The following is a 72,089-nucleotide window of genomic DNA, read 5'->3' on the forward strand; positions in this document are numbered from 1 at the left end:
GCCACCAAATTTATCTTAAAAAATTTTAGGTGCTTAGCCTTTGCTACTGTTTTGAATTCTTCTAATAAATTCATGCCTAGGTCTGAGCCATGCATTTTTATGGGGTATCCACCCAATCAAAAGGGCTTTGTTTTGTATAATCTTAAAACAACAACTATATTTGTAAGTAGGCATGTCAATTTCCTGGAAAGCAAATTTCCTTTTCTTGATAAATCCTTCTCTCATTACAATACCTCTGCACCTTTTTCTATGCTTGATCCTTTCTTGGATGAAATTGATACCCCCTTGATCATCTGAGGCCAAAGTTCTACCCTTAATCAACTTATACCTACAAAACACATTCTTGAGCACCCAAACATCCCTAAACAGATTCCTGTACCATGTCATGGACACTCTAATTCACCTTTGCATGAAGAGACGGAAGGTAATCCTACTCAAGTTGACATTGAAAATGTCCAGCCATCTTTAGGAAGAACCAGAAAACCTCCATCATGGCTGAATGAACATATATGTCATGCAGAATTGAATCATAAAGGTAAGAAGGTAAAATTCAAATATCCTTTGCATCATTATATGTCATATGTCAATATTTCATCTAAATATAAGGATTATTTGTTGCATATGGATGAAGATTTTCTTGAACCTTCTACTTTTGAGGAAGCTATAAGAAATAAAAAATGGATAGATGCTATGAGGGATGAAATGAAAGCTTTAAAAGAAAATAAGACTTGGATAATTATGGATTTACCTACAGGATGTAGGTGAGTGTATAAAAAGAAATATAAGGCAGATGGGAGTTTAGAAAGGTGTAAGGCTAAACTTGTAGCAAAAGGATATAGTCAACAAGAGGGAATTGATTATTTTGAAACTTTTTCCCTAATAGTTAAGATGATAACAGTGAGGATTGTTCTTACTCTTGCTGCTATGCATGCTTGGCCTTTATTTCAAATGAGTATGCATAATGCTTTTTTACATGGGGATTTGCATGAAGAGGTTTATATGAAAATTCCATAGGGTTTGATCAAGTTGGGCCTAATAAAGTTGCCAAATTGATCAAATCTCTATATGGTCTCAAGCAAGCTTTAAGGGAATGGAATGCTAAACTTACTATTATATTAATCAAAGGGGGGTTTAGCCAAAGTAAGTATGATTATTCACTCTTTATTCAGCAAAACAAGTCTGACATTACTCTTATTCTTGCTTATGTTGATGATTTAATTGTGATTGGTAATAACATGCAAAATATAAATGCTATCAAACAATATCTACATCAAAAGTTTAAGATTAAAGATTTGGGTAACTTAAAGTACTTTCTAGGAATAGAGTTAGCCAGATCTAAAAAGGCCATTGTTTTGACACAGCGAAAGTATGCCTTAGAATTGATTTCAGATATGGGCCTTAGTGGTGCAAGGCCTCTTAGCATTCCTATGGAACAAAATGTTCAATTATCTGTTGAAGGTAGAGTCATTGATCAAAGAAAAGAACAAAAAATAGGTAAGATGAAAGGGCAAAATTCAAATCACAAGAAGAAGGAAGATCTATTTGTAAAAAATCCCACTTCTTTTTAGGAGGACGGTAGGTAGGTTGTCTTATCTTATGACTACCTGTCTTGATTTAAGTTTTGTTGTGCAAAATTTGAGCCAGTTCATGAGTGCACCAAGAAAGTCTCATATGGAAGCTGTTGTACGAGTTGTAGGATATCTTAAAGGATGTCCAGGATTAGGCATTTTGCTGTCTGCTTGAAAGGGAAATTCTTTGGAATGCTTTGTGGATTTTGATTGGGGAACGTATGGAGATATAAGAAGGTCCGTGATTGGATATGCTGTGAAATTTGTAGGATCCTTGGTTTATTGGAAAACTAAAAGGCAAAACATGATTTCAAGATCTTCAGCAAAGGCGGAGTAACGTGCCCTTGGTTCTGCTGTGGCAGAGGTTGTTTAGGCCACTAGGATGTTGAGAGACATTGGGTTACATGACATTCAACCTATTCAAGCGTTTTGTGATAGCAAGGCTACAATTCACATCGCTAATAATTCAATTTTTCATGAAAGAACTAAGCATATAGAAGTAGATTGTCATTTTGTTAGAGAAAAGTTATAGCAAGGTATCATTAGCTTACAACATGTTAGAACAAAAGAGCAATTGGCTGATATGTTTACTAAAGCTCTTAGTTGTGAGGATCATGAAAAGATGTTGTACAATTTAGGAACCATAAGTTTGTAAAGGTCCAAACTTGAAGGGGAGTGTGAGAAATAATAGGATATATTGTTTTCTTTTTTTATTTATTATTATAATATGTTTGTTGGGTCTCAGGTTATGGACTATATAAGTAGACCCAGTATGCTTTGTATTGTTGACTCAGTTTTAGCAATAATACATTTTGATTCTTTCAAGAGCGGATGATCTTCAAGATAACAATTACAATTGGAACAAGAGAATTTAAGTAAAAAAGAAATGATTGCCACATTGCGACAAAAGATAGACCAAATGAAAAGTCAAATTGACCAGTTCTATCAGTTAATCAAGATGAATCAAAGTGGTCAATCATCTAATCCATCAAATATGTCCCCTGGTAATCATGAGCAATGAGAATCATGAGCTGCTATTAGGATAATATTATTTGTATGATTTGAAGATTCTCAGTCAAACCGTATGTGGCTTTTGTTATGTTGGACTTAATTAATGTGTGTGCTTTAGACTGTGAAGGAAAATCACGCTCCAATGTCGGAAAAAATGACAGCGGGGACCCATAACACCAGAAGATTCAATAATACAAAAGATAAGATTTAACAATTCAGTTGTGCATACTGAACTTTTGGTTATTCTGAGCCCACACTGCCATTTTTTTTTTTTTTTTATCTGGAAGCCCTGAATGTGATTCTCCGAATTATAAAAACATATACTTTTTATTGCGCACTTTGTTTAATATTATGTTAGTTTAATATATTTTTATCTGGTTAAGTCTTTATTTCAATTTAATGTCATAATATGATTATTTATTTATATTTATTAAATTTAAATAATTTAACATAAAACATAAAAAAATTTGCATGAGTAAATAGGGCTCTCATTTTTCAAGTAAGTAGTTGAAAATTCGTAGGCCCTTTGCTCTCATATTCCTGTTCTCAGCGTAGAAAACAAAAATTAAAGATAAAATGTGAAATAAAATAAAGTAAAATGAAGACCTAATTAAGCACAATTAAAGAATAACAAATATATTTATCTTTGCATAACGTAAATATTATAAAGAAACTAATTATAATTAATGGGCATTAATTTTAAAATAAACTCATATTCTCATTATTTCATTTGGAGTTGCCAAATCACCACGTTTCCGTGATAATAACAGCTTCACCCTCTTAATTAACCTTCTTAACTCAATATCTCTATCAAGACAAAAAAAGAAAAACCATTGCAAGATGCTTAAATTATTCATTCATGTCGTACCATCTCAAATGACTTCAACAAATCAGACATTGATGAGCTTAGCTGGGTGATTCACATCCTTCAAACCCTAGAAGAAGAGCTTGAACAGGAAGATAATGGCGAATTCCTTGTGTCTATCTTCAATGTTCCTAAGCCTCTTATGACTAGTGATCCAGCTTCTTATATCCCTAAACAGGTTTTATATATTTTTCTCATAGACCTGTTAGTGGGTAAACATTTTTATTCTTAAGAAATTATTAACTTTTCATGTTATCTTTCGAAAATGCCTCAGTCCTCACTATATATTTGGTCCCTTAAGTAATTTTCTAAGTAGTTTAGCTTCTTCTTCTTTCTTCTTTTCGCTTGTTACATTGCCATGAATTTAACATTAAATTTTACAGATATTATTCCCTAGCCATATCTAAATTGCTTTTAGGCTGAGTCAAACAGGATTGTTATCATATTTTTAAAATTGAATGGCCATTTAAATCAGTTTAGGAATTGATTCAAGGTTTATTCTGATAAAATTTTAAAAAAAAAAAATTGATTCAAGGTTCACTTGTTCGATTTTGGTCAAACTGATGATCAAAATTAATTTAATAAGTTTTAAATTTTATATATGAAAATAACAAGAGTAAATAACAAAACCACTACTATTAAGAACAGAATAGGACATTGATAATAAATTATCATACTACTCATTACTCAAATTTATAATTATTAATAATTATGTACAAGAATGATACGGACATCATACAGCTTTAGAATTTTATAAGAAAATATAATTCCCAAAATGATGTCATTTTGTATGAACTTTTTTTGGTGAAAAAATGATGCCATTTTTTTACTAATAACAAAAAATTAATATGAAAAAAAATGTCTGAACCAAACAAACTAATTAATAACCCGACCGTTTGAATTTTTTTTAAATATTTTATCACTTCTAAAATTAATTGATTCTGCAGAAGCAATTTTAATTTAAACCGCTTCAAGTTCACTTGAATGGGCCGATTCCACCCATTTCTCAAATAATACTAGATGATAAGGAATTAAATTGAAGAAATAGCATCAATTTCTATCAAGTAAAGTAACTGCTTTGGGCATGCCTAACAGATTGCAATTAGTCCTTTCCATCGTTGGCGTCCAAAACTCATGGATATGGAGAGGCTTAAGCATGCTGCTACAAAAAGACTTCAAAAAAAGCTTCAAATTGTTAGCCTCAACTTAGAACATCTTGTTGACCAATTGAGAAAATATGAACACAGGATAAGAGGGCAATACCACAAGTACTTAAATTTCAATAGCGAAACCTTAGTGTGAGTGATGATTATTGACGCCTCCTTCTTGCTTGATTTTCTTCAACAAGGAAGAGTGATTGATTATGGTGGTGGAAGGAAATCTAGTCAAAATGATCAAACCCTAAGAGACGTATTAATGCTTGAGAATCAGATCCCATTATTTGTTTTGAGAAAAGTTTTAGAGTTCAAATTGTCATCATCATCAACAGAAGAATCATCAGGAGATGATTTGCTTCTTGATATGTTGATAGGGTTGTTTAAAGCAATTTCACATTTTGAGAAGACGACTAAAGAAAATCATTATTATTCAGAGATCCAAGTTTTACAATGTGCGCATTTGCTAGATTTTTTGTATAACATAATTGTGCCCAAATCGGAAGATGAACAGCCAAATATGATTGAGACTTTGAGGACCATAATAACAATGACATGGAAGGCAATGAAAAATCATTTGTGACATATGCTAAGCAAGCCCTTAGTGAGACTTGGAGGATAGCATCAAAATTGACCAAATCATCAGTAAGTTTCGTTCAGCAGGTATTGCTTAATTTCTTTTTCTGGTTAAACAATCGATTTAGGTGTATCAACTTATGTCATCAGATTTTCTAATTGTGATATCATTTTGGCTCCATAAAAATATACCATCTCTTATCTAGGATTCCCTTGTATTTAGATCATTTTTGAACTATGAATTTAATGTTATTTTGTATAACAGACATATATGATTAGTAAAGTTGGTAATTTGAGCGGGTTTAAAATAACCAAATATATAAAAGAGCTTATATAATCAAGCCCAACCTAACACATTAAGCTTTCAGACTAACTTGAATACTCGAAATGTTAAATTTAATTTTATTTTATTTTTTTAGTCATTTTCAGTGTCTATCTTAAAAAATTAATTTTTTAATTTTTATCTAATTTTAATTTTATTTTATTAATAATAAAATGAAATTAGGTTATTTAGACTAAATTCATTTGGGTTTAAGCATTGCCCTGAATTTTTCAAGCAGCTTGAATAAGTTTAAAGTAAAAAGAAAAATGTCTGAACTCCCAAACCCAATCTAAAGATTTTTCATGTTTATTCAAGTTAGCTCATCGGGCTTTACCCAAATAACTAGCTTTATTGATAAGCAACTTGAGACTTATAATTGAAAAGTATTTTTACAGAGTTATTTTTCAGTTATTGTTATACAAGCCAATGAAGATTATCATTTGTTTGCATTTGACAATAATTTGTAACCTTCCGGTGGTTGGGATTATAAAACACCCTATTGGAATGCTTGTTTTTCTCACAAAAGAAAGAGCAATCAAAAACAGAAATTGTTCATCTCAACAAGCCACCCTTGATGGAGGAAATTGCTATCCCTTGTGTTAAAGAACTCTCAAACTCTGGAATCTGTTTCTTACCCACTAATAATGGAGCAATTCACAGCATCAGGTTTGATGAAGAAGCAGCCACACTTCACCTTCCCACAATAGCTATAGACATCAACAGTCAAGTGTTGCTTAGAAACTTGGTAGCTTATGAAGCATCAATGTGTGGGGGGCCACTTGTTTTCACATGATACACAGAATTGATGAATGGAATGATAGATTCTGAGGATGATGCAAAGATTCCGAGAGAAAAAGGGATTGTTTTAAACCACTTGAACAATGATGAACAAGTGGCTAACCTGTGGAATGGGATGAACATGTCCATTAAATTGCAAAAGTACCATTCTTGGATAGGGTCATTGAAGATGTGAACAAGTACTACAATGCACAATGAGGGTTAAAGTACAATAAACAAGTACCATTCTTGGCAGAATGAGGGTTAAAAGTTGGAGACTTATGAAGCTTGATGCGTTTGGTTCATGGCAACTTCTGACATTTCTAGTTGTTGAATTGATCTTGCTCTTGACGTTCTTTCAAGCTTTCTGCTCTTTTTATGGATGCAATAGCAGGAACCATGCCAAGACAATTAGATGATTCAGTTGTGGAGTAATAAGCAAGACTCATTTTTGTCCAAGCATCTCGTATCTTCTATATAGTTACAATCTAAACTGGTTGTATGCTTTAGTTTTATGACCTAGTAGTTCATTGCTATGTGAAGTTCTTCATTGATATTCATTTTGGACTTGGTTTAGTTTAGAATGATTGCCATTAGTATTTGAAACTTATTTAGTTGAAATTAATAAGTTTAAACTCAAAAGTTTGCACAAATAGAAATAATAGGCAAATATAAGTGATCTTAAGGACCAACTAAGAGGACAGGAAAAACAGTGAACAATAATTCATAAATTATTACCACAAAAAAAAAAGATTTTAATGATGAGTTTTGGTGGGGACTTCTAATTATCACTGCAGTGAAGTTTAAGCTTTACTCAAAAATCTTGTTGCTCGAATTTAAATTTGCCCTTTGGTTCTTTTATGGTTTTAGGCTTGTGATAATTGTTCTTGGACATTAGAATACTAAATTGGGACCTTGCGGCAATATTGCGTACGGATTGGATTGGATCATGGTGTTGGGCTCCACTCTTTGAGTGAAGGGTTGAATAAACTAATGGTATGTTTACATTAATGGGAACTTAAATTTAAATCAAATTGGACCCTTCAAATCAAATCTAGATCATATTAAAAATAAAAAATTTATTAAATTATTTTATAACTTTTATTTTAAAAAATATAATATATAATAATGGATTAAATCTGAACCATCCAGATCAAAATTTGGATGGTTCAGATCTCATCACAGTGATGAGCATCCAAATTGGGTTTGACATGGTGAGGCGTAAATCCCTTTTCATCCACACAACCCACAGTTTCCTCTGGGTACAGTTTAATGATTTCAAATGCCAACTCAGCAGTGAATGGAATAATTAATGTACGTGAGCAAGAATTAATCAATAAATAAATCATTAATTAGTTGTAAATTTATAACATTTGGATCCTTTTAAATTTTTTATCGGTTCTAAAATTAATTGATTCTATAGAAGCAATTTTAATTTAAACCGTTTAAAGTTCAATTGAATGGGCCGATTTCACCCTTTTTTGATATAATACTAGAATAAGGAATTAAATTGAAGAGATAGCATCAATTTCTATCAACTAAACTACCTGCTTTGGGCATCCCTAACAGATTGCAATTGGTCCTTACTATTGTTGGCGTCCATAACTCATGGATATGGAGTGGGTCAAGCTCGCTGCTACAAAAGACTTCAAAAAAAGCTTCAAATTAGCCTCAACTTAGAACATCTTGTTGACCAATTGAAAAAATATGAACACAGGATTAGAGCATGCTACCACAAGTACTTAAATTTCAATTGCGAAACCTTAGTGTGGGTGATGATTATTGATGCCTCTTTCGTACTTGATTTTCTTCAACAAGGAAGAGTGATCGATTATGGTGGTAGGAGGAAATCAGGTCAAAATGATCAAACCCTAAGAGACATACTAATGCTTGAAAATCAGATCCCATTATTTGTTTTGAGAAAAGTTTTAGAGTTCAAATTGTCATCATCATCAACAGAAGAATCATCAACAGATGACATGCTTCCTGCTTTGTTGATAAGGCTGTTTAAAGCAATTTCACCTTTTGAGATGACGACTAAAGAAAATCATTATTCAGAGATCCAAGTCTCACAATGGGCGCATTTGATTTCTTGCATAACATGATTGTGCCCAAATTGGAAGAACAACCAAATATGATTGACTTTGAGGACCATAACAGAGACATGGAAGGCAATGAAAAATCATTTGTGAGATATGTTAAGCAAGCCTTAAGTGAGATATCGAGGATGGCATCAAGATTGACCAAATCATCAGTAAGTTTCATTCAGAAGGTATTGTTGAACTTCTTTTTCTTGTTAAATCCATATAGGTGTGTCAACTCATTATGTTACATCAGATTTTCTTTTTTCCTTTTGAATTGGGCATCAGATTTTCTAATCGTGATATCATTTTGGCTCTTGTAAAAGTGTACCAACTCTTGTTTAGGATTCTCTAGCACTTGAATTATTTAGGTTTTGGGATGTTAAGTGTGAGTTGAGTTGGTTTAAGATGTGAAAAATATTACATCGGATAGAGTTGGGTTAAAAAAGAGATATATAAATGGAAAAGATCCATAAACTTAATATCTTAATGTTTTAAGTAAAAATATATAGTGTCATACTATGTGTCCTCTTAGTACTATTAGGTGACCTAGCTGTGTTTTTCCCCTTTCTAAGATGCTCTTTATATATGAACTATGAATATGAATTTAATGCCATTTTAGATAATAAACCTATGATCAACGACTTAAGACTTATAATTCAAAGTCTCATTATACAGAGTTATTTTTTTAGGTATTATTGTACAAGCCAATGAAGATCATCATTTGCATGCCTTTGACAATCATTTGTAACCTTCCGGTGGTTGGGATTATAAAACACCCTTTGGAATACTTGTTTTTCTCACAAGAGAATGAGCAATCAAAACCAAAAAATATTGATCTCAAGAAGCCACCCTTGATGGAGGAAATTGCTATCCCTTGTGTTACAGAACTCTCAAACTCTGGAATCTATTTCTCACCCACTAATAATGGAGCAATTCACAATATCAGATTTGATGAAGCAGCAGCGACACTTCACCTTCCCACAATAGCCATAGACATCAACAGTCAAGTGTTGCTTAGAAACTTGGTTGCTCATGAAGCATCAATTACATGCAGTGGTGGGCCACTTGTTTTCACAAGATACACATAAAACCATTTTTGGATAACAACATTGAAGATGTGAACAAGTACTACAATGGCAGGATGAGGGTTAAAACTTGGAGACTTGTAAAGTTTTATGTGTTTGGTTCATGGCAGTTTCTGACATTTCCAGTTGTTGTATGGATCTTGCTCCTGATGTTCTTTCAAGCTTTCTGCTCTTTTTATGGATGCAATCATAGGAACCATGCCAAGACTATTAGATGATTAAATAGTGGAGTAGTATACAAGACTCACTTTTCTCCAAGAATCTGGTTTCTTTTATATCGTTACAATGTATTGTGGTTGGACTCGGTTGTATGATTTGGTTTCATGACCTAGCAGTTCATTGGTATGTGAAGTTCTTCATTGATATTCATTCTGGATTTGGTTTGGTTTAGGATGATTGCCATTAGTATTGGAAACTTATTTAGTTGAAATTAATAAGTTTAAACTCAAATTTTGAAAAAAAAAATTGTTTATGATTTCTTATCATAATCATTACCATAAATTGATTGAAATTTTCCCTTTTGAAATGATGAATAAAAATTACTCATGGATCAATTTTAACAAAGTGCATAAATTGTGCAAAAATAGGAATAATAGACAAATATAAATTATCTTAAGGACCAATAGAGAGGATAGGAAAGATAGTGAACAATCATTCATAAATTATCACCACAAAAAAAAAACGATTTTAACGATGATTTTTGGTAGAGAATTTTAATGATCACTGCAGTGGAGTTCAAGCTTCACCCAAAATTATTGCTGCTCGAATTTTAATTTTCCCTTAGCCTCTTTTATACTTCACCGACAATATATTGGACCCTGCGGCATCTTGTGTATGGATTGGATTGGATTATGGATTTGGACTTGCTCATGATGTTGGGCTTGACTCTTTGACTGAAGGGTTGAAATAAATATGTTTTGATTAATAAGAATTTGAATTTGAATCAAATTTTTTATTTGGATATATAAAAATTTATAAATTTATAATTTTATTTTATATTATATTTCCTTTTGTAATTTCAAAGTATATTTACATATATGCATTTTAGTCATTTGAAATTTTAATCATTTCAAATCTCTTATTTTCTTTATGTTTTTATTATTGATACCTCTTTAACTCTCATATTTTTCTTATTTTTGATTCTCATCTCTCATCAATTAAAAAATAGAGCTAAATTTGTCATTTTTAATTTTTTATTTCATTTCAAATATTAACTCATCTCTTCTTCATTTGAATTTTTTAAAACTACCTAAATAAAGAGGTTCAAATACATGAATTTTAGGTGTGAGATTTGAAATACATTATTTTAAGTCTAAAATTAAAATCTAAATCCATCAATCCAAACACTATTTAACCATGAATGTCCTATGAATATGCCATATTCCTGTTGTTTGTTCCCTTCGTGTTTTGAAGAATGAATTTAACTGTGAGAAGCAGGCTCTCATTTAAAGGAAAAAAAACGGTTTAGTTAGTGGTCAAGTTAGTTTAATATTCTTTGCTTTTCATCAAAGAATCAATTCTTAGTATTATAATCAAATATATTTAATTATTATCTGTATTTTAGAGATGATATGTCTTTTGATGTGGATATATATAATGTTGAATAATAGCAAGGATTTTCATCAATGTTAATCACAACTCTAAAGATTGAAGATTTAATTAATTAAAAAAATATTTACAAGGCCTTCGGCTCAAGTTAACCATAATTTTATGAAGGACCAGAACTTACGTTTTATTTTATGTTTTTACTTTTTTCCCACCTTGAGCACCTTGCCTTCACAATTTAACAATCTTTAAAATTCTTGGTCAAAGGTGTGGGACCCTCCAAAAGCCGAGCTTCCAGTTACTGATAGATAATGATGGGAGAGATTTTCATATAGTAGTAAAATTAGAAACGATACAAATGTGGCGGGAAAAATTATTTGAAACAGCACAGCAACGAAATTATAATTTCAAATGACTTCATTAAGATACAAAGCTGAATAAAAAGAAAAGAATACTAACAACATCCATGAATGGTTATGATTGAAGGTTGCAACAACACAATCCTTCACTTGAAAGATTTAAAACAACAATTCATCCCTTGACTAAAGATGAAATTCAACCCACAATGATGTGGCTCCTTTATATAGATTTAGAGATACCAACTGATTAGGTGAGTAAAGACTAATGGATAACATCCTACTATTGCAACAGTAGCTGGAGCTGTTGATAGCAAAAGAGATTAATAGTTGTGAGGGGAATATATATAATGTGATGGAGATAAAGTGATAAGAGTTTGATCAGAGAATAAGCTTCTCAGATTCTCTATTGCTGGACTGGGGACTCTTGAACAAAATAGCTCTCACAAGATCGATGTAGAGGGGGAACTGAGCAACGCCAAAGAAAGTAATAGGCAAGATAGTGACGGCATAGAGGGGGAAAACAACCTGCTGGAGGTGTTCCCTGAGCAAGAAGAAGAATGCGGAAGAGAAAGAAACCAAGACGGAAGCGATGGACACGAAGAGGCAACTCAACCCCAAAAGAAGTTTGAGAGGCAAATCTTTGCGGAAATCTCGAGGTTGCTGTCGGGAAGTGAGGATGGAGAGGAACATGACAAGAGAGGTGATGGAGCAGGAGAGAGCCAGGAGGGATGTGAATGCAAACAAGTTGAAAGCCAGGTGGCGCTCCAAGTAAGGTTTTCCGGTCTCCTCCTGAGTACCGCCGGGGAAAGTGGTGGCCCTGGCGAAGGCCACGCCGGCAATAAGCGCAGCCACCACGGAGCATGACTCTGACGTGATCTTCAGCCACTCGTTGTCTTGGTTGAGTAGCTTCTCGTGGTCACTTACGAAAATGTCCTCCGGTGCGTTGTTGCTTTTGTTTGGGAGGAATTGCATATGCTGCGGCATTTTCGTCTCCATAAACTAGAAATACAAGAAATTAAAGCTCACGTCAATATAAACATGCATGCATTGCTTTACATGAAACCATGCATGGATTGAATTAATTTGATAGATGAGGAGGAAGAATACCAGAAACCATTTAACTTCCCACTGCATTTGCAAGGAAGAACCAGCAATATGCCACGGCTTGTATTGTGAGAGGTTGGCGGTCAAGTGGAGGATCGTGTTGCCGTCTTTGTCTGCACGTCCCACGTGGCTTTCCCACAACTCCTCCTTCTTCAGGTACTTCTCCAGATGCTCGAATACACGTGGTTGCCTATTCTTCACGGCCACATGCAATAAATTTTGGTCTAGCGTGTTCGTTTCGTGGATGGCCCCTGGTTTATCTTTCAGAATTTTCTTCAATATTTCCAACACCCCATTTTTCGCTGTAATAAACAATACTGACTCATTTCTCCCCCCTTCATTTTCCTCTTCTTCATCACACCCTACAAATGAATATGTCCAATCAATATTGTGGGCTATGACAACGGATTATTCTTCTTTCAAGTTGAGAATTCATGAATTTCAAGAAATTTTCATTTTTAAAGAAGAGATTAAAGATTTCAAGTTTTATAAACAAAAATATTAAAAATAATAAATTCATGAATCTGAAGTTCAAAGGATTTAAGTCCATGGGTTATATATAACATTTCATTTATAAATATGTAAGAGTCCCACGGACAAGCAATGAAAAATATATATTTTGAGATAAAAAATAATTAATAAATATTTAAAATTAAATACACACTTATTTTACACACACACACAAATCACATAGGCTTAAGCAGCATCCAGTTAAATTCAAGCTTCCAGATCCATTACCGTTTCTTTTGAACAAGTGTGTGAGCAATTTGTCCAACTTTTGGGAGTTTTGTAACATCAAATCTGTCAGCAAAGAGAGGAAAAGAAGACTTCAGAGACTGTCTGTCATCATCTCTCAACTCTCGTTTCTCATCTCTTTATTTCTTTCTTGTTAATTTTTCAATGAGCATTTCGCCAGAGAATACTCCCTTCGGACATAATATAAGTTATTATTAACTAATTTACCTATTTCAAAAGAATGCTAGTTAGAATATTTGTTTTTTTTAAAAAAAAAATCATATCTTTTCAATTGTGCCCTTAAGTGTAATAAATATAACATTTGATTTATTTAAAATACTTTCATTAATTACTCAATAAAATAAGTGTGTAAGTGGGGAAAAAAAATCTATGCCATATATTTTGAAACAAGTAAAGCTTGCAGAAAATATCTTATATTATGATTTGGAGAGAGTAGTTCTTAAGTTGATTAATATAGAGTTTCTTTTCCAACAAATCTATAAAGAAGGTAAGAATTAGTAGTTCTTAAGTTGGTTAACATAGAGAGTTTCCTCCCCACAAAATCTATAAAGAAGGCAAGAATTACCTTTATGTTGTGAATTATGATTTTTAGTCATAACTAATGGTAGAGTTACCTTGTAGCTGGTGTTGATCTGCAGTAACTTTTTGGTTGCCAACATCTGCACTTTGCTTCGCATCACCTGCAATTGAAAAGTGTATAACATCTATTGGATCCAATTCAAAGGTAGGGGCCGATACTATGTTTTGAAAATTTTCCCGAATTAGCGAGGAGAATGACAAATGAGGACATTAATATCATGTTAGAATTTCTTTATAACTAAGGTTCTCAAATTCAATATTTTTTCTCCTATGTTACACTACTAAAGTTTTTAAAAAATTTAGTTAGAATCTCCTTGTTTCTTTCTCGTTAATTTTTTAATGAATATTTCACTAGAAAATAATCCCTTCAGACCACAATATAAGTTACTTTTAACTAATTTACCTTTTTATGAGAAAAAGCTAGTTAGAATCAAGATTTAAAAAAAAAAAATTCATATCTTTTCAACTGTGCCTTTGAGTGTAATAAATATGATGTTTGAATTATTCGAAATACTTCCATTAATTATTTAATAAAATAAGTTTGCAATTGGAAAAAGAAAATTCACTACACCTATCTAATGCCATATATTTTGAACCAAGTAAAGCTTTTAAAAAAATATCTCATACTATAATTGGGAGAGAGTAGTTCTTAAGTTGATCAATATAGAGAGTTTCTTCCCCACAAAGTTTATAAAGAAAGTGAGAATTAATAGTTTTTAAGTTGATCAATATAGAGAGTTTCTACCCCACAAGATCTATAAAGAAAATGAGAATTACATTTATGTTGTGAATTGTGATTTTTACTCATAATTAATTGTAGAGTTACTTGTGGTTTGTGTTGATCTGCAATGACTTTTTGATTGCCACCATCTCCACTTTGTTTTGCATCACTTGCAATTGAAAAGTGTATAACATCTACTGGATCCAATTCAAAGGTGGGGCCATTACAAATAACTAAATCTCTCAAATACAATATTTTTTTCTCCCATGTTTGAGTACTAAAATTTTTAAAAAATTCAGTTAGAATATCATTATTGCTTTCTCACTAATTTTTTAATGAACATTTCACTAGAGAATACTCCATTCAGACCACAATATAATTTATTTTTAACTAATTTACCTTTTTATGAAAAAAAAGCCGCCGGTTACAATCTAGATTTTCTAAAAAATTTCATATCTTTCCAACTGTGCCCTTGAGTATAATTAATATGATATTTGAATTATTCAAAAATACTTGCATTAATTACTCAATAAAATAAGTTTGTAATTGGAAAAAAAATCCACTACACCAATCCAAAGCCATATATTTTGAACTAAGTAAAGTTTTTAAAAAATATCTCATACTATGATCCGATGAGAGTAGTTCTTAAGTTGATCAATATAGAGAATTTGTTCTCCACAAAGTTTATAAAGAAGGTGAGAATTAGTAGTTCTTAAATTGATCAATACAGAGAGTTTCTACGCCACAAAATCTATAAAGAAAGTGTAAATTACATTTATGTTGTGAATTGTGATTTTTAGTTATAATTAATTGTAAAGTTACCTTGTGGTTTGTCTTGATCTGCAGTGACTTTTTGGTTGCCACCATCTGTACTTTGTTTTCCATCACCTGCAATTGAAAAGTGGATAACATATATAAGATCCAACTCTAAGGTTGGGCCATTACAAATAACTAAAGCTCTTAAATACAATATTTTTTTTTCCATGTTTCAGTACAATTTCTTTTTAAATTCAGTTAGAATGACATTATTTCTTTCTCTTTAATTTTTTAATGAATATTTTACTAGAGAATACTCCCTTCAAACCACAATATAAATTACTTTTTAACTAATTTACCTTTTTATGAAAAAAAGCTGGTTAGAATCTAGATTTTCTAAAAAATTTCATATCCTTCCAACTTTGCCCTTGAGTGTAATAAATATGATATTTGAATAATTCAAAATAATTCCATTAATTACTCAATAAAATAAGTTTGTAATTAAAAAAATCACTACATCTATCCAACGCCACATATTTTGGACTAAGTAAAGCTTTTTTTAAAAAATATATCATACTATGATCCGGAGAGAGTGGTTCTTAAGTTGATCAATATGGAGAGTTTCTTCCCCACAAAATTTATAAAGAAGGCGAGAATTAGTAGTTCTTAAGTTGATCAATATAGAGAGTTTCTGCCTCACAAAATCTATAAAGAAGGTGAGAATTACATTTATGTTGTGAATTGTGATTTTTAATCATAATTAATTGTAGAATTGCATTTGTGTTGGGCTTGACTCTTCGATTGAAGGGGTAAAATAAATGTTTTATTAATCAGAATTTGAATTTGAATCAAAATTTTCATTTAGATAGATAAAAATTTATAGATTTGAAAATTCATTTCTTATCATATTTCCTTTTGTTATTTTTCAAATTACATCTATATATATATATATATATACATACACATCCTAGTCATTTGAAATTTTAGTTTTTTCAAACTTCTTGATTTTTTTTTGTGTTTTCACTATTAATACCTCTTTTACTTTTGTATGTTTCTTTATCTTGTATTCTCATCTCTTATCGATTGAAAAATAAAGATAAACTTATCACTTTTAGTTTTGCATTTTCATTTCAAATCTTTACTTATCTATTCTTCATTTGAATTTTTTAAAACTACTTAAACAAAAGATTTCAAATACATGTACTTAAAGTGTGAGTTTTGAAATGTGATATTTTAAATCTCAAATCTAAATCCATCAATCCAAACAGTTAAAGGGATTTTGTTTCTTAAGATCACATTATATTGTGTTCTTAAATTAAATATAAACCTGGAATTATGAATTATCGTTTGAGTAGACTGCTATTTGGAATCAGCTTGCACAAGCATTTTTGGAATATTAATTAATACGACCTACTATTTTCACATGAATTAAATATGACTTTGAAAATTATTAAAACGTTTTATTGGGTTAGCCCAACCTTCGTGGCTTCACAATTAAAGCTCCATCTGTAAATACTCGGACAATAACTACACCAAACTGTAAAGACTCTTACCAAAAAGCTTTTTCTTTTTAATATATATATATATACACATATATACATACATATATATATATATATATATATATGAGTGTATTATATAAGAGAAAGGTGAGAAGTGCGAGCGCAACCATGTATGTCCTATGAATATGCCATCCTCCTGTTGTTTCTTCCTTTCGTCTATTCAAGAATGAATTTAACTGTGAGAAGCAAGCTCTCATTTTGGGGGGGGGGGGGGCATTTTAGTTAGTGGTCAATTTAGTTTAATTTTCTTTGCTTTTCATCAAAGAATCAATTCTTAGAATTATAATCAAATACATTTAATTATTATCTTTAATGTAGAGATGATATGTCTTTTGATGTGGATATATATATATATATATATATTGGCAGGATATATATATGTATACATATGATGTTGGATAATAGCAAGGATTTTCATCAATGATAATTACAACTGTTATGATTATTTTTTAATTAATTTTAAAAATATTCATAAGGCCTTCGGCTCAAGTCAACCATAATTTTAACGACCAGAACTTATGTTTTATTTTATTTTTTTCCCTCTTTACTTGGGCACCTTGCCTTCACAATTTAAAATTCTTGGTCAATTAAGAAGTTCAATTGCATGATGAATATTTGGAATATCAAAGGTGTGGGGCCCTCCTAAAGCCGAGGTTCCAGTTATTGATTAGATCATGATGGGATAGATTTTCATATATAGTAGTGGAATTAGAAACGATACAAATATTTTTTTTTTTGGGGGGGGGGTTTAAAACGGCACAGCAAAGAAATCATAATTTCAAGTGACTTCATTAAGATACAAAGTTGAATAAAAGAAAAGAAGATGAACAACAGCCATGAATGGTATTAAGACTGAAGGTTTACGACAAACACAATCCTTCACTCTAAAGACTTAGGACAACAATTCATCCCTTAACTAAAGGGTGAAATTCAACACAATGATGCGACCCTTTATATAGATTTAGAAATTCAACACTAATGGATGACATACTAATATTCCAACCGAGTTAATAAATAGTAGCGGGAGCTGTTGATAACAAAAGCGATGAATAGTGGTGAGAAGAATATATAATATGATGGGAATAAAGTGATAAGAATTTGATCAGAGAATAAGCTTCTCAGATTCTCTATTACTGGACTGGGGAATGTTGCGGAAAGTAGCTCTCATAAGATCCATGTAGAGGGGGGACTGAGCAACGCCAAAGTAAGCAATAGGCAAGATAGCGACAGCATAGAGTGAGAAAACAACCTGCTGGAGGTGGTCCCTGAGCAAGAAGAAGAATGCGGAAGAGAAAGAAGCCAAGACGGAAGCGATGGACATGAAGAGGTAACTCAACCCAACAAGAAGTTTGGAAGGCAAATCCTTGCGGAAATCTTGAGGTTGCTGGCGGGAAGTGAGGATGGAGAGGAACGTGATCAGAGAGGTAATGGAGCAGAAGAGAGCCCAGAGGGGTGTGAATGCAAACAAGTTGAAAGCCGGATGGCGCTCCAAGTAAGGTTTGCCGGTCTCCTCCTGAGTACCGCCGGGGAAAGTGGTGGCCGTGGCGAAGGCCACGCCGGCAATAAGAGCAGCCACCACGGAGCATGACTCCGACGTGCTCTTCAGCCACCCAATGCCTTGCTCGAGTAGATCCTCGTGATCACGTACGAAAATGTCCTGCGGTGTCTTTCTGCTTTTGTTTTGGAGGAATTGCATATGCGGCATTTTCTTCTTCATAAACTAGAAATACAAGAAATTAAAGCTCACGTCAATGTAAACATGCATGCATGACACATGAAACCATGGATTGAATAAATTTGATTGAGGAGGAGGAAGAATACCAGAAACCATTTAACTTCCCACTGCATTTGCAAAGCAGAACCAGCAATATGCCGGGGCTTGTAACGCGAGAGCTTGGCTGCCAAGTGGAGGATCGTGTTGTCGTCTTTGTCTGCACGTGCCACGTGGCTTTCCCACAACTCCTTCTCCTTCAGGTACTTCTCCAGATGCTCGAATACACGTGGTTGCCTGTTCTCCACGGTCACATGCAACACATTTTGGTCTAGCGAGTTTGTTTCGTGGATAGCCCCTGGTTTATCTTTCAGAATTTTCTCCAATATTTCCAACACCCCATTTTTCGCCGCAATGAACAATACTGACTCATTTCCTCCTTCATGTTCCTCCTCTTCATCACACCCTACAAATTAGTCCAATCAATATTATGGGCTATGACAACGGATTATTCAAATTGAGAATTCATTTTCCTTTTTAAAGAAGATATTAAAGATGTAAAGTTTTATAAAAGAAATATTAAAAATAATAAATTCATGAACCTGAAGTTCAAAGGATTTAACTCCATGGGTTATATAATTGTGTATATATATATATAACATTTCATTTATAAATAAATAAAAGTCCCACGGACAAGCAATAAAAAATATACATTTTAACATAAAAATAATTAATAAATATTTAAAATTAAATGCACACTTTTTTTTTAAATTTGCCAATCACATAGGCTTACGCGGCATCCAGTTAAATTCAAGGTTACAGATTCATTACCGCTTCTTTTGCACAAGCGTGTGAGCAATCTGTCCAACTTTTGGGAGTTTTGTAACATCAAATCTGTCAACAAGAGATGAAAAAGAACACTTCAGAGACTGTCTGTCATCATCTCTTAACTCTCATTTCTCATCTCTTTATTTCTTTCTTGTTAACTTTTTAATGAGTATTTCACTAGAGAATACTCCATTCCGATCATGATATAAGTCATTATTAATTAATTTATCTTTTTAAAAAAAAGTTAGTTAAAATCTTGATTTTTCAAAAAAAATTCATTTCTTTTCAATTATGCCCATGAGTGTAATAAACACAACATTTGATTTATTCAAAATACTATCATTAATTACTCAACAAAATAAGTGTGTAAGTGGAAAAAAAAATCTATGCCATATATTTTGGAGCAAGTAAGGCTTGCAGAAAATATCTTATATTATGATCCGAAGAAGGTAGTTCTTAAGTTGATCAATATAGAGAGTTTCTTCCCCAAAAAATCTATAAAGAAGGTGAGAATTAGTAGTTCTAAAGCTGATCAAAATAGAGTTTCTTCCCTCACGAAATCTATAAAGAAGGTGAGAATTACCTTTATGTTGTGAATTGTGATTTTTAGTCATAACTAATGGAAGAGTTACCTTGTAGCTTGTGTTAATCTGCAGTAACTTTTTGGTTGCCAACCCCTGCACTTTGTTTCGCATCACCTGCAATTGAAAAGTGTTTAACATCTACTGGATAGGTCCAATTCGAGGGGGGGGGGCGGATACTATGTTTAGAAAATTTTCCCAAGTTAGCAGGGAGAATGACAAATGAAGAGCATTAATGTCATGTTAGAATCTCTTTATAACTAGGGTTCTCAACTTCAGTATTTTTTCCACCATGTTTTAGCACTAAAATTTTTAAAACATTCAGTCAGAATCTCATTATTTCTTTCCACTTAATTTTTTAATGAATGTTTCACTAGACAATACTTCTTCAGACCACAATATAAGTTATTTTTAACTAATTTACCTTTTTATGAAAAAAAAAAAGCTACTTAGAGTCCAGATTTTCTAAAAAATTTCATATCTTCCAAACTGTGCCCTTGAGTGCAATTAATATAATATTTGAATTATTCAAAATACTTCCATTAATTACTGAATGAAATAAGTTTGTAATTGGAAAAAAAATCCACTACACCTATCCAATGACATATATTTTGGACCAAGTAAAGCTTTTAAAAAATATCTCATATTATGATCCAGAGAGAGTAGTTCTTAAATTGATCAATATAGAGAGTTTCTTCCCCACAAAGTTTATAAAGAAGGACAGAATTAATAGTTCTCAAGTTGATCAATATAGAGAGTTTCTACCCCACAAAATCTATAAAGAAGGTCAGAATTACATTTATGTTGTGAATTGTGGTTTTTAGTCATAATTAATTGTAGAGTTACCTTGTAGCTTGTCTTGATCTGCAGTGACTTTTTGACTGCCACCATCTGCACTTTGTTTTGCATCACCTGCAATTGAAAAGTGTATAACATCTACTGGATTCAATTCAAAGGTGGGGCCATTACAAATAACTAAAGCTCTCAATACACAATATTTTTTCTCCCATGTTTCAGTGCTAAAACTTTTAAAAAATTCAGTTAGAATCTCATTATTTCTTTCTAGTTAATTTTTTAATGAATGTTTCAATAGAGTTTCTACCCTACAAAATCTATAAAGAAGATGAGAATTACATTTATGCTGTGAATTGTGATTTTTAGTCATAATTAATTGTAGAGTTACCTTATGGTTTGTCTTAATCTGCAGTGACTTTTTGGTTGCCAAAATTGTCACTTTGTTTCACGTCCAGTTGAAAAGCACATAACATCTATTGGATCCAATTCAAGGGCGAGGGAGGGGCCGGACTCCATGTCTAGGAAATTTGCCGTAATTCGAGGGGACAATGACAAATAAAGACCATATAAAAGTAAAAGCATTAATGTCAAGTTTGAATATCTTTATAATTAAAGTTCTGAAATTCAGTATTTTTCCTCCTATGCTTCAATATTAAAAATTTTAAAAAATTCAGTTAGAATCTCTTTATTTCTTTCTTGTTAAATTTTTAATGAATCTTTCACTAGAAAGTACTCACGTCGGATCACAATATAAGTTATTGTTAACTAATTTATCTTTTTTAAAAAAAAAGCTGGTTAAAATCTTAATTCTCTAAAAAAATTCATATCTTTCTAATCATGCCCTGAGTGTGATAAATATGATATTTGAATTATTTAAAATACTTTCATTAATTAATCAATAAAATAAGTGTGTAATTGGGAAAAAATCTATTATGCACAATCAATAGCGATATATATATATATATATATATATATCTCACTCTCTCACACACAGTTTTCTCAACAAGGGAAGAGAGGGAGTAACTTCTATCACCAATATTTTGTTGGTTCTGTTTGCCCAAATTAAAGTGTTGCCTTGTACCCATAATCAAGTGTGATGTTTTTTTTGAGGCTATTTTATTTTCTCGAATGAAATAACTGTTAGCTAAAAAGAATAGGTTTAGTTTGGAGAACATCCCAAGGACTACAATCCCAAAAAATTCATAAAGGTTGACACTGGATATGATCTATCCATTAGTGTTAGGCATAACTTATTTAATAAGAAGTACTCCCTCCATTTTAAAATATAAACATTTTTTTAGCTATTTTAGTTTAAAATATAAGCAATCTAATACGCTTAAAATTTATTTTTTTTGTTTTAGCCCTTATATTTATTTACCTAGATCTTTGTGTAAATTTTTTTCTAATTCATTATGAGGTGCATTAGTAGTTGGGACTAAGGGTAAAAAAGGAAAAACAATATATATATATATATATATATTATGAAAATAATGGCTTTATTGATATGTGAATTTATGCTAAAAACCATTTATATTTTGGACTGAAGAGAGTGTATACTATATGTAATTCACTTTTTCGATCTCTAAATCATTTTGGTGAGTATAATATATCTTGAGTGGGATACAATATCTCTTCAAAAACTAGAAATTATTTGCCTATTTGGGAAGACATTATAATCAATTATAGGGCCTAAATAATCAATTTTTAGAAAAAAATTCCCAAACAGCAAAAAAAAATTTAATAATTGATTATTGAGCCAAAATCACATTTTGAAATAAACTTTGAGAGGTTGCTTATAGATTCAATTTTACTATTAAATAATATATTTTACTTCTTAAATAAAGTTTAACAAATTTAATAATATTAAATATAACTTTATCAATAATTTAATTTTAAAAAAATGTTCTTTATAATAATTTGTACAACTAAAATCAATTTCAATATCCAAACATATTGTGTTATAACATGATCAATTATAATTAAAATCAATCATATTAATAAATTATATTTAACTGAAATCTAAACAGGTCCTATCTCGTCAGGACCAACTCATTTAAGTAGCTAGTCCATTAAGCATCTCAATATAATGATGGGTGGGTGAAGAGTGAAAAACCTTTTGGGCCATCGGTCTCGCGACCAGGTTTGGGCATCACATAGGCTTTGACACGACCTCCAACATATGCTACATCTTTATGCTTCCATAGTCCATCCAGTATTTGGCCGCACCAAACGTGCTTTTCTTTCTTCTTCCTCGATGTCTTTATTACCTCTAATCCTTAATTAATATATATAAACAAGTTAATTAAGCACAAGTCCGTATAACAGAATTAAAAGCACCATCAATTATTAGGTAGAGAAAGAGAGTACTGTACCAAAGGCTTCCCAGACAGGCCAAATAATAAAACGGGTGAATGCCATGAAAATGTCATAACTTGTCCAATAATTTTTTGGAACAACATTTTCATGTTCACTGATGTAATTACTTGCTGGGTTCTCTGTATCCGCTGTGCTGCCGCGAAGAGCTACGACAAAATATGAACTTTGTTCAATTTTCAGATCATATTTATAAAGCAAAATTAAGATAAACAAAATATTTTCTTTTCATAAACATGAACTTACCAGTCTGCTGGGATTTTGAATGGCTGGTGATCCTCAACGGCTTCACGTATATACCTTGCGCATGAAAAAGGAAAACATATAAATATGAACAATAAATAAAATATTGATTTTTTTTATTTTGCAAAAACAAATAATATCCCTCCATTCTTTTCTTATAGGCCAAAATAGACAAGAGTTGGGTTTTACTATTTATAAAACAATTGAAAAAATTTAGGTAGTGATTAATATGTTTTTCCACAAATACCTTTATAAAAAGGATGGCCCTAGTTAATAAATAAGAGAGTGTGTGAGAAAGATTTAATTAAGGGCATTTTCGGAGCGGACTATAATTAAGCGGAGCATGCGTGGGTATCAATGATGAAGAGGTCAGCTATATTTGTGTGCCTGTGTTTATATATATATATATATATATATTCACACTCTTTTGATCTTAGTTATAAAAGTAAGGAGAAAAGATTAATTTTAATCTTATTTATAAGGCATGCATTTCATTATTTTTATGTTTAAAAATCATTTCTACCCTTATTAAATATTAAAAAAATTGAAAATATTTTTTTTGTCCTTTGTTAGGGGGATGGAAGTGAAAACTTTTTAAATTTTAGGATAGATTCAATGAAGTTTAAGATTTTCTTCAATTTGGGTACAACATCTTAAAAGTAATTCATAAATAAGATTAAAGAGAGAACTTACACTGATATGCCAACCAGTTATACCATCTAAAATTGCTGCTGCTTTCGAAGGCAGAAGGTTTGTCGGCTAGGATATGGAGAGGGGAAATTCCCTTTTCGTCCACGAAGCCAACGATGCCCTCTTTGTACTTATGAATGATTTCAAATGCCAACTCTGTGAATATACATGCACGTGAGCAAGAATTAATTAATTAAAGGCATCGATAAATAAATCATTAATTAGTTGTAAATTTATAACAAGTCCGCCTCCTACTATGTTTACCAGTCATTAATTTGGACTAAATTATTGTGGTATTTAATGAGACAAATTTATCTATAGGAAATAAACATTAACTTTACAATGAACAATTTACAAAATAAATATAATACATACTTCTTGAAATTTATAATTTTATTTATAAATTTTTCTTATATATATATATATATATTTGATAAGGGGAGTAAAATTTACATACCAAAATGGTCTCGGTAGAGGGTGCAATGAAGGACTGTCTGTCCATCGCTTGTTCTTCTGCATAGCCCAATAGACTCGCCGACGCAACAATCTTTGAGGTAAAAGAAAACTTTCTTATGTCCTTTGGCAGCAGCCAAGAAGAGAGGAGTCTCTCCATCTTTGTTGCGTTCTTCAATCAACACGTGTCCTTGATGAGGATCAGCTTCAATGATGCACATGCACATCTGGAGCGACCCTATGGATGCTGCACAATGCAACGCTGTGTCCCCTTTACCATTCTTTTTTTTCAAACTCTCCACCGCCGACGTCGTCCGCTTGATTTCATCCACCAGCTGCTTAACGGCGACAGCATTGTTGTTGTTGGCCGCCACATGCAACGCCGTGTCTTCTTTGTTGTTGATCGGCATCGTGTGAATCGCTGCATTGTTTTTGTATTGCTCCACCACTTCACTCCAGTTATCATGGAACGTCCATCGGTATAAATCCATCCCCATCATCAAAAGATGTTGAATATCCATCGATGAATCCATGTGCTCCATTTTGCAGCAATGTGACAATTACTAACACAACTCTCGAGGTTGTGTGCTAGTCACCTTGATGCGTGGTAGCCTTTTATACATGATTAACTACCACACTCATGTCCCATGTGTCTGAAAAAGCACGGAGCAGGAATCTCGGCGAAGCATTTACAATAGGGAAAATGACATTAAGTCCCAATAAAATCATTTTATTCAAGTAAATTCCTAACAAATTTTTAAATGTAAAGTAAGACCCTTAGATTTCAACTGATATTTTTGAATGTAAAGTCCAGCAAATTTGGAAGACAAAGTTGTAAGATATGAAAATATTAAATTTTGTAGACAAATTTGCAATTATGTTATCTTAAATTTGCAACTCACTTTTTCAAGTTTAACAAGGAACACAAATCTTAATAATTAAATTTGAAAAGTAATATGTCATCATTATTTTATAACTTTCAGGAACTTGTAACTTAATCTATCTTCTTAAATTTGTAATTTGTTTTCCTAATTTTAAAGCTAGGAGTGGATTGCATTATATAAAAATGCTAGTTAGGGACTTAGGAGACCTATTTTTCATTTTTGAAATTTGTTGGGGCTGTAAAAAGATTCTTTTGAAACTTAAATGCCATTCTCCCATTACAATATAATAGGACCTTTCCTTGTATGGAAGGGCAAGGTATTATTATCTTTTGCTTTTTAATTAATTTCAATTTTGTTATTTATGTTGGGTAACACGCAGTTTACCACTTCAAATGAGACAAGCAACCCAGACCAAAAAAATAAAATAAAATACATCTCTTTGTTCTCAACTTTGTCATCTGTTTTGACTCAGTCGATACATAATTGCTTATATATAATCGACCATGTATACCTTGGATATATTCTGAATTTCTGACGAATAGCTGCTAGCAACACTCAGGGATGGAGCCTAGAAAATTTATTTGATTGGAATAAAATTCATGACATACATTAATATACTACTTCATTTTTAAATATAAGAAAAAAAATAACTAACTCAATCAGTTTAAAATAATTAGTTAAATATAACAATTGTGTCTGGAATAAAAAATTTGGATTAAATTAATGGGACAAATTTGTGTCGTGAAAGTAAACATTGATTTTATGAGGGACAATTTGAAAAACAAATTTTATAAATGTTAGAAGAACATTATCTATGTATAATTAAGTTCTTGACCAATTGCCTTCACAACAAATCAAGAGCATTAAGTTTTGTCCAAAACAAAACCATAAGTGCACTCGTATATAACAAAAAAAGAACGAATATACTAGAACAATTACTAGATTAAATTAGCTTATTTAGAGAACAATAAATAAATAGCTAGGTGGGGCCGGTCAAAGTCAACTCAAATAAATAAATTAAATTTTAATAATAAATTAAACTTGACAAAGGCTAAAAAGCCATAAATTCATATCTAGCCTATATAATTTAAAGTTTAATAATAAATAAAAAGTAACAAAAGCTAAAAACCCATAAATTCATATCTAGCCTTCACACTTTAGCAATCTTCGAAGTAACAAAATTGTATAGAATTATTTGTCCTGCAAAAAGCAACACTCATACTATCATTTATTCCCATGTGTTCCACGAATTAATACAGACAGATATATTTTATTTTCTTTGGGGCCGAAGACTGCAGAGAGAAACAAACTTACTTGAATCCACACAAGTATTATATCGGTCTAATTTAATGGCAAATTAGACAAATTTGTTGATAATCGATTTTTGATTTAATTTATTAATTATATTATTGTTATTAATATAATAATTACAATTAATTTTATGTTTCCCAAGAATCATTTTGAAATTAATTCAGAGACTAATTTGAAAGTAAATAGACAGCTTAAAGATAATATTTATCCAATTTGAACTAGGCTAAAATGCATAAAGTTTTCTTGAACTTTGAAGTAGTTATATATGATCTTCCTTACCTTTCAATGTTTAAAATTAACTCTTCTAATTTTTAATATTTTTTTTCAAAACCCCTTACAATTAATTATTTTTTATTTTATTAATATAGTTATTGTCATGTCATATTGATACAATATACATGGTACATGACAAAAAATATTTTTTATTATTTTTGATGCAATTTAAGGAGGGGCAAAGTTATAATTTTTACTTTTAACACACATGGTGATACTCTCTCTTTTTTTTGGGTTAAGTGACATTTACGAGTAATATAATTTAAGAGAAAAATTATAATTTTTTTATTCTTTATTAATTAAAACAACTTTTTATATTAAACAAATGAACTGCATTTGAAGGTGAGTGCTTATAAGCATGCATATACTTGCAGGTGAGTGTTCTATAGTTTTCAGTATAAGTTTTCTTTCTGTTAATTAAACAGCAGTGAGACTGAGTGCATGAAACCTAATAGATGGGTGCAAAAAGGGATAATTTTTTTAATAAAGCAGCATGGATTTGAAGAAATGGTTTTCCACGATGCAGTTCAGCATTGACAGTAAACTCCTAATTTTAATACATAACACTTAGAGGCTGAGATTGATAAAGAATAATAAAACTATAATTTTTTTCTTAAATACTCTCTCTCTCTCTCTCACACACAAATACAACAACTTCCTTCGTCCTAATTTATAAGACACTTTTAAAAAAAATTTAATGTCTCAAAATACAAAACACTTTAACTAAAATAAACAAATAATGTTTCACTAGTGATACTTTTTTAATAAATAAATAACTGCATCCTAATTTGTTAGGTGAGATTATGTAATATTCTTTTATCTTTATTTAACAACATTAATCATTGAGAAATTGTCAGGTAGGATTACATCATTTGATAAACTGCCCTTTTAAACACAAAGGTATTAATTGCTCTTAAATTCTATGAAATTTCTTCTATTTTGACATATAGGACTTTGAAAACCGTATATGTGAAACAAACGTAATATTAATTAATTATCCTCAAAATTACGTAAAATGTCTAATATATTAAAAATATATTTCATCCCCAAAAAGTAAATCTTACAGTTAAAACGTATGGGATATATATTATGTTCCTTGGGAGAGATAAAGTAAAAAGGACTTGATCAAAATAAGAGACAAAGTGAAAAGATATATAACGCATGAACAGTATCATTCTCTATCTTGTTTCATATCATATGGTGTCCTTTACTTCATGCTCGTTTTCAGATCTTTGATGGCGTAAATCAACTTATGTTTCCCATCTTGCCTTCTCAATTTAGCAATCTTGAAAGTTACAAAATTGGATAGAATTATTCATCCTGGAAGAAGCAACAGTTATATCATATATTCCCATGTGTTCCACGAATTAATACAGACAGTTATGTTTTATTTTCTTTGCGGCCGAAGACTACAGATAGAAACAAACTTACTTGAATCCACGCAAGTATCAATTGGTTTAATTTTCTGGCAAACAAATTTGTTGATAATCGATTTTTATTTATTTAATTAATTATATTATTATTAATACAATGATTACAATTAATTTTTACGTTTCCCAAGAATCATTTTCAAAATACTACAAGAAATTAATTAATAGACGTTGAAAGTAAATAGACATGGTTCGACTATAATGTTTATCCATTTCCAATTAACTTAATCAAATAATAGAGGATGTTTGTTAAGAATCATCTACATGTGATAGAGAAAGGATACACATGACAACACAAATTTTGAATGTTTAAAAAATTGGATTGAGAAATTAAAATCATATCAAAACAATACATATTACATACACAAACACACACGTTAAAGAATTGGCATATTACTTAAAGCTATATGTATGTATTTATTATTTTTCTCTTGTTCGCAAATATCAGTCACCAATGCTCAATGTAAGATTTCAATTCAACCGTACAAGAAAGAAGTGAAATCTAATTATAATCAATTTTTTACATAAGAAGTGACTTTTTATCGAGACCAAAGGTCTTTTTTTTTTTTTGTAGTAATTGGTGGATAGTCACTAATATATGTAATTATTTTAGTAATGCTATTTGAGCGGTGAAACCTTTCTTGTCCATAATAAGCCTTTAAACTCCATTCACATGAGCTTTTATCCATTTGTTTAAAATAAAAAAGAAGGATATGAACATAGTTGAGGAATTAATGTGAGAGATACTTACGTTTAGTGTCACACACACACGTGTATAATAATATTATTTACTGTTTGAATTTAGGTTTAGAGAAACATCTTTTCCTTATGGGGGGTTATTCAAAACCATTTTTCAATCTTACTACTTTTGCAAATTTAATTCCATAACTTATTGTATACTGTGTATCTCTAATTTTTATTTTTAATAAGGATAAAGTTTGGATTTTTTTTTTCATTTTAAGACATTTAACAAGTTATGCCATTCCTTGGTTCAAGTAAAATAGTTGAAAGTGCCTTATAATAGGACATGAAGAAGTTTATATATTATATAATCTGCCATTGAACTTGCAATGTAACCTGTAGTTTTGAATATTTGTGGACAATGATAGAGAGATTAATGATTCAAAATTAAAAGCCCAATTATAATTGTTGGAACTTGCTTGAATGTACGTAGTTATATGATAGGCCAAAGGAATAACAGGTTAAAGATGCAAACTATAATTCGTAGACTCTCACCTTAGTGAGAACTTTCAACTCTCTACGTACAATGTATCTGAGAGCTGAGAGTTTGTGAGGACATCTATGGTGTTTGGTGGTGTGGAAACTACGATTATCGAAGAAGACGATGATAGGATTAGAGATGCGTAATAATGCATGCATATTCACATTCACTAATGTTGATGCATACTTTTAGATTTTGAGAGGCAGACCATGGTAACCAATACAAAGACCACACCAAAGGTAACGACAATTTTGTTTGCTTTATAAACCTAAGTAATTGTAAGATTTATCTTACTTTATTGATGTTGTGTTATTATATGGAGCCGTAAGCAACTAAAGAAAGCCCAACTATATATGTGGCTTTTATGTGAAGAGGAATATTTTCAACATCATCATCCAAGGCATGACCGAATGTATTGAGGTAAACATATTTTTATAATTTTTGTATATTTTGTTGGCGGTATGGACGTAAATCACGAGATGTTTGAGTCGTGCCCGAAAAAATATTGTTCTTAAGAACTATTTTGGCATACCGAGATGATGGACTGACAGTTCTCCAAGATTAAACAAGCACTTCCTACACAATGCAAGGGCACACAACAGCAGCACTAATAGAAAAACTCATATGAACATAAAAGAGGAGGAGAAGAATGCCCCAAAAGCTTAAGAGGCTGGCATTGATCCTGTCTATATCCATGGCTATATATAAGCCGAAGGTAGATGTTGGGCTCATAATTCCAAATTAAACCTCATTAAGCATCAATTGTACGAATGTAAAACACATTTAAGCATATGTCTGGAAACATTGGGGGGTAACACGAACGTAATCTGAAGCCATTAGCAGACAAGGGTGTTTAAGAAATTAACTAACAAAATCGGTTTTGAGAAGTGGTTTAATGTCCAAAAACTGCCAAGGCTTCAAATTTAAATTTAAACAATGAAAATTTGAGGTTTTCCAAGTAAGCTAAAAAGTAATTATTTATTTATTTATTTTGTAAAAATAATCCAATAAAAAAAACCCAATACCTCTTAAACTCACACGCAGGGTGGCGAATTGATTGATTTCAACTGTAATTGCCTTGAGTTTGCCTGTCTCGTGCATGCGAGCCCACTTCTCCTTCAAGCCCATTTTACTAGCCCACTTCATTCCTTATTATTTGTACACTAGGAGAGTTCTTCATTTAAGCAATGTGGGACTTTTGAAACACACACACACTTTTGACACACACATAACAATCCCCCACATGTGTCAAAAGGATCTACTTTCATCTAAGTTATTCACACAGAGGATAATCACTTTGAATTTGGTGTTTGTCGACTTGAGCCAAACCTAGACTAATAAAACTTAGCACATAGAAAAGTCAGTGTACCTTTGTCATTGAAGCAACAAATCTTGAGCATGTACTGAAGTCTTATTAATCAGATTATACCCCCACAGTCTCAGCTATTAATGACGGTTTTGCACATTATCGGCCATACGTGTGCTTGGTTTTAACAAATGCTCTAGAAATTTCACCCCGATCTCATAGGAATAGCCCACTCCACATTTGTATAGGTGTTTTCATCAAGTATATCTGCAATGAATACACCATCCATAAGGACTAAGAAAATATTAAGAGCTTTTGCTCAGCCTCTGTTTAATGCATTCTAGCACTTTCTCAAGTTATAAGAAGGGACAAAAATTCAATGCTAACAGAACTAACAAGTGACTTGTTCTTACCCATTGAACCTTCTTCATGGGATCTCCAATCACAAAGGTTAGGTTGCTATCATCGTTAATTTTAAATAGGCTTAAGTCCCATTCCCCTCGACATTTCAATAATAAATTTCTTCCCCAAGGACTTAGTTAACAAATCCGCCAGATTTAACTCTGATCTTACATAATCAACTGAGATGACCCTATCTTTGAGCAGCTACCTTATAATACTATATCTCAATCGAATATGTCTACTTTTGCCATTGAAGGTCTTATTTTTAGCCGTTGCTATTGCTAACTAGCTATGACAATGTAAAAACACTGATGGTGTGGGCTTTTCACCTATTGGAATACTCATTAAGAAGTTTTTCAACCACTCAGCCTTAGTTCTAGCCAGCTCTATGGCAATAAATTCAAAATCCCTTGAGGATTTTGTGTTGATTGTCTGTTTTGCAGACTTTCAAGTTATTGCACCACCACCAAGAGTGAATATATAATCACTAGTGAATTTTGTCTCTTCTAAATCCAAGATTCAATTAGCATCATTGTATCCTTTCAATACAGCAGAAAATCTACTATATAATATACTATAATTCATGGTACCTCTTAAATATTTCAAGACTCTTACCAGAGCCTCCCAGTGTTTACTGCCTAGACAGTGGATATATCTACTTACAATATAAGCTATATCATGCCTAGTAAAATTCATCAAATGTAATAGACTCCTAATAATCTATGCATACTTAAATTGAGCAACTGGGTCACCCTTGTGCTTTTTTAATTGCACATTCAAATTATAAAGAGTACTTAAAGGAGTATCTTCAAGATGTCCAAACTTTCTAAGTATTTTCTCAACATAATGTTCTTGGGAAAGCAAAATCTCATTTTCATTCCTTATGATTTTTATACCTAAGATTACCTTAGCTTCACCTATATCTTTCATATCAAATTTTGAAGAAATAAAATTTTTTGTTTCATTAACAACACACATACTAGAGCCAAAGATTAGCATGTCATCCACATACAAGCATATAATCATACAATTATTATTCACAAGCTTTGTATAAATACATGTTTCTACTTCAATAGTAGAAAATTCACCAGTTGTCAAAATTTGATCAAGTTTCTCATGCCATTGCTTATGTGCTTGTTTTAAGCCATATAAAGACTTGACAAGTTTACAAACTTTTTTTTTCTTGCCCAAGAATCATACATCCCTCAGGCTGTACCATGTAAATTTCTTCTTCCAAATCACCATTTATCAGTTTTAACATCCATTTGGTGAATAAAAAGCTTGTAAATTGAAGCTAAAGCAATAAAAACTTTTATAGAAGAAATTCTATTCACAAGAGAAAATGTGTCAAAATAATCTATATTTTCCTTTTGAATAAAACCCTTAACCACAAGCCTTAATTTATATTTATCAATTGAATCATCTGAAAAATATTTTTTCTTAAAAATTCATTTACACCCAATTGCCTTAGCTCCTTGGGGAAAATCTGTTAAAACCCAAGTTTTATTTTTCTTTAAAGAATCAATTTCAATTTCAATTGCTTCTTTCTAAAATTTGGCATCAAGAGAAAAAATAGCTTCATAAAAATTTAATAGTTCATCTTGCACTAAATAAGTGTAAAAATCATCTCCAAAACTTATTTCTTTTTTTTTCCTTTTACTTCTCCTTAAAACCAAATCCTCATTTAAATTTAGTTTAAACTCTAAATTCTCAACATGTTTAGAAACATGCTCAATTTTTAAGGGAAAAATATATTCACAAAATTCAGCATCCTAAGTCTTTATAATTGTGTTTTAGTCTAAAACATCACTTTTTAAAAATAAAAAGCGATAAGCTGCACTTTGTTTAGTATATCCAATAAACATACAATCAGAAGTTTTAAAGTCAATTTTCCATTTTTTTTAGGATCGGGCAATAAAACTTTTGCAAACACCCCCACACTTTTAAATATTTTAAATTTAGGGTAAACCCTTTCCATAAATCATAAGGTATTTTCTTTGTTTTTTTATGAGGTATTCTATTTTGTAAAAAACATGCAAACAAAATAGCTTCACCCCACAAGTTATTAGGTACAAAAAAACTCACAAGCAAAGCATTCATCATTTCTTTTAATGTTCTATTTTTTCTTTCTGCAACACCATTAGACTCGGGAAAATAAAGAGGTGTTTTCTCATGTATAATATCTTCTTTTTCATAAAAATCATTTAAAAAAATATATTCTCCACCTTGATCAGATCTAACTCTTTTAATCTTTTTATTTAATTAATTCTCAACTTCTGCTTTGTATAAAAGAAATTTTTCAAAAACCTCATCTTTATTTCTTAACAAGTATACCTTAGTATATCTTGAAAAATCATCAATAAAAGTGGTATCATATTTTTTACCACCTCTAGTCATAGTTTATTTTAAATTACCTCAATCAGTGTGAATTAAAGACAGTAATTCAGATTCTCTTTGACTAGAAAAATGAGGTTTGTTACTTTGTTTAGTTTCTGCACATACTTTACATTTTTTAAAATTATTGTTTTTAATTTCAGAAAGCAATCTAAGTTGTCGAATCCTATTTATATAACATTTACTAGCATGACCTAGTCTAGCATGCCACAAATCAAAGGAATCAATCATTAAACAAGCATATACTCAAAAGATTCAATCTTATTATTTTCATCAATATTCAAAACAAACAGTCCCTGATTATAATACCCTTTCCCCACAAATACATTATTCTTTGTCATTACAATCTTGTCAGATTCAAATGACACTTTAACCCTAGCTTTCCCTAACAGAGCAACTGAAACTAAGTTTACTCTAACTTCAGGCATATGTAGAACATCCTTCAAAGCCAGAGTCTTTCCTGATGTGAGCTTTAAGTCTACTTTCCCTTTTCCTTGAACTTTGGAAGTTTAGGAATCAGCAAGGTAAACACGATCTTCCCCTTCATTTACAGGATTATAGGAGGTAAACATCTCCCAGTTAGCACATATGTGCCTAGTGTCCCCAGAGTCTACCACCTATTTCTTCACATCAGAAATCAAGAGAGCTTGTGACACCACTGCAGCAATGATGTCATCATCTCGTTGTATCAAATTTACATTTGGCTTCCAAGGCTTATCACGATTCACTCTCTTCCTACACTATGCTGCATAGTGTCCTGGTTTACCACAAACAAAACAGTCTCCTTTTTTCTTGAAAGAGGGGTTAGAAGTATTAGGTTTATAATCAGATTTCTTATTCTTTTTGTCTTTAGTTTTAAGGTCATACCTCTTGTTGTGAGGCTTTATCTCTACTAAATTGGCTTTGGATGTCATCTCTCTGGTTCGAGCTACATACACTGCCTTACGATTGGTGTCTTTGATGATGATATGAGTGATCAGGTCAGTCAAGGACAGCTGCTTCTATTTATGTGTCAGCTGTTGTTTGTAATCATTCCACGATTCTGGCAGCTTCTCAATCAAGATTCAAATAACAAACTCATCTGGGAGGTTGATGTTTTCAGCACGAAGCTCCTCCAGCAGCTTATGATATTCATTGATTTGCTCCTTCACATCCTTGTTCTGAGTCATCTCCCATTTGTAGTAGTTTCCCACAACGAACTTTTGTTTGCTAACATCCTCAGCAGTGTACTTTGTCACCAAGGACTCCCATATCTTACAAGCTTCTTTGTAGACACAATAGATATTAAACAAATCATTAAACAAAGTGCTAATAATAGTGTGTCGGTGTACCTTATTTGCATGAGTCCATGCAACTCTCTAGGCTTACTTAACATCAACAGGAGGCTCGAACTGAGCAAGAGCAGCAGCTATACCATGCATGTCAAGAATGGTGAAGACTCGTTCCGATCAGTGTTTGAAGTTCCTACCGTCAAAGACCTCTATCTTTGATATATTTAGAAATGGCCTCAGCAGAGGGACGGTAACAGCGGTAAGGACATATTGATCTCCAGCCGAACAACAAGGTTCATATTCAGGGATGACATTATTAGCACCATTGGATGCCATTCAGTTCAGATAGTTCTTAAGATTGTTATGGTATGGATGTAAATCACGAGTTGCTTAAGTTGTGCTTGAAAGGACACTATCCTTAAGAACTATTCCGGCATACCGGGATGACAGACCAGCAATTTTTCAAGATTAAACAAGAACTTCCTGCACAACGTAAGGGCACAGAATAGCAGTACTAATAGGAAAAGTCATATGAACGTAAAAGAGGAGGAGAAGAATGCCCCGAAAGCTCAAGAGGTTGGCACTAATCCTGTCTGTAGCCATGGATATATATAGGCCGAAGGTAGACATTGGGCTCATAATTCTGGATTAAACTCCATTAAGCATTAGTTATACGAATATAAAACACATTTAAGCATATGTCTAGAAACGTTGGGGGGTTACACAGACGTAATCTGGAGCCGTTGGCAGACAAGGGCGTTTAAGAAATTAACTAACAAAATTAGTTTTGAGAAGTGGTTTAATGCCCAGAAACTACCAAGGCTTCAAATTCAAATAAAAACAGCAAAAATTTGAGGTTTTTTAGGTAAGCTAAAATAATTATTTATTTATTTATTTTGTAAAAATAATCCAGTAAAAGAAATCCAGTGCCTTTTAAACTCATGCACAGGGGGGCGAATCGGCTGATTTCAATTGTGATTGCCCTAAGTTGGCCTATCTCGTGTGCGCGAGCCCACTTCTCCTCCAAGTCCATTTTATTAGCCCACTTCATTCCTTAGTATTTATATATTAGGAGAGTTCTTCATTTAGACAATATGGGACTTTTGACACACACATAACATATTTTTCTTCTTTGGAATTAATAAGCTAATACTTTGGTCTTGCTCTTTCAGATATTTGACCTTCCTAAGCCATCAAGAGGACATTGACAAGATTCCACAATATATGTTGGATGGAGTATTTTATGGAGCTCTAACAAGGGTGGTTAGTTTAGTTTATTTCAATTGTTTGTTTAGTTCAATTGAGTTGAATTGTTAGATTACTTTTTATTTGGAGTTGGAATTCTTAAAATAGTTATGTTATTATAGTTGCAATATAATTATGAGAATAACACTTGATTAAATTTGTATATAGTTTAGGTTTGAATTTGATATGATTTGAATTTGTTTAAAGGATTTTGTTGTTATTTAATTAGATTTTGAATTGAATACAGGGCTAGCTATTTGTATGTTGTTCTTCATTTCAAGTGATACTATGAAGTACCTAGTAAAACAAGGGGTTAGGGCGAAATTAGGCACCATTTTTTTATTTAAAAAAAGGCCCTTTTTCAAATTAGTTGTGACAATACTTTCTCAATCGATTGTGGCTACAACTAGTTTAAAAAGTCTTTTTCTTTGCTTATTTTTGGGGCAATTTCTAAATTGATTGCTCACAACCTCTTTGGAAAATTGTTTTCCAAACTCTTTGTATAATCAATTTAGGAAGTCTTAGACCATCTAAACTGACTGGTCTTATCTAAACAGGTTTAGAAAGCCTTTTTTAACTAGTATAAAAAAAAATCTTTTTTATGCTAGTGAGAGATAAATGAAAGCATTTTGACCAAAAGAAAAATGTCATAATTAGATTATTATAAGCTAGAATATCTCCATTTTTTTAATTCCATTCAATCAAGAATGATCCTCGTATACTTCACCAATCCTATTTCATTGATTTATTTTTATGACATATCCCTTTCATTATAGCTTTTGGTTAATTAAAGTTCTTTTATCACAACCACTAAACTGAAATTTGCAAAAAGAACTAGATGTGATTTATATATAATTATGCATCATATGTTCATGATCGAAAAGGGTAATATAGTTGATGAGACTAAGAGTTATAATATATGAGATTTGTGAAGAGTGTAGTATTGGGTTTTATCTTCCTTACCGTGAGACGGAAGGTGGTTTTATTCATTTTTTGTTTTGATTTTTTTTAATCCATTCCATTACCATCGTTTCTAACAACCAAATGAGACAGATGATAGAGCAGCAAAAAGCCAACAGGGAGGTGATTGCAAACAATTTGAAAGCTGGGTGGCATTCTAAGTAAGGTTTGCTGATCACCTCCTCAGTACCACCAAGGATGGTGATAAACGTGGTAAAGGCCGCATTAGCAATAAGTGCAGCCACAATAGAGCATGACTTCGACATGCTCTTGAGCCATTCGATGCCTTCTTTGATTAAATCCTTGTGATCTCTTTCGAAAATATCTCTTGGTGTCTCTTGCCTCTTATTGCAGAGGAATCGCATTGGACATAGCATTTTTTTCTTCATATACTACAAATGGAAGAAAACTTTCATCAATTTATACTTGCATGACATGAAATGATTGATTTAATTTAGTTGAGGAGGAGGAGGAAACAATACTAGGAAACAAGAAATTTATGATGGATTTGTGATCGGCAAATTTTTTCACAGATTTGTAATGAAAAACGTGAAATTTTGTCACCAAAAATTGTAAGAAATACTGGTAGGAAAAGTTCTTTTTAAACCTATCAAGCCTTTCTAAACTGGTTAGTGGTTATCAAGACAACTTGTCTTAGAAAGTAATTACAATTTATTTTTTTTAAAAAAAGCCTGTCTAAACTACTTGTCAATAAAATCAGTTTTTTTAGTAGAATGAGATATGTTGCCTGAAACCATTTGACTTCCCACTGCATTTACAAGGCAAAACCAGCAATATGCAAGGGCTTGTAATGGGACAGTTTGGCAACCAAGTGGAGGATGGTGTTGCCGTCTTTGTCTACACATCCCACGTGCCTTTCCCACTTCTCCTTCAGGTACTTCTCTAGATGCTCAAATACACGTGGTTGCCTGTTCTCCACAATCACTTGCAGTACATTTTGGTATAGCGAATTCGTTTCGTGGATGGCCACTGGTTTATCTTTCAAAATTTTCTTGAATATTTTCAACATTCCATTTTTTGCTGCAGTAAACAATGCTGACTCCTTTTTCCCCCTTCATTTTCCTCCTCTTCATCACACCTTACAAGTTAGTCCAATCAATATTATGGGCTATGACAACGGATTATTCTTCTTTCAAGTTGAGAAAGCAGGCTTTTCAACTTGTACCCGCCAATCCACAACCTGTTTTCTCAACTCAATTATTTGCAGAGGAAGAGAGGGAGCAATGTCTCTCACCAATATCTTGGTGATTCTGTTTGCCATCAACACTTCGTTCCCCCTTTTGGTTCGCATTATCACCTGTAATGTGCTCAAATTAAAGTCTTGCCATATGCACAATCAATAGTGACATTATATATATATATATATATATATCTCACACACACTGTTTTCTCAACAGGGAAAGAAAGGGAGTAATTTCTATTACCAATATTCTGCTTGTTCTGTTTGCCATCAACACTTTGTTCCCCCTTTTAGTTCGCATTATCACCTACAATTTGCCCAAATTAAAGTGTTGCCATATGCACAATTAATAGTGATATATATATATATATATATATCTCTCACACACACACACTGCTTTCTCAATAGGGGAAGAGAGGGAGTAATTTCTATTGATTTTGAGGCTAATAGGATGTCAGATTCGTGTATCGACAAAAGGGATTCGTGATATTTATTTTGAGGCTATTTTATTTTCTTGAATGTAACAATTGTTAGTTAAAATGAATAAGTTTGGTTTGGATAACATCCCAAGGACCACAAGCCCAAAAAGTTCATAAAGGTTGACATTAGATATTATCTACCCATTAATGTGGGGCATAACTTATTCAATAAGAAGTACTTCCTCTGTTTCAAAATATAAGCATTTTTCTTAAGCTATTTTAGTTCAAAATATAAGCAACTTAATACATGTAAAAATTAGTTTTTATTTTATCCCTTATATTTATTAATTTAAATCCTTAGATAAGGTTATCTCTAGCCCATTATGAGATGTATTGGTAATTGGGATTAAAGATAAAAAAGAAAAAACAATTATATTCTTATAAAAATGATTATTTTATTGATATACAAATTTTTACTAAAAACTGTTTATATATATTTTGCATCAAAGAGAGATTATACTATATATAATTCACTTTTTCAATCTGTAAACCATTTTAGTTGGTATATATCTTGAGTAGGATACAATATCTTCTGAAAAACTAGAAATTATTATGGGAAAACTATCTTCTGAAAAACTAGAAATTATTATGGGAAAACCCACTCATTCAAATAGCTAGTCCATTAAGCATTTCATTTTACTCAACTAGCTATGTAAAGATTAAAGAAAAGGTTAAAAAAATAAAAACAAAGAAAAGATCAATATCTCCATGAGATATAATGATGTTGGGGTGAAGAGCGAAAAACCTCTTCGGCCAACAATCTCACGACGAGGTTTGGGCATCGTGTAGGCTTTGAGACGACCTCCAACATATGCTATCTCTTTATGCCTCCAAAGTTCATCCAATATTTGACCGCACCAAACGTGCTTTTCTCTCTTCTTCCTTAACGTCTTTATTACCACTGATCCTTAGTTAATATATATAAACAAGCTAATTAAGCACAAGTGCGTATAACAGAATTAAAAGAACCATCAATTATTTATTAGCACGAGCTAGCTTTTTATTTAGCAACTAGGTAGAGAATGAGAGTGTACGTACATACCATAGGGTTGTTGGCAAGAGCTGATGAAATTATAGTCTGAGCCGTGCTTAAGGACACTGTCCTTAAGAGCTATTCCGCCACACTGGGTTGATCGTGCGACAGCTCCCCAAAATTAAACAGATTCTTCCTACTAAAAGTAGAGACACAGAACAATAGAAATTCACAGAATATACTCAGGTAACTACACAATGAACTAGTATGATAGAAGAGGAGAGAAAGGCTGAGAGTACAAAAGCTCTCACTGAAACTGTGGCAAGCATTGCCTTTTATAGGCAGATCTCATAATGCTGGGCAATAAAACCACCTTAATCACAATTAAAAAACGGTTTCAAATAATAATGTTGTTTAAATTATATGTTATAAAATAATAAATAGACGTAAATAATAATTAATATTATTAATTTATAATAATTCCTTTTGAAATACTCAAAAATATTTATAATATCCAACAATCCCCCACATATTTAGAAGGAAGGAAAATTTTTGAAAAACTATGTTATACAAATAATTTTGTATCTCCAAAAAATAGTTTCTAAAATTTTGAAAAATTACCCAGTATCATGTCTAACTCGTGTGTAAATGTATGCAAGAGCCCATTTCTCCTCTAAACTTTTACTAGCCTAAGTTCACATCTTAGTATTTATAAACTAAGACCTCTATTCATTTAAGCAATATAAGACTTTTCTTTTTGACACAATTGCAACAATCCCCCACGTGTGTCAAAAAGACTACTATCATCTGAATTATTCATGTGGAAGATAATCACTTCGAATTTGGTGTCTTTCAACTCGAACCAAACCTAGACTAATAAAACTTAATGCACAGAACAGTCAGTGTAACTTTGTTATTGAACCAACAGATCTTGGTTGTGTACTAGAGGTCATATTAGTCGGATTATACCCCCACAATTTCCATTGTTATCGCGGTTTTGCATGTTATCGGCCATACGCACGCCTGCTTTTAACAAATGCTCTAGAGATTTCGCCACGATCTCATAGGAGTGGCCCCACTCTACATTCATATAGGTGTTTTCATGTTTTCATTAAGTGTATCTGTAATGAATACACCATCCATAAAGACTGTGAAAAATATTAAGACCTTTTGCTCAGCCTCCGATCAATGCATTCTAGCAATTTCTCAAGCCATAAGAAGGGACAAAAATTTAGTGCTAGCGGAACTAACAAGCGACTTGTTCTTACCCATTAAAGCTTCTTCATAGGATCTCCAATCATAAAGGTTGGGTTGCCATCACCATTAATTTCAAATAGGCTTAAGCCCAATTCCTCTTAACATTTAATTAATTAAAATCATCCCCAAGGGCTAGTTAACGGATCCATCACATTTACATCTGATCTTACATAACCAATTGAGATAAGTCCCTCTTTTAGCACGCTTAATTGTATCTCAAATGATATCTATATATGCCATTGTTCTCTTTACAACGACTATTGTCATTTTGCAATCACAAATCATTGACATGGCTTGTGTCTGTTTTACTCATAATAGAATATTCACTAAGAAATTTCTTAACTACTCAGCCTCATTATTAGCCAACTTCAGAGTAATGAACTCTGGCTCAAATAACATTTTATTTAGCTACTAATATATTTTTCTTCATCTGAATATAAAATTCAGTTAACATCATTGTATTATCTTAATATAATGGAAATCTATTATACATGATACCACTATTTATGGTATCTCTCAAATACTCATTTGTCTCATGCTCTTATGAGACTTAATCTCCATGCAACGTATGTTATGAGATTAACACTTATTAATGCAACAAACTCTCACAGATTTGTACATACACAAATTAAGCAACAAAAATATATCATTTTTTTAAATGACATATCAGCCTCATAAGAATTCATCAACACTAAGTGTTGGTTTTACACAACAAAATAATTGCTTAGATGATCTCTAGCAACTTAGCCTCCAATACAGTTTCAAATTAATTAGCTTAGACTCCACTATAGTTCTATCATTATATTTTGATATCATCACTACTAAGAGTAGATAATCACTAGTAGGTTTTCTCACACAAATTTATAACTCAGTAAACGTCCATGTATTTTATATAGTGGGAATCCACTATTCTCAATTCCATAATTTAAAAAAAATAGTTATCTCATGGGATCATAACACAAATCATTATTTACAATAATGAATACTCTCGTCAAGATATATTATTAAATAGGGCATGCGCCTATTTCAAAATTCATTTATCTATACTAGACAAATGATTAACTTTTGTGCCACCATCTTAATAAATCACAAAATTTTTTTAGCATTTATGCAAGTCACAAGGCCTCCACATAATTTTTATCTAAACCACAACTAGACATTTATAAAAACAGACTAATATTTTGGCACGACACATTTTGGCAACAAACTCCATACATTAGCACCCCCACACTTTCAAATATTTTAATTACATGAAAAATATTTCCATGCCTTAACAACAATAATTCTAATTAAATTAGAATCTCACCATATAATCTCCTCCCATTCTAATTAAATTAGAATTTCTTATAATTTAAAATTCATCAAAAAAATGCCTAAATTAAATGCCATATAATTTTCTTTAGGACAACATAAATTCAATTAGACAATTACAATTATGACACTTAAATCATATGATATAACTTATTTTCACACTCTGAAGTCATGTGACCATCATCGTGAAACAAATTTTATGTCTCATTGTTGCCAAAATTATAAAGCCCATAATAAATGTATTTATATTTATAAAGGTGCATATTTTACCATACTTTAATTAAAATTATAATGTATATCATCATGACATAGTATGGCAGCAACACATGCAAATGAAATGGAATCATAACACTGAACACTGGTATACACATATACAAGAAATGTGGATATTAAATTAAATTTCACAAAATTTTAATTTCAGGAAGCACGTCATCCACATGCTCCTTACAATTCAATATCATAGGTTAATAGTACTATTAACGCGATCAAACAAAAGAAACACTAAAAATTTGTTAAATAATATATCCCATCACCTCTACCATTAATGATCTGCTAATAGCATTCTCAATTTATTAGATTAATTATCACCCAAATATTAATCCTATATATTAAAGTTTACAACGTTACTAATTCATGATTGATATTCAATCTCTTTAAAGAAACCAACAGTAATACATTTTTTTCCACATTACGTTTCACCCTTAATATTTATAAAATTGAAAGCTCATTACGTCTCATCATAATGATCCATAATATATGATAATTTACATTCACACATATGTTATCAAAATATCAATGCACGCATTATTCTTGCCACTGAAGCTGTTAACAGAACATACCTTTATTGAGGAATGTGAATGATGTACTCCAATACCAAATTATGCTCATGAACATCATTGAAACTCATTGCCTTATGGTGCACCTCCATTGGATCTAAGTCCACCAAGTTCAGTACAACTCAAATCAAACATGGTTAATCAGTGCCTCAGAAACCACAGGCACCGATTGGACTAGAACTGGGGATGAAACACTGAGACATAAAGGAAAAGATCGGTATTGTCACCGCTTATGAGCAATGCCCTAACATATAGTCTAACAATAAATAGACCTTGGAAACTAGGCAATGCAAATATTTATCCAGTCACCAAAATAACACTCCTGCTCTCATTCTCATATCCTTGACAATATCTAGCTCTTAAGATTGTTGGCAATGGCTGGTGAAATTATAGCTTGAGTCATGCTCAAGGACACTATCCTTAAGAGCTATTCTGCCACACTAGGTTGATCACATGGCAGCTCCCCAGAATTAAACAAACTCTTCCTACTAAAAGTAGGGACACAGAATAATAGAAATTCATAGAATATACTCAGGTAACTGCACAATGAACTAGTATGATAGAAGAGGAGAGAAAGGTCAAGAATACCAAGGCTCTCACTAAACTTATGGCAAGCATTACCTTTTATAGGCAGATCTCATAATGCTGGGCAATAAAACCACCTTAATCACAATTAAAAAATAGTTTCAAATGATAATGTTGTTTAAATTATTATAAAATAATAAATAGACTTAAATAATAATTAATATTATTAATTATAATAATTCCTTATGAAATACTCAAAAATATTTATAATATCCAACAAGGGTCCTAACAACACAAGTCCACAGAGTCAAACTAAAGAGCTGATTGCAATCAAGCAAGAAAATGCCAACGACAAAACAGGTGAATGCAATCATGAAAATGTCACAACATGTCCAATAATTTTTTTAGAACCACGTTTTCATATTTTGATATTCATAGAAGCGATAACTTGGGTTTTCTATATCCATTATGCTTCCAGGAAGAGCTATGATAAAAGATGAACTTTGTTTAATTTTCATCATATCATAATTATAAATCAAAATTAAGATAAACAAAATACTTTCTTTCATGAACAGAAACTTGCCAATCTGGCAGGATTTTGACTGATGGTTGGTGTTCCTCAACGGTTTCACGTATAGACCTTCTACATGAACAAGGAAAATATATAAATATAAACAATAATTACAATATTGATTTTTATATTTTTTGCAAAAACAAATAATACTCCCTCCTATTCATGGTGAACAATAAATACCAAGCATGCTAGAGACACTAAATCTTAATTGATAATAAAAGGGTCCCCAGCTCCCTTACCACATTTTACTCAGATGTAAAAAGATATAAAGCCTTGGTAGAACAAGTGTTCGATTTTATTGAAATGTGAAAAGGTTATAGATCTAAACTGAAAGACTAACTAATAAACTAAAAAGGCTAAAAAATGTAAAATTGTGAGTATTTGATTGAGTATTAACTAGTTTCTTCTGTGTCTTCTTCTTCTATTTATAGTGTCAGAGTAACTATAGCCTCTTTCTTAAGACCTAGCATGTTTTACCGAAGAATTAAGGATCTCACGAAACTCATGGCACGATCTTTATTCCATGCTCTCCATTTTGATAATCAACCCATTTCACCGAGATACTTGGGTATGAGGTCCGTAGATTTTGGCATTACTTGAGATTGTGTCTTTCACACCAACAGTCTAATATTTGCAGTTGAGAAGATTTCGGCATGTTTTTTTATTATCACCTTTATTGAGCATCAGGGCCAACCCCTTTTGTTTATATTGGGCCTAATGCTTCAATTACTTAGTCCAACTAGCCCTATAACCTATTTGAGCGATGTTTTATATTTAGCCCTAACAATGCCCCCCGCATGCTAGTGGTTGATAATGTAAGCCATATGGCACTTTTGAAAAAACTAAAATGTTGCTTTGTTTCTGAGTACCCTTTGTTAATATAAACTCATTCCTCCTTTCTGGTCACTTCTCTTACCCTTTCTGTCATTTCTTAAACTTCAAACATTCATTCTTCTACATCCCTCTTACCTTAGCTCTCAAACGACTTCCTCTACTTCTATTGCTTCTTCTACTGCTGCTCTGTCTTCCACATCCGTTGGAAGTCTGCCTGATTCTTTGGCAACTATCCAAAATCTCGTTGTCTCACTTGGCAAGTTTGTGATGGTACATACTTAGTGGTTTGAAAACACTTATTTCCCCCTAAGTTGGTTTTTCATTCTAATAGTCATTCATTTTCTTTACAGGAGGATTCTTCATTCCATAAATCTGTGGCTTTCTGGTAAGTTTCTTGCTTCTCATGTTTGGCCCTTCTACTTTATTGGAGAAGTATGCTAACTATTCATTGTTTTTCTCCAGTACTTTTCCTTGGAGCTTTCAAATCTCTAATAAAAGCGACGTCAGGTACCTAACCATTTCTCCCGACCTGTCCAAAGTCATAACCCCTATTCAGCCAAATCCATGGCCATTAACCTCTATTTGTAACTTGGTCTTGGCCCAAATGACTTCACCCTTCCTCGAGTCGTCCTGTAGAAAACTCAAGAACTAGCCCTAGTCTCCTCGAGCTTGGGTCAACTGGGTGAGGCGCTTGAATTCAGAGTATGTGTCTCAGTGGAAGGAGATGGATCTTTACGACCTGATTCAATTATCCTTGGCCAATGTTGACATCCCAATCGAGCTTTTGATGACCCTCTTAAGTTTCTGGGCTCCGGGCTGTAATGCCTTCATCTTCGAGCTCAGCCCTATGTCTCTCATGCTGTGGGACGTTTTCATGTTCTTGGGGCTGACCATCGCCAGGGAGGAGAACTTCTACTAATCTTCGAGAAGCATGACTCCTACATCGCCCTCCCAGCTAACTTAGAGAGTAAGATTAAGAGTGCAAGCTCCTACACAAAGATCATGAAGTTATTCTCCAAGAAGCGAGTCACTGAGCCCATCACTACCACAGAGCACCTGGTCTTCATATGGATCTTTCTAAGCCAATGGATCCTAACCCTGGGGGGAGAAAAGCCCATGCAACTGCACTTAAGGATTGCTTAGTCCCTACTCTGTGAAAATTAAATAACCTTGGGATGATGTTTTTGTGCTACCTCTATAACTGCATGAAGGGTCGCTGATGAAGAAACCCTTAGGCCCATTTAGTTTCTAAAGTTATAGATGACAACCTACTTTCCTCTTCTTTGACGGGAGCCTTTTCCTGATGATTCTCGCTCCAACCACCCCTTCACCTGTCTTCGGGTGGTCATCCACTAACCAACTCAAAGAACTTCTTTGAGTTCTTTAGTCAGCAGAGCTGGTCCTTAGGGAGGACCTTGAAGGCCTTCAATATTCTGAACCACTACCTCCCCACCTGGTACAAGCATATGGTAGACCAGAAGAACAAGCCCGCCAAGCTACTAAGGGATGAGGTTTTCCTCTCAACTACTACTCCCAGGAAGATGTAGCTACCATACACTGGCTCTTCCTCTAAGTCTTTAAGGGTCTACTTGGAGTCCTATCATCCTTAATTGGTGGCGGGCTAGTTTGAATTAAGCCAGTGCATCCCTTGAGGCTTGTCCCCCTAAATCAGCATGGAGCTATTGGATAGGGAGGCTATCGACCAGATAGCCGTTCCACACACCACTCAAAGGCAGTGCAAGGTAGAACTTATAGATAGAGATGCCTGCCTCCGTTTCATTAAATGATGGCCCTAGCACTTTAAACACATAATAAAGAGCCATACCAATAAGTATCATCTCCCGTCTTTACTTTATTTTTCTTTCTTTTACCTCGTACTAAAGTCTAATCCTGTTTTTATTTTTGTAGGCCGTGATTGGATGCAATCTCATGTGCTAATGATGTTTCTGAGGGGAAACATTAATGCCCCCACTACTTCTGAGACCCAAACGGCCCCTTGCTAAGGATCATGGTCCAAGGGATAGAGCAAGATGATAATTCATCTCAAATCTCGACCCCCTCAATCCTCAAGAAGCCCGGGGCTAAGAAGATCCCCTCAAGTCACCCAGACAAAGGAGATAGTCCTGACAAGAGAAAGCGGGCTCCATCTCCTTTGCCTAATACTAAGAAGAGGAGGAAGACAACGCCTCCTTCCCTCGACCAACCTTCCTCTACTCCTCTCCTAACTGGCCCTACTCCCAAGAAAGGAAAACACACGCACAAACACTAACAGACGATGATCCTGTCAGTAGAGACTGACGACTGCAAGGTGAGTCCTCTTCAACATGGGGAGATAGAGACCTAGTTCTCAAATCCTCGAGTGGTCACTTCCCCTACCTCTGCCATTCTTGAGCCAATCTCCATGGATTCAACTGAAGTTACTCAAGAGGTAGCCCGGGAGGTAATGGAGCATGCTGAAGATCTGGGGGCTGCTATGTCTGCTGCAGTCCCAAGTGGTGCTATTGGTCTGGAAGACATCGAGGCTACAATTGATTAGGGAGGGGCTTTCACTGCAACCCCAAGTGGTGAGTCAGAGCTTGAAGTCCAAGGTCCTACTTTCACTGAAGGCCCCAGGATGGTCTCCCTCATCAGTTCGATCCCACCCCCAAACTCATCAAGCACTCAAGAGGTCGGGGCTCTGAGAGGTCCTTAGAGGGATTTCAAGCGGTGACTATAAATAACGTACTAGTTGCCCTGGCCTCCACTCAAGGCATCTTGGTGCGAGGTTAAACTGATTCCTCCACTCTCACGAGCCGTGTGGAGAAGGCCCTGTGATCAACAGCAAGATCTGTACGTACTTTCCCCCTTCCATGAGTAAAGACAAAGCATTCGTGGACCTAATTCAGGGATTGGCTTATTTTGCTCTTTCCTTCTAGTCCTTCTAGTTCTTTTTTATCTCTCATTACTAACCTCACTTTGTTTTCTTCAGCTAGCTTCATTAGAGGTAGTACCTATTGATGCCCTTCTAACTCGTATCCGTGTCCCTGAAATAGACATGGTATTGGATGCTTAGAGGGTTGTGCAATTCTAACTCAGCCAAGATGCACTCTTCATTCCTGAATAAAATTACGAGGAGATTATTAGGGCTCTCAAAGCTATAGAGAAGGCAGTCTCCATGTCTAAGTTAGCGCTCCTTCGAGCTCAAGTTCCAACATGTTATAGCATTATCAGCCGGTGCCGTAAAGAACTCCCCCTCCTATTAGACTATTTAAAAAACAATTGGTCTGTAAGGGACAAGTATCTTGCCGCCAAGACTCAAACGACTGCTGCCACTGATCGAGTCTAGGAGATTGCCCCTTATGTGGATCACCTCCAGGAGCTACGGGCTAAGGTGGTGGACTTAAGGCACCAGCTAGCAACAGCTGAAGAGGAGTTAGCGCAGGCTGAAGCTGAAGATGGTCCAGCTGAGTCTAAACTGGAGATCACCACTAAGGCTCTGGACGAGGCACGGGCCGTTTTAGATGAAAAGCTTCATTCAATGCTTGAGTTCAAGAAGGCCCTTACTCGCCATCAGACCCTTTCTAAAGAGTTGGACTCAACTTTGGCGATATAGGAGACTATGTGTACCATTTGTAAATAATAGACACATGTACCTTTTTTTCATTTTTTATTCTTATATTCTTTATTCTTTATTCTATATTATACACCCTTTGTAACACGATTCAAATGCAATAAAGGGAAAATTATTTTCTATTATAGTGCGTCTCTCGTATGCCTTGAGGCCATTATAGGCCTCGGGTCCTTTATTGCTTTTTTACTATAATGACAACCAATACTTCTTCAAATATTTTTCATTTATGGCCCATCTATGCGGAGTCCCATCAATACTAGCTAACATATACGCGTTCTCTTTAAGCACTTCATTTACCCTAAACAGTCCTCCCAGTTAGGCAAAAATTTACCAAGTGTTCGGTCTTTGAAACCAAGTGGTAACACAAGTTTTCGCACGAGCTCGTCCACCTAAAAGTGTTTTCTTTTTATTCATTTATTATATATCCTTAAAACCTCTTTCTTTTAGGTGATCATATGATCCAGCACTTGTAAATGAATTTCATCTAACTGAATTAACTCATTCATCATAGCCTCATTATAGTCATCAGACGATCTTCCTAGACTACTCGCAACGCATAACGAAGGGACTACTATTTCTACAGGCAAAACAGCTTCGTGCCTATATGTCAACACATACGAGCTCATGCCTATAGCCTCTCTCTTAGACGTTAAATATGGCCATAGTGTCTCAGGTAATCGTACATGCCACTCTCTAGGATTCTCTTCAATCGTCTTCTTTAAAATTTTGAGGATGATCTTATTGGAAGGTTCAGCTTGTCCATTTGCCTGAGGGTAATATGACGAGGATGTCAATAATTTAATCCCACTTTCCTTAGTGAAGGCTTTGAATTCACTTCCAGTGAACATTATCCCTTGGTCCGTTGTAATCATTTGAGGAATCCCAAACCAAAACACGATTTGTTCACGTACGAAGTTAATGACATCATCCTATTCCATTTTCTTCATAAGGATGGCCTCTACCCACTTCGTGAAATAATCTGTGGCTACTAAGATGAATGAGTGGCCCTTGGATGAGGCTGAATAGATCTTCCCTATTACATCCATATCCCATCCTCAAAAGGGCCATGGTTTAATAATTGGATGTATGTCAGATGCTGGCACTTGTGTTAGCCTGTGAGTTTGGCACTTCTTGCATCTTCTAGCATATTCGATGCAATCTTTCATCATTGATGGCCAATAATATCCATGCTTATGTACCAACCAATGCATCTTTGGACTTAACTAATAGGCCCTACATAATCCCTCATGCACCTATCTTAAGACCTCCATATAGTCAATGAAGGCCAAACATCTAAGTAATAACCCGTTAGGGCCTTTCTTGTATAATTCATCTCTAATTAGAATGAAGTATGGGGCACATATCCTCATTCTATAAAGGTATCATTGACTAGAATTTTGTAGATAACTCTTGAAATTATCTTGCCAATTCTGGGCTAACTTTTGCAAGACCGCACCGCATTGTACTATCAAACCACGCGGAGTAACTGAGGGATGCTCTTTTTGTTCCACCACAATTACCTTTCTGGTGAGTTCGGGTGACAGTCTTAGCCCTAATGCTACTTGAGCCAATTCATTGGCCTCCCAGTTCTGAGCTTAAGGAACATAAGTCAATGTTACTATCTCGAACTCTTCTAAGATCTAAGAAGACCCAACATAATACATTACTAGAGCCAGGCTCGTGCACTTATACTCACTAGTTAATTGTTTGATGACTAACTGAGAATCCTCTTTTATGAACACGTCACGAGCTTTCATTTCTTGAAAAATTTTGAACCCTATAAGTAGCGCTTCTCACTCTTCCTGATTGTTAGTACACTCAAAATCTAATTGAAAAGATAATATCATTTTTATCCTAGTAGGACAAGTTATTACCATCCCAGACCTAAATGCTTGTTCAGTACTAGATCCATCAAACTTAAGCACCCAAGGCCCCAGATCTACTGAGAACACAAGTAGTTCTTACTCCTCTTTGAGGAGACCGATTGAGAGATAATCAACCAAGAAATTTGTTAATGCTTGGCCATTTACTAATTTTTAAGGAAAAAAATATTAATGAGAATTCTACAAAGGTCAAGCCCCACTTCCCTATATGACCCTTCATGATTGGCCGATTAAGCATGTATTTAATTAAATCAAAATGGGAAATCATATACACAACTGTGGTTATTATATAATGCCCTAACTTGGTACAAGCATAATATAGCACCAAACACGCTATTTCCATAGCTAAGTATCTGATCTATATAAGAGTTAAACTCCTACTTAAATAATAGACCGCCTGCTCACGTCTCCCATCAACATTTTGGGCTAACATACAACCTATAGACATGGTGGTAGAAGCTAAATATAATAAAAATGGAGTGTTCTCCCTTGGGGTTGCTAAGATTGGAGGCCTTATCACGTGTTCTTTAATATTGTCAAAGGCCGCCTGATGATATCCAATTCAGGTAAATTCTTCTATGCCTTTATGTCTTAGGAGCTTAGAAAACTCTTTCGTCTTCCCTGCTAGATTCGGGATAAAACGCCTAAGATAATTAACCTGTCCCAAGAACCTTTGAAGCTCTTTCTTATTACTTGGCGCCTTTGCCTCTAAGATAGCCCGTGCCTTATTTTGGTCTACTTTAATCCCCCTTTTATGGATTAGGAATCTAAGGAAATTACATACAGTTACACTAAAAGCACACTTGAGTGGATTTAATTTAAGGTTGACTTTCCTCATTTAGAGAAAACTCATCCTCAAATGCTCAATATGATCATGTGCCTTCTTAGATTTAATTATGATATCATCTATGTATATTTTCAGATGTTTTCCTATCATATCATAGAAGATGGCATTCATAGCTCGCTGATAGGTGGCCCCAGCATTGTTCAGTTTGAATGGCATGACTACCCATTGGAATGTTCCAATGGAGCCTAGGAACTTGAAAGTAGTCTTGCGAATGTCTTCTTTTGTGATAAATATTTTATTATATTTAGAGAAGCAATCTATAAATGATAATAAAGCATTTCCAGCCCTAGCATATATTAACCTGTCTGCAATAGGCATTACATATACATCTTTAGGTGTGGCTATATTTACGTTTTAGAAATCTACGCAAACTCACAGCTTTCCATTTTTCTTGATTACTGGGACTATATTTGAGAGCTACTGGGCATACCTATAAGGCCATATGAATTTGGCCTATAGGAGGCATTTGATCTCCTCTTTTACTCATAGTTCTACTTTGACTGACATTCTCCTGACGTGCTATTAGTACAATCTATAATTTAGCTTTATAGTAAGCCTGTATTTAACTAGCTATCTTGCTAGCCCTAGCATTTCATCATAGTCCCATGTGAAGCAATCCTTGAATTCCTGTAGTACTTGCTTGATGGCATTCTTTTATTCTTCATTTAGTAGTGAGCTAATGAAAGTGATCCTCGGATCTTTTGGGGATCTGAGGTTTACTTCTTCTAGTGGATCCTAGAACTTTGAAGCTATGTCTTTAAATTTCAGAGTTACAGGGTCTAGCTCGTGCAATTGTGTTACCCTTTAGGTTTCATCTTCATATATGACTTCGGCCCCAAAGGTTTTGAGTCCGTAGTCTTCTAGTTTCTCTTGTATGTTATGCAACCATAACTTCTGAATGGTTGTGGCTACTACAGCCTTTCTTTTGTCTATCTCAGTTATTAATTAGTTCTATGATGGGCTCATGCCTCTAAGATGTTAAAGGCACTATAACATTCATTATTGTTATGTATGAAAGGATTCCTTGAGCCTTTTGAAACGTAAACAGGCTCACATCAGCGACATAATACCTTGCATCCACAAAGTCAGTGAATATTGTGAATGGCTTATCTTCAATCCAAACCACTTCTACCTCTTTCCCTTTCCATATAAGAAGCATTTGATGTAATGAAGAAGGCACACACTCATTGGCATGGATCTAATCCCAACCAAGAAGGGCCTGGTACTATACTATAGTGTGGATCATAAAAAAGCCATCAGTGATGACTTGGTCCCAACATCAACCTGCAATGGTAGTATATTGAGGACTTTAGAAGCGGTCCTAGTGAACCCTACAACGGACACCTCAATTGGCATTAGGTCACACTCTTCTCACCCCATCTTAAGCATCATGCAAGCTAGCAGTATGTTTACCGCCGAGCCGTTATCCACGAGGACCCTAGTCATTGGCTCCTGTCGAAATGTGCCATGATGTATAAAGGATTTAGGTTTTAGGTCATCTTAATGTTAGGTTTTTCTAGGACAGCCTGCTTTGGCTTTTCTTCTATTGCTTGTAGAGTAATTTTGCAGACAGGCTCCACAGCCTTCTCTTTCTGTGTCTGCATCCTTATAGATTCATAATCCTCTTCCTCCCTGAGCTTTATTGAGCAATATTGATACAGGCCTGCTTATGTTAGTCCCAAGGAGTTCTATTTATACTAGTCTTGGGTACTACTAGTGGTAGACCAGAATTGAGAAGGTAGTATTAATGAAACCACACAGTAAAGGTTAAGCAGTATCTCCCCAACGTGAATAGTCCCCTCACGTTAATTTTCATTCTCACTCCCTTCATCCTGATCCTCAGTGGACTTCCTTCTGAACTTGTTAGCTTCCTGCTGAACGTCAAGGCTTTCTTGTGCCTTAATTGTCTACTGCTCGAGGTATCTTTGTGCAGCCTATTTTTATTAAAGATGTTATTTTTGGGTCCTCGTCAAGGCAGCTGGGAATTTCTTGTGTCTCACGACTCTCCATTTTAGAGGCGGCATGTTGCCAGGCAACGTAATGAACCTACCTGAGCCCTTAGCGGCTTTTGCTTTGAAGGAGACTCTAAGTTGCTTTTTGATGTCGTTAAGGTAGTAAAGGTAGGCCGTTAGGGCCTACATCCCAGCCCGTTGGTGTTCACATAAATGGGTCACTTACTCCTGAGGGCACCGAGTACTTTACGAAGAAGTCGAATTTGCTAGATGACCCCCCTATATGGTCCTAAACCACCTTAGATCCATCTAGCTCTGTTATTATGAATCCCTCAGGCCAATATCCCATCTCGAGGGTCATTTGCTATTTTTTTCATATTCTACTGGTTGTCTTCATTCTGGGTTTCTCCGAAGCGGTCCCAAACTACCTTGGAGTCATCCAGGCTTTTGATGCTTTGCCCTTCCAAGCTCACGTCCCATCTAAAAGACCTATTCCTGCTAGACCGGATCGTAAGTTTCCTTAAGCAATTCCACACTATCTTAGAGTTTCCCTGAGTTACTTTATCCCTGTTCTAGACATTCTAGGATGTCCCATTTTTCTACTTACCATCACCTCTCTTGGGTCGTCGTTTGCCAGAGTTTATATCTACCATGTTGACTATGGTAAATGGTGGGAACGGGTCCTCGTCTATAACCATGGATTCTTCCTTAAGAAATTTCAAAACTCCCTTGTTGATTCAGTCCTAGTTGACATTCTTGAACCCCCAACACGCCTTGGTGTTGTGACTCCACGAGTGATGGAACTTACAGTATTCCTTCCCTCTCTGTTCTTCCTTTGAAAGGATTTTATGATCAACGGGCAGGAAGATAAAGTTTTCTTTAAGGAGGAAATCAAAGATTTCCTCTATTTTGGTGGTATCAAAAGTGTATTGGATTGCATTCGGCCTTTTGAAAATTTCTCTGGCCTTCTTAATTAGAGTTGGGCATGTGTAGTTGCCAACATTTTTAGTTTTGCCATCGTTGTGTCTAGGTCCCAAAAATAAGTTCCTGTCGTAGTCCGTCGGCGGTGGTCCTCTTCCTTGAGCAGTTCCTCGTAACCCTATACTTTGGCTGCGAGTTCATAGAAATCTTAAAATTTCATCCCCTGGAATTTCTTTCAGAGCTCTATATCTAGTCTTGCTTATGCCAGCTTGACAAATTTAGTTTCTAGCAGAGGTACATGGCACATACTCCTCATTCGTTTGAACCTTACCAAGTATTGGTACACCATCTCTCTGGTCCGTTGGGTGAGCTTGTAAAGTTCTACTATGCTGATCTCTGGCTCTGCTTTATAGAACTAAATATGGAACTTCTGCTCCATTTCCATCCAGTTGATGATTGAGTTATGAGGCAGTGAATTGTACCATGTGAATGCCAGGCTCATGAGAGTGTTTGGGAACAATCTCAACTTTAAGTTGGTGAAGTTCTCATAGTTGGCAATCTCGCCACATTGGATTGTGAACCTCCTAATGTGCTCCAGTGTCGATTGCATTCCGTCCCCTGAGAACAACATAAAGTTAGGGATCCTATATCCCTAAGGGTATGGGTTGTCCTTATCTATGTACTCTGGATATGGTTTTAAGAAGGTAGGGCGGCCAATTAGCCTCAGCCCTTTTCTATATATATCCTGGATGGCATCCTTCAAGGCCTCTATGTTCACCAATTGGTTCTGAGGCTCAATCTGACGCTCCAGGATCAATGTCGTGCCCCCAGGCTACTCGTGTCCAGTTCCTGTAAATAATACAAAGGATTACTTAAAGGATTAATGTGAGTAAATATTTGAGGGTTAGGGATGTCTCTTACAAGTGAGCGGCCCCGATGGCCAACACCTATATTGATTCCTGCTTGCTACCCTCCAAGTGGCCCTAAACTTGAGCCTGCTTTTAGAGGTGTGCTTCTTAATGATGCAGCTATGCTCTTCATGCCGTCATGCGGAGCTGGCATCATGATCTTCTGTCGTTCTTTCTCCCTATGTTCTAACATTTCCAGGGATAGTGCAAAGAACCTTTAGTTCTCTTCCAGTTGCTTATCCATCCGGTCTTAAATTCCCCACAGCACTTCTGCCACAGGTCCATTAGATATGATTAGTAGGTTAGGTTGTCCACTTCCTGACTTTGAGCCAAGGCTCGTGCTACTGCTACCTGTCGTCATTGGCACTATGTACTCATGATGTTTAGCTACTTTAGCATCAGGCGATAAGTATTCTAACCCTGCGTGCACAGAGGTCCCTTCTAGTTCATGAGAACCAGCACCTGTTTCATCAGTCCTTTTGTCTTTTCGTGTCATTGCCATCTTTGTTACACAAGTCCCACCAGGCATGCCAAAAATTGTTTGTTGTGAACAGCAAATACCAGGCGTGCTAGAGAGGCTAAGTCATTGATAACAAAAAGGTCCCGAGCTCCCTTACCACAGTTTACTCATATGTAAAAAGATACAAGGTTTTGGTAGAACAAGTGTTCGATTTTATTAAAATGTGAAAAGGTTACATATCTAAATAGAAAGACTAACTAATTAACTAAAAAGGCTAAAAAATGTAAAATTATGAGTCTTTGATTGAGTATTGACTAATTTTTTATGTGTCTTCTTCTTCCATTTATAGTATCAGAGTAGCGGTAGCCTCTTCCTTAAGACCTAGCACATTTTGCCAAAGAATCAGGGATGTCATGAAACTCATGGCACGATCTTTATTCCATGCTCTCTATTTTGGTAATCAACTTGTTTCACCGACATACTTAGGCGTGAGGTCCGTAGATTTTAGCATTACTTGAGATCGTGTCTTTCGTGCCAACAATCTAATATTTGCGGCTAACAGGATTTCGACATGTTTTCTTATTGTGGCCTTTAATGAGCATCGGGGCAGGCCCTTTTTGTTTATATCGGGCCTGATGCTTCAATTACTCAGCCCAACTAACTTTGTAACCTATTTGAGCGATGTTTTATATTTAGCCCTAACACCTCCATTCTTTTTCATGGCCCAAAATTAACAAGAGTTGGATTTTACTATTTATAAAACAATAGAATTTGCAAAATTTAGGTAGTAATTAATATGATGTTTGAAAAATGCCCTATAAAAATAATGGCCTTAGTTAATAATTAAGAGTGTGTGAAAAAGATTTAGTTAGGGGCATTTTCGAAACGGAGGGAGTATAATTAAGGGGAGCATACATGCGTACTAATGATGAAAGGGTCAATTATATTTGTTATACTTCTTTAGTCTTATTTATAGCATAGAGAGATAAGATTAATTTTTGTCCTGTTGACATGGCACTTAGTTATTTTCTATGTTCATTTTGTATTTATACCCTCATTAAATATTTAAAAAAATTATTAAAAATAATATTTTGTCATTATTAGAGGATAGAGGTAGAAAATTATTAAATTTTAAAAAAGAGTTAATAAAATTTAATTTTTTTTTACTTTTAAAAAATATATGTTAAAAGTAATTCATAAATAAAATTAGAGGTAATAGTTTTACTTGTATGCCAACTTGGTCTCAAAGACAAAAAGTTTGTCGGCTAGGATATGGAGAGGGCTAATTCCCTTTTCATCCGCGGAACACACAATTTCTTTTTGGTACATATTAATGATTTCAGATGCCAGCTTAATTCTAAAAATGCATGGGAGGCTCCACTGAAAATGGTAGGGCATGGGGTGACGAATTTTAAAGTTGAAACATGGAACTCATTCCCCACATAACTTTGATAAAGAAAACAATCAATACTAGTAGCCGTCAATGTTAAAAGACAATGGCCTCTGGTAATAAATCATTGCTGAAAGTAATTTATAATAATTAAATGTAGCAGCATGTTTAAAGAAATATGAGAACTAAAATGTTTCATTTAAAAACGTGATGATGATAACTTTAAAAATATTTATATAAACACATTTATTTAGTTCTTTATTAAAACAGAAATTAAACACGCACTTAATTCATCCACCTTACGATCTGAAGAGCTCTATTATAGTCGAGCCTTGGAAAATGAGGAGGCCTATTGCGGGAGACAAAAGTGTTTGATGGAAGACATAAGAATTACGAAAACATTTTAGATTTTAATGAAAGGCACCGAACGAGAGGGGATGCCACTTGGGCTAAGGTCTAAGATCCGTACGAGTTGTTTGATGCAAAGTCCAAAGTGGCGGCGTCCAGTAAAGAAGGAATCGAGGCCGCTGCTTCCATGGATAAGAAAACTTAAAGTTGACCACTCAGATGAAGTCAGAAAGTGTGCAGGAACAAGGTCATCCCTTTACCGTCCCTAGTCGATAGGGTTCAGTTTCCTTGCTCAGCTGTACAATGAGTGTACGGTACTCATCTGGTAAGCGGCATCTCATTTTGGATGATGCAGGGAAACCAAACGACGCTCTTCTTCCTCATTTTGATTTCGCTCAAGGGCTTGGCCCAAAAAAATTTAAAAAAATGGAAGGAAATAGTCATTGGGACTATTTTCATGGGACCTACCCACATGACTTGTGGACTTGTATTTTTTTCCCCCAATGAGATAAGTTCATTGAGCCAAAAACTATAACCCCATGATATCTTTCATCTTTCAATTATATATAATATAAATAAGCAACAAAAGTATCTTATTATATAATATTGTTGTTTAAATTTAAACTTATATAGGAATTACACAAATTAGATTTTGCCTCATTATTTTAATTTAGGGAAAAATGAAATTTTTAGCTCCTTATTATATTTGCAGCTCTTATTCCTTTGATTCCTTAAATTTAATTTTTTGTCATTCTTTTATATTTTTTAAATCATCAAATAAGAGAAAATAAAAAAAATCAAATAACTTATGAAAATTGAATATTTCTCATTTAACCACATATATGCATGTCAAGTTATTAATATATTTTATACATTGGTTTAATTTAAGGGTCAATTTATATTTTAGAGCTTAGAAGACTAACATTATAATTTAAGAAAACAAAATATTATATTGATAGAAAATTAAACTTGAGAGACCAAAGTAAATTTCAAAAGCTAAAATTTTTATTATTATTTAAATTTATGTGGGCATAAACAATCTTCAAAGAACAAATTGTTCTTTGCTCTTTACGAACCACAGTATATGACATTTTTAAAAGTTTTGTTTGATTTAAAATATAAAATATTAGGTAACTTTTATAATTATTTTTCTAACTATACCCCTACTTCATTTATTATTTCTTTTTAAAAAAATAATGTATTAAAATTTTAATTATCATGATCAAATCAATTATATAAGATATTTAATGAGATTAAAATTGAAAAGATATAAATATCTTAAGAAATTAAAGTTTCAACCAGCATTTTTTTTAAAACCATAAATTAATTATTAATGCCATATATTTTAGTTTAATGAGAGTATTTTTTAACATGTATCGAAAACAAATTATAAAATATTTTGTGTGGCAATAAAATGAATTGTTCTTTACGAGAAAATGATAAAAAAAAAATTTTGAAAATTTTTCTTTATTTTTTAAAATTTATGGAAAACAAATTGTTCTTTTATTGCTCATTTATATTATATATAATCAAAAGACGAAAGATACACATGGGCTATAATTTTTGGTTCAGTGGACTTATTTCATCGGAAAAGAACAAAGTACAAGTTTTTAAGTTATGCTAGTCGGTCCCACAAAAATAGTCCCAAACTCGCAATGGCTAATTGCTTCCAGTTTTCCATTTTGTCCTTAAGCGAAATATAAATGACGGAGATGTGGGTTGATTTCCCTCCATCACCCAAAACAAGGCGCCGTCTACCTAATGAGTACCGTGCCCTCATCGCATAGCTGAGCAGGGAAACTAAACCCCTAGTCCATAAGCTGAAAAACAAGACCACTTCATGATGGGCGGCATTCAATTTGGTATTAATTATTCCTCCTGATTGAAACATAAATACTTTTAATGATAATTCATATATTAATAAATTTTTATTCTCAAGAAAATATATATTATTTTTTATTATTAATTTTAATTTATTATAAGTTAAAAAATATCATAAATTTTAAAAAATTATATTAATAAATATAATGGAAAAAAAATTACAAATGCTATACTGTTTATAAAATTTATAGTAATAAATACTAAACTGTACTGAAAATAAATATTGACTTTACAAAAAACAATTTTTTTTAAAAAATATTCTTTTTAAAATTTATAATTTTGCTTAGAAATAAAAAAAAAAGATGCTCGATTAGTAGTTTCTTTTATATTTGAGAAGGGGAGTAAAATTTAAGTGCCAAAGTTGTCTCGGTGGAGGGTGCAGTGAAGGACTGTCTGTCCTTCTGCATGGCCCAAGCGACTGGTCGACGTGGAGATAAAAGAAAACTTCCTTCCTTATGTCCATTTGTTAGTATTATAGTTTGGAAATTGAGTAGGTAGAAGGATCATTGGATGGAGATAAGATCTAATCTGAGTTTTTATTTCAATATAAATCATGATTTAAATTTGAATAATGGACATTTGAATGCTCTTTATTTCAATAACTAGTATTTGAATTTCAAATTCTTGAAACCACTAAATAATTGTCCATTAATGAATTTAAATAATGTTTATTGCCATCAATAAAATTAAATTGTATTTAATGGATTATTCTCCTATTATAAAGGAGAGTTGCCAAATTAGGAAATTATTGAATTTTGAAATTTGTGTCTCTCCATAATTCTACCTATTTCCTACTTTGAAATTCATGTGATCAAGGAGGCTTTAGAAGTTGCTATTTGCTAGTCTCTATAGTGCTTGGGATAACTCCTAAGGGTGGTTCGCCAAATATCCTACAACAAATATAGTGGGGGCGAATAACACCTTAAGGACAGTGTGATATACACACATTTTTTAGCATAGTTTTCAAATAACATCTGTTCTAACAATCTTAAGGTGTTATTCATACTGTTGAAATGGAGACTACTCAAAAATCTACTTTCAAAGTCATGAATCAAGACTTCATAAAACTAGATCATTTTGATAGGACAAATTTCAATTGCTGGAAGGACAAGATAATGTTTTTGTTAACTGCTATGAAAATTTTGTACCTGCTTGACACAAATCTGAAAGCACTACCTGTTGCAACACCAGATGAAAGTGATGCTTTGAGGGTTGAGTGGAAAAGGAGGTCAGAGGATAAAGTGTTGTGTCATGGTCATTTTCTTAATACTCTGTCCAATCAGCTATATGATCTCTATTCATCATTGTCTTCACCAAAAGAGATTTGGGATGCTCTTGAAGCTAAGTACAATATAGAAAAGCAAGGGACAGATAAGTTTTTAATTATGCAATATTTTGATTACAAAATCCAAGATGTTCTTAACGTTTTAGATCAAGTTCATGATTTACAAATTTTAGTTTCTAAACTAAAAGATATAAAGATTGAAATTACTGCATACAAGTGAAAGTTTCACTTTAGATCAAATTCTGAAGCTTTTGCAAATTGAACAAGAAACTAGAATTTTACAAAAGAAGCATTTAGAATCTGACTCTAAGGTTAACTATGTGGCTGTAGGAAATAAAAATTAGAATTTTTCTAGGTATGGTAAGAGAAAAAATCCAGAACCCTCAACCTTCAATCCAGAAAAACAATACAAGACTATAAAATCTTGTTTTGTTTATGGAAAGAAGGGGCACTTGAAAAAGGATTGCAGATACAGGAAGAAACCAAAGAATGAAAATACCAATAATGCAAACATGGTGGAAACAAATTTTGATGAAATAATTGTCATGGTTTATCATATGCATATTGCTATGATTTCTGAGTTAAACATGGCTGCTGCAAAGTCATTTGACTGGTGGTATGATTCTAGAGCAATGATTCATGTCTGTCATGACAGGAATTAGTTCAAGGATTATGAAAATTCTTAACAAGAGCATAATGTTATTGTGGGAAATGGTAACACAGCAAATTTACTTGGAAAGGGCAGTGTTGAGTTGCAATTTACTTTTGGAAAGAAGCTAATTCTGTAGAATGTTCTTCATGTTCTTGATATGAGGAAAAATCTTGTATCTGCAAGTGTCCAATGTAACAAGGGGTTAAAGGCTGTCTCAAAGGCAGATAAGATTATAATTACTAAGAATGGTGTGTTTACGAGAAAGGGTTAGTCTTGTGATGGAATGTTCTAGTTAAGTATTAATAAGAATAATTTAGTTTCTATTTATATGCTTGAGCAATCTTTTCCTTTATGGCATAATAGGTTAGGACATGTTAATTATAGAACAATGAATTATATGTTAAAATCTGAACTTATTTCACATGGGAATGATAAAACTGATAAATGTAAAATTTGTGCACAAGCTAAAATGATAAGAAAACCTTTTCCATCCATTGAAAGAAGCTCGGGAAATTTAGATATTTTAGATTCTGATATTTATGAATTAAATGGAATGTTAACAAGAGGAGGGAATAGATATTTTATAACTTGTGTTGATGATTTTTCTAGGTATACACATGTTTACTTGATGAAATCAAAAGATCAAGCTTTTTTAATGTTTTTGAGTTATAAATCAATTGTTGAAAATCAAAAGGAGAAGAAAATTAAAATTTTAAGAAGTGATAGAGGTAGGGAATATTTTTCTGTAGTTTTTTTAGAATTTTGTGAAAATAATGGTATAATACATCAAACAAGTGCTCCTCACACACCTCAACAAAATGGTTTAGCAAAAAAATAAAATAAAACCCCGGTGGATATGGTAAATGCTATGATTATTAATGCAAAATTGCTTATAAACTTGTGGGGTGAAGTTTTATTAACTGCTAACCATGTTTTAAACAAATTTTTTTCCAAATCAATTCATTGTAATCCTTATGAGTTATGGAATAGTAGAAAACCAAATTTAAATTATCTAAGAGTTTGGAGTTGTTTAGCTTTTTATAAACTTCCTAATCATAAAAGAACTAAGTTGGGACCAAGAGCTTTAAGAAGTATTTTTACGAGATATGTAGAATATTCAAAGGCATATAGACTTTTAGATATTGATTCCAATGTCATCATTAAATCTAGAGATGTAGAATTTTTTGAAAATAAATTCATAAATGATAATGTAGACCCAGAAAAAGTCTTAGTTAAAGAAAATAATGGCACTACATCTAGAAATGAATTTGAAATTAAGCCTAGGAGAAGTCAAAGAGTAAGAAAAGAAAAATATTTACACTCTGATTTTATCAATTCACAAGCTATTGTCTTTTTACTTGAAGGTAATAGATATTCTGTGAAAAGGAAAATTCCTAGTGTTAAACGCTGAAGAAGATCCTAAAACTTATAAAGAAGCTATGATGTCCCAAGATTCAAATTTTTGGAAAGAAGCTATTATGAAATGAAATCTTTATCATCCAACAATACATGGGTATTGGTAGATCTACCAAAAGGTTCTAAACCTATAGGTTGTAAATGGGTATTTAGAAGAAAATATAATGCAAATGGCTCTCTAAACACTTTCAAAGTAAGGCTGGTAGCTAAAGGATTTAAACAAAAAGAAGGAGTAGATTATTTTGATACCTATGCTCCAGTGGCTATAATTACTTCTATTAGAGTTTTGTTTGCTCTTGCATCAATTTATAAGTTATTTGTTCATCAAATAGATGTTAAAACAGAATTTTTAAATGGTGAATTAGATGAAGAAGTTTATATGGAGTAGTTAGAAGGTTTTATACTTCCTAGTAAATAATAGAAGCACTTAAACAATGGTATAAGAAATTTGATTTAATTGTTTTGTCTCATGGTTTTAAACATGACAATGCAAATAAATGTGTTTATCTTAAATTTACAGAAGACTATGGTGTTATTATTTGCTTATATATGGATGATATGCTTATTTTTGGAACTAGTATGACTGCTGTGAATGAAACTAAGAAGTATTTATCCTCAATTTTTAAAATGAAAGATCTTAATAAGGTAGATACTATCTTAGGGATTAAAGTTAAAAGGCACTGTAGGGGTTTCATGTTGAATCAATCACATTACATTGATAAAATTTTGAATAACTTTCAACATTTAAATATAATAGAAGCAACCCCTTATGATTCTTCTAAAAATTTGATACAAAATAATAATAGGACAATAGCTCAACTAGAATATGCTAGTGCTATTGAAAGTTTAATATATGCATCGCATTGTACTAGGCCTAATATAGCTTTTACAGTATGTAAACTTTTAAGATTTACAAACAATCCTAGTACAAATCATTGGGAAGGAATTGGAAGAGTTCTAGGGTATTTAAAGAAAACAAAAGGGATGGGACTATTTTATGAGAATTTTCCAACTATTTTGGAAGGTTATACTGATGCTAGTTGGAATACTAGTATAAAAGATAATAATTTGACCACAGGGTGGATATTTACTTTGGCAAGAGGAGCAATCTCCTGGGCTTCAAAGAAGCAAACTTGTATGAGTGATTCAACAATGGAATTAGAATTTATTGCCTTAGCATCAACATGTAAGGAAGGAGAATGGCTGTGAAATTTATTATTAGAAATAAAGCTATGGCCGTAGCAGATGCCAACAACTTCCTTACACTCTGATAATCAAGTAACTATGACTAAGGCTTATAACAAAATATATAATGGTAAATCTAGACACGTAAGTCTAAGGCATGCATATGTGAGACAATTAATCACAGATGGAGTTGTTACAGTTTAATATGTAAAGTCAAGTGAAAACTTGGCAGATCCCTTGACAAAAGGACCCACTAAAGAATTAGTGGTTAAAACATCGAGAGGAATGGGATTGAGACCCCTTATGATCAATCACTGGTAATAAAAACCTAACCTTTAGCTAAAAAAAATCCAGTTTAAAGGTTTAATGGGTAACAACAAGTTACTGATAAGTGATTGGACACTAGAGTTATTTTATGTCCATTCCATGTCTAGTGTGTAATATAAGAACTTAAGTGTCTAGGGTGAGTAAAACTCTTAATGGAATCAAGAAAGCCTAAAAGATAAAGGCTTAAAGGAATTCCACCTATGTGAATATGTAGAGTGGTGTTGCTCTAAATAGGAATTTGGGGTGATTCCTGAAATGTTCATGAAAAGCCTAGGATGAAGCACATGGCTATTAAAGTGCATGAAAAGTTTATGAATCTCACAAATTTATTTGTAAGATGATGTGTGTGGCATTTTCGGTGTTAAGACAAGAGTTATGGTTCAATGCGCCCAAACAACCATCACTTTGTTAATACTTTGAAGTGTCTACACTAATAATAGGTTCAAGTCAAAAGACACTTGCTATCATGCATAATCTTATGTGGTGATAAAGAGGAAACTGAATTTTCAAACTAAGTGAGGGATTGTTAGTATTATAGTTTGAAAATTGAGTAGGTAGAAGGATCATTAAATGAAGATAAGATCCAATCTGCGTTTTTATTTCAATATAAATCATGATTTAAATTTGAATAATGGACAATTGAATGCTCTTTATTTCAATAACTATGTATTTGAATTTCAAATTCTTGAAACCATCAAATAATTGTCCATTAATGAATTTAAATAAGGGAAAATGACAATAAAGTCCCAAAAGATTAATTTTATACGAGTTAAGTCCCAACTAATTCTAAAAGGCCAATAAAGTCCCAGAGTCCTTAAATGGTATTTTGATGTCACAGGAAAAGACCGAAACACCCTTCTTCAAGTAAAAGCTCATTTTCTTCTCTGCCTGAACGAGTCTTAGTGTGCGACGCGAAGCTCTGTTCTCTGGGTCTGCGTTCTTTAATCCATACGGTGAACGAGGGCTTGGTTGGGCCAGAGGAGATTGATGTTTCTGGGGGCAGCACGCATAGCCGGCAACTGAGAGTTGAACACTTGAAGGAGAAGATGGAAACGTTGGAAGCGATGACAGAAGTGAGAATCTAAATTTTAAAGGATAAAGCTCCAGTAATTTGCAAGTGAGAAACTAAATTTTGCAATGCCCTTAGAAACAATTTGCAACTGGTACTCCAAATTTTGAATCGAAGAACTATTAAATTCGTTGAAGAGTTAAATCCTTTAGGACAAAGCTCCAGTAATTTGCAAGTGAGAAACCAAATTTTGCAATGCCCTTAGAAACAATTTGCAACTGGTACTCCAAATTTTGGATCGAAGAATTATTAAATTCGTGGAAGAGTTAAATCCTTTGGGACAAAGCTCCAGTAATTTGTAAGTGAGAAACCAAATTTTGCAATTCCCTTAGAAACAATTTGTAACTAGTACTCGAAATTTGGGATCGAAAAACTCTAATTTGTGAAAAACAACATGGGACTTTATTGGCCTTTTAGAATTACTTGGGACTTAACTGGTATAAAATTAGTCTGTTGGGACTTGCAAATTTTATACCAGTTAAGTCCCAAGTAATTCTAAAAGGCCAATAAAGTCCCATGTTGTTTTTCACAAATCAGAGTTCTTTGATCCCAAATTTCGAGTACTAGTTGCAAATTGTTTATAAGGGAATTGCAAAATTTAGTTTCTCACTTGCAAATTACTGGAGCTTTGTCCCAAAGGATTTAACTCTTCCACGAATTTAATAGTTCTTCGATCCAAAATTTGGAGTACCAGTTGCAAATTATTTCTAAGGGCATTGCAAAATTTGGTTTCTCACTTGCAAATTACTGGAGCTTTATCCTAAAGGATTTAACTCTTCAACGAATTTAATAGTTCTTCGATTCAAAATTTGGAGTACCAGTTGCAAATTGTTTCTAAGGGCATTGCAAAATTTAGTTTCTCACTTGCAAATTACTGGAACTTTATCCTTTAAAATTTGGATTCTCACTTCTGTCACCGCCGCCAACGTTTCCGTCTTCTCCTTCAAGTGTTCAACTCTCAGTTGCTGGCTATGCGTGCTGCCCCCAGAAACATCAATCTCCCCTAGCCCAACCAAGCCCTCGTTCACCGTATGGATCAAAGAACGCAGACCCAGAGAACAGAGCTTCGCGTCGCACACTGAGACTCGTTCAGGCAGAGAAGAAAACGAGCTTTTACTTGAAGAAGGGTGTTTCGGTCTTTTCCTGTGACATCAAAATACCATTTAAGGACTCTGAGACTTTATTGACCTTTTAAAATTAGTTGGGACTTAACTCGTATAAAATTGATCTTTTAGGACTTTATTGTCATTTTCCCTTTAAATAATGTTTATTGCCATCAATAAAAATAAATTTTATTTAATGGATTATTCTCCTATTATAAAAGAAAGATTGTCAAATTAGGAAAGATTGTCAAATTAGGATTATCCATAACTCTACCTATTTCTTACTTTAAAATTCGTGCGATCAACAAAGCTTCAAAATTTGCTATCTGCTAGTCTCTATAGTACTTGGGATAACTCTTAGGAGTGGTTTGCCAAATACCCTACAACAAATATAGTGGGGACAAATAACACCTTAAAAACAATGTGATATACACACATTTCTAAGCATAGTCTTCAAATAACATCTGTTCTAACAATATTCAAGGCAGCCAAGAAGAGAGGAGTCTCTCCATTATATTGTAAAATTGTTTCGTTCTTCAATCAACTTGTGCCCTTGAAGATGATTAGCTTCAATGATGCACATACACATTTGGAGCGACCCTATGGATGGTGCACAATGCAACGCTGTGTCCCTGCAACATTCTTGTGTTTCAGCATCTCCATCAAACTCTCCGTCGCCAATGGCATCTGCTTAATGTCACGCACTAGCTCCCAAAACACCGATGCTTCTTCTTTGTTCACCACCACGTGCAATGCTGTGTCATCATCGCTGTTGATCTGCATCGTGTGAGTCTCTGCATTTTGGCTCTATGAAGTCACCACTAGATCGCATTCACTAGGTAATGTCGATCGGTATAAATCCACTGTTGTAGCTGTGTCAAAAGTGTGTATTTGTCAAAGTCCCACATTGACTAAAAGAAAGACTCTCCTAGTATATATATATACTAAGGAATAAAGTGGGCTAGTAAAATGGGCTTGGAGAACAAGTGGCCTCGCACACATGAGACAGGCAAACAAAGGGCAATCGCAGTTGCAATCAGCCAATTCGCCCCCCTACGCGCGAGTTCAAGAGGCACTGGGTTCCTTTTACAGGGTTATTTTTACAAAAATAATTAAATAAATAATTATTTTTAGCTTACCCGAAAAACCTCTGATTTTGCTGTTTTGAATTTGAACTTGAGGCCTTGGCAATTTTTGGACATTAAACCTCTTTTGAAAACTGATTTTTGTGGGTTAATGACTTAAACATTTTGTCTACCAAACGTCTCCGGATTAATGAACGCTAAATGTTTTTGGATTAATAGACGTGTACGTTTTGCTATTTAAGGCGTGTGTAACTGAAGCATTAATCTGTGAACGTTTTGTTGTTTAATGTGTGTGTAACCGAAGCATTAACCGGTGATTATGACCCAGCATTTATGTCTCCATCTTCAGGCTATATATAGCCCCTGGGTGCTGACAGAAAGTACAAGCCTCTTGAGTTTTCGAGGTTCTCTCCTTCCTCTGCCTTCTGTTCGTCTATGTTTGTTTTTTTAGTTTTTACTGTTCTGCTCCCTTGCTCCGCTATAGGAAGTGCTTGTTTAATCCTGGAAAACTATCGGTCTGTCGTCCTAATGTGCTGGAATAGTTCTTAAGAACAGTGTCCTTCTGGGCACGACTCAAGCAGATAGAAATTCGCTGTTCCCGTCTGCCGTCGGTGCCGCCAACATCCACCGCCATCATCCTTCGATATAAAGTATCTATAAACTCCATGCCTTCCATTTTGCAGCAATGCGACAATTACTACCACAACTCTGGCGGTCTTGTGGTAGTCACCTTCATGCGTGGTAGCCTTTTATGCATGATTAACTACCACACTCATGTTCCATATGTCATAAAAAGCACAAAGCAGGAATCTGTGGGAAGCATTTACAATAGAAAAAATCACATTAAGTCCCAATAAAATAATTTTATTCAAGTAAAGACCTAACAAATTTTAAAATGTAAAGCAAAACCCTTAGATCTCAACAAATTTGAAAGAAAAAGTTGCAAGATATGAAAATATTAACTTTTGGAGATAAATTTGCAATTGTGTCATTTTGGATTTGCAACTCACTTTCTCAACTTTAACAATTAATACGAATCTTAATAATTAAATTTGAAAAATAAGATGTCATTATTATTTAATAACTTTCAAGAACTTGCAACTTAATATTAACTTTTGGAGATAAATTTGCAACTGTATCGTTTTGAATTTGCAACTAACTTTCTCAACTTTAACAATTAATATGAATCTTAATAATTAAATTTGAAAAATAAGATGTTATCATTATTTAATAACTTTCAAGAACTTGCAACTTAATTTGTCTTATGAAATTTGCAATTCATTTTCTTAATTTTAAAACTGAGAATGGATTGCATCATATAAAAATACTAGTTAAGGATCTAGGAGACTTGTTTTACATTTTTGAAATTTGTTGGGAGTTTAAAAAGATTCTTTTGAGATTTAAATGCCATTCTCCCATTAGAATATAAAATGACCTTTCCTGGGCAAGGCATTATTATCTTTTGCTTTCTAATTAATTTCAAATTTGTTATTTATGTTGCGGAACACGTTATTTACCACTTCGAATGAGACAAGCAACCCAAATAAAAAAAAAAAACCATGTTTTTGTTCTCAACTTTGTCATATTTTTTGAGTCAATCGATACATAATTGCTTATATATAATCGGTCATAGATATACCCCGGATATATTCTGAATTTCTGACGAATAGCTGCCAGCGACACACAGGGACGATGGAGCCTAGAAAATTAATTTGATTTGGAATGAAATTCATGACATACATAAATATACCACTTCGTTTTTAAATATAACAAAAAAAATAACTAACTCAATCAGTTTAAAAAATTAGTTAAATATAACAATTGTGTCTGAAATAAAAAATTTGGATTAAATTAATGAAACAATTTTGTGTCGTGAAAATAAACATTGATTTTATGAGGAGAAATTTGAAAAAAAAATGTTATAAATGTTAGAAGAAAATTATCCCTATATATTTACGTTCTTGACTAATTGCCTTCACAATAAATCAAGAACATTAACTTTTTTCCAAAACAAAACCATATGTGCACTCGTATATAACAAAAAAGAACGAATATACTAGATCAATTACTAGATTAAATTAGCTTATTTGGAAAAAGTTAAATAAATAGCCAGGTGTGGCCGGACAAGTTAACTCAAATACATTAATTAAATTTTAATAGTAAATAAAATGTAACAAATGCTAAAAAGCCATAAATTCATATCTAGCCTATACAATTTAAAGTTTAATAATAAATGAAAAGTAACAGAGCTAAAAAGTCATAAATTCATATCCAGCCTTCATACTTTAGCAATCTTGAAAGTTACAAAATTGGATAGCATTATTTGTCCTGCAAAAAGCAACACAACACGCATACCATCATTTATTCCCTTGTGTTCCACAAATTAATGCAGACAGATATATTTTATTTTCCTTGCGGCCGAAGACTACAGAGAGAAACAAACTTACTTGAATCCACACAAGTATTATATCAGTTTAATTTAATGGAAAATTAAACAAATTTGTTGATAATTGATTTTTGATTTAATTTATTAATTATATTTTTATTAAAAAAATAATTACAATTAATTTTTACGTTTCCCAAGAATCATTTTCAAAATACTACAAGAAATTAAGAGACTATTTTGAAAGTAAATAGATAGTTCAATGATACTCCCAACAAATTTATATTGCACGTGGCGTAATATTGCACGTGAAATGTAACAGAGATAGTTCAATTGGAGTAATATTTATCCAATTTGAATTAAACTAAAATGTATAAAATCTCTCTACACTTTAAGTTAGTTACATGTGACTTCTCGTATCTTTCAACATTTAAAATTAATTTACCTAATTTTTAATTTTATTTTTAAAAACCACTTGCCATTAATTATTTGTTATTTTACTAATATAGTCATTGTTATATCATATTAATATAATACAGATGGCACGTGAAATGAAAAAAATATTTTTTACTATTTTTTAACACAATTTAAGAAAGGGCAAAATTATAATTTCTACTTTTAAAACATGTGATGATGCTATCATTCTTTAGTTGAGTGGCATTGTTCTCATCATTCACGAGTAATACAATTTAAGAAAAAAATTATGATTTTATTATTCTGTATCAATTAAAACAGCCTTTTATATCAACAACTCTCCGAAACTACAGGCCACATTGCAAGTTCAAAATGGCAGATTCTATAATATCCCTTCATTAAGAATTATAGTAATCTTAGGAGATTTGGTTAATATAAAAGGCTATTTTAATTGATAAAGAATAATAAAATTATAATTTTTCTCTTAAATTATGTTATCTGTGAACAATAAGAACAATGTTGCTCAACTAAAGAAAATGAGAACATCATTATGTATGTTAAAAGTAAAAATTAAAATTTTATCCCTTCTTAAATTGTGTTGAAAAAATAATAATTTTTTTCCATGTGATATGCCATGTGTCTTGCGTTAATATAACATGTCAATAATTATATAATAAAATAATAGTTAATCAATTGTAGGGAGTTTTGAAAAATAAAATTAAAGGTTAGAGGAATTAATTTTAAACTTTAAAAAATGATGGGAGTTTTATACATTTTAATCTTTTGTTAATTCCGTTCAATCAAGAATGATCCTCCCATACTTCATATCAATCATATTTCTTTGATTTATTTTTATGCCGTATCCCTTTTATTATAGCTTTTGGTTTATTAAAGTTCTTTTATGACAACCAATAAACTGAAATTTGAAGAAAAAAAAACTATATGTGATTTATATAGTTTATAGGATTGAAAGTCATGATTCATGAGATTTGTAAAGGATGTGTTATTAAATTTTATCTTACTTGCCATGGGAGGGATGATGATTTTGTTTGTTTTTTTTTTTTTTTTTTTGTAATCTATTCCATTACCATCATTTCTAGCAATCAAATGGGTCATTGTGTTGTCTCCCCTGGCACGTGCAAAGTTGACCATTTTTCTTCGTTGCATCCTATACTTTGTTCAAACAACAGCAGCATTGCTAATGATGTTTACTTATTTATTTCGGGACTGAAACTGAATATGTTAGTCAGATGCTTACCAAAATCAAACGATTTGTCCAGCATCATGGATGCCATGTTTGGTTTGTAGCACATCCTAGACAGGTTGGTAACAAAAGGCTGTAATCTCGGCCATTCCTCTTTCCTTTTTCTGATATATATATCTGATGGTTTAACAGTTGTGTAATAAAAATACCAGTTACAAAATTGGGTTAGGGGACCTCCTAATCTCTATAATATAAGTGGAAGTGCATACTTAATAAGTGCGACAATTGAATTGTTATTCGTTGAAATCGAGATCCTGAAGCTATGGATCGAAGACAGGTGTGTATTTGCAACATGACTGTGGATGCATTGAGTGATTATTTAATTTCATAATAATATGGATCTGAAGCGATATTTAATTTTTTTTTATTATGTGGCCAAAAGTCATATTTAATTTTATAATTACATGACCAGAAGCTATATTTGATTTCATTATTACATGCCCAAAAATCATAGCTGATTTTGTTATTGTATGGCAAAAGGTTATCTTTTTATTATAACTATTATGTGAAAGGATAATTT

At 33.2% G+C, this 72,089-nt stretch overlaps 3 protein-coding genes across 3 annotated transcripts; all 3 read right to left on the bottom strand.

The window, feature by feature from the left end:
* Window positions 1–11,724: 11,724 nt before the first annotated feature.
* Window positions 11,725–16,335, bottom strand: LOC129307347 (uncharacterized). The gene is made up of 5 exons (XM_054948280.1): window positions 16,296–16,335; window positions 15,329–15,394; window positions 13,821–13,886; window positions 12,454–12,812; window positions 11,725–12,345 (listed from the first exon to the last, which is right to left on the bottom strand). Exons 1-5 carry the CDS (start codon window positions 16,333–16,335, stop codon window positions 11,725–11,727), a joined length of 1,152 nt encoding a protein of 383 aa, XP_054804255.1.
* A 1,581-nt stretch (window positions 16,336–17,916) lies between these two features.
* LOC129307350 (ankyrin repeat-containing protein ITN1-like) lies at window positions 17,917–19,977 on the bottom strand. Its single transcript, XM_054948282.1, has 4 exons — window positions 19,947–19,977; window positions 19,367–19,429; window positions 18,646–19,001; window positions 17,917–18,544 (listed from the first exon to the last, which is right to left on the bottom strand). The coding sequence occupies exons 1-4, from the start codon at window positions 19,975–19,977 to the stop codon at window positions 17,927–17,929; spliced, it is 1,068 nt and encodes a 355-aa protein (XP_054804257.1). The 3' UTR covers window positions 17,917–17,926.
* An 18-nt stretch (window positions 19,978–19,995) lies between these two features.
* Window positions 19,996–25,040, bottom strand: LOC129307355 (uncharacterized). The gene is made up of 7 exons (XM_054948291.1): window positions 24,503–25,040; window positions 24,049–24,201; window positions 23,359–23,412; window positions 23,112–23,261; window positions 22,853–23,014; window positions 20,791–20,856; window positions 19,996–20,061 (listed from the first exon to the last, which is right to left on the bottom strand). Exons 1-7 carry the CDS (start codon window positions 25,038–25,040, stop codon window positions 20,009–20,011), a joined length of 1,176 nt encoding a protein of 391 aa, XP_054804266.1. The 3' UTR covers window positions 19,996–20,008.
* Window positions 25,041–72,089: the final 47,049 nt, after the last annotated feature.

This window comes from Prosopis cineraria, unplaced genomic scaffold (genome assembly GCF_029017545.1).
Source record: "Prosopis cineraria cultivar Desert tree isolate PC_DT_omini unplaced genomic scaffold, ASM2901754v1 PC3, whole genome shotgun sequence".
Classification (NCBI taxonomy): domain Eukaryota; kingdom Viridiplantae; phylum Streptophyta; class Magnoliopsida; order Fabales; family Fabaceae; genus Prosopis; species Prosopis cineraria.

Excerpts from the sequence above, each read along its gene's own strand:
- LOC129307355 (XM_054948291.1), bottom strand. The coding sequence starts at position 25,040 with ATGGAGCACATGGATTCATCGATGGATATTCAACATCTTTTGATGATG. Across the intron at positions 20,857-22,852 it reads CGAGACCGATGGCCCAAAAG|GTGATGCAAAACAAAGTGCA; the intron begins GTTTTTCACTCT and ends TTTCAATTGCAG. Across the intron at positions 20,062-20,790 it reads AGATCAAGACAAGCTACAAG|GTGATGCGAAACAAAGTGCA; the intron begins GTAACTCTACAA and ends TTTCAATTGCAG.
- LOC129307347 (XM_054948280.1), bottom strand. The coding sequence starts at position 16,335 with ATGAGAATACAAGATAAAGAAACATACAAAAGTAAAAGAG. Across the intron at positions 15,395-16,295 it reads AACATACAAAAGTAAAAGAG|GTGATGGAAAACAAAGTACA; the intron begins GTATTAATAGTG and ends TTTCAATTGCAG. Across the intron at positions 12,813-13,820 it reads AGATCAACACCAGCTACAAG|GGTGTGATGAAGAAGAGGAA; the intron begins GTAACTCTACCA and ends ATTCATTTGTAG.
- LOC129307350 (XM_054948282.1), bottom strand. The coding sequence starts at position 19,977 with ATGACTAAAAATCACAATTCACAACATAAAG. Across the intron at positions 19,430-19,946 it reads TCACAATTCACAACATAAAG|ATTTGATGTTACAAAACTCC; the intron begins GTAATTCTCACC and ends TCTTGTTGACAG. Across the intron at positions 18,545-18,645 it reads GGGAAGTTAAATGGTTTCTG|TTTATGAAGAAGAAAATGCC; the intron begins GTATTCTTCCTC and ends TTGTATTTCTAG.